The sequence below is a fragment of the Beta vulgaris genome, chromosome 7, assembly GCF_026745355.1.
Source record: "Beta vulgaris subsp. vulgaris cultivar EL10 chromosome 7, EL10.2, whole genome shotgun sequence".
Lineage (NCBI taxonomy): Eukaryota > Viridiplantae > Streptophyta > Magnoliopsida > Caryophyllales > Amaranthaceae > Beta > Beta vulgaris.
Window position 1 is genome coordinate 12,419,807 of NC_079208.1, and position 72,089 is coordinate 12,491,895.

The 72,089-nt window shown below is 37.0% G+C and overlaps 3 protein-coding genes across 5 annotated transcripts; all 3 read right to left on the reverse strand.

The window, feature by feature from the left end:
* Window positions 1-9,957: 9,957 nt before the first annotated feature.
* LOC104908928 (uncharacterized) lies at window positions 9,958-11,329 on the reverse strand. The gene has a single exon (XM_010698099.4). It carries the CDS (start codon window positions 11,174-11,176, stop codon window positions 10,079-10,081), a length of 1,098 nt encoding a protein of 365 aa, XP_010696401.1. The 5' UTR covers window positions 11,177-11,329; the 3' UTR covers window positions 9,958-10,078.
* A 12,798-nt stretch (window positions 11,330-24,127) lies between these two features.
* LOC104908927 (hypothetical protein) lies at window positions 24,128-51,238 on the reverse strand. 3 transcript variants are annotated; one of them, XM_048648496.2, is made up of 5 exons: window positions 50,554-51,238; window positions 47,547-47,995; window positions 44,298-44,538; window positions 40,075-40,161; window positions 24,128-24,662 (listed from the first exon to the last, which is right to left on the reverse strand). In XM_048648496.2, exons 1-5 carry the CDS (start codon window positions 51,047-51,049, stop codon window positions 24,571-24,573), a joined length of 1,365 nt encoding a protein of 454 aa, XP_048504453.1. In that variant the 5' UTR covers window positions 51,050-51,238; the 3' UTR covers window positions 24,128-24,570. The 3 variants fall into 3 exon arrangements, with proteins under 3 accessions (XP_048504453.1, XP_048504452.1, XP_048504454.1); XM_048648495.2 differs by lacking the exon at window positions 24,128-24,662 and adding an exon at window positions 25,754-26,141; XM_048648497.1 differs by lacking the exon at window positions 24,128-24,662 and adding an exon at window positions 37,081-37,287.
* A 1,502-nt stretch (window positions 51,239-52,740) lies between these two features.
* Window positions 52,741-66,816, reverse strand: LOC104908926 (importin subunit alpha-9). The gene is made up of 11 exons (XM_010698097.3): window positions 66,670-66,816; window positions 66,006-66,225; window positions 63,867-64,020; window positions 62,105-62,207; window positions 60,468-60,652; window positions 57,792-57,871; window positions 55,702-55,852; window positions 54,581-54,662; window positions 54,424-54,482; window positions 53,630-53,935; window positions 52,741-53,148 (listed from the first exon to the last, which is right to left on the reverse strand). Exons 1-11 carry the CDS (start codon window positions 66,719-66,721, stop codon window positions 52,981-52,983), a joined length of 1,560 nt encoding a protein of 519 aa, XP_010696399.1. The 5' UTR covers window positions 66,722-66,816; the 3' UTR covers window positions 52,741-52,980.
* Window positions 66,817-72,089: the final 5,273 nt, after the last annotated feature.

Sequence of the window (72,089 nt, forward strand, 5' to 3'; positions counted from 1 at the left end):
CAATACAATAATCCACCACAATTCGCATATTCAGAAAACTAGGATTTAGCCTTAAATTTTAGATTTTGACAAAATTGAAGAACATTATAAATGGGGTTGCAAGAATTACCGGAAAATGTGATTTCCGAGTTCGAAATTGAACTCCCTTTCTTCTGTTAGTCCAGCTTCCACTTAACCAATGTCGCTATGTCATTCGCTTCAGTTGAAGGTGAAAAAATGGAAGAATTCCCGCCGATTTTACTCTGACAGAGATAGAAGAGATAGAGGAGTTTGAGAGTCTGACTATGGTGGTTGAACATTTTGGGAGGGAAATTAAAACCCAAAGGTCAACATTGCAACTGTTGACTTTTTCTCCGGTTTGCAGTCACTTAAGTGCACTAAAAATTAAAAAAAGGTAAAAGGTTATATTATTAAATAATAATCCAAAGGTTGGATTATTTTCAGCGAATGGCCTAAAGGCTGGATTATAAGAATCAATTTTTCCTATTTTCAATTTATTATTTTCTTTTGACATGTATGGTTTATTGCTTCGTATAGGTAAAACCGCAGCAATATAGTCGCAACAATAAGCAATTATTCTACTAGTGACCTTAACATCAATATTACGCAATTCTAACAAAATTGTATTTAATTGATCTAAGTGATCTCTAAGAGGTGTACCTTCATTCATTCGCAGGCTGAACAGACGTTGCTTTAAAAGCAACTTGTTGGTTAGAGATTTTGTCATATACAAACTCTCTAATTTCAACCACAGACCAGATGCGGTTTCCTCCTCAGCGACTTTAGTGATTATGTCATTAGCCAGACATAACATAATCGTTGAATGAGCCTTCTCCTCCAGAGTGGTCATCTCAGCGGTAACTGAATCAGTTGACTTCTTCGTCAATGGTGTCCACAACCCCTGTTGGTTCAGTACAGCCCGCATCTTGATTTGCTACAGACTAAAACTATTCCTCCTAGTGAATTTATCAATCTTCACATTCATCTCAAACATCTTTCTCACACAGATAGAACACAAAGCTCTTGATACCAATTTTAATAACTGATGTGAGAAAAAAAAAAATAATTGAATGCAAAATAATGAAAAACAGACAACAGATTTACGTGGTTCACCTATTTGGCTACGTCCATGGGCAGAGAGAGAGTATATTTTATTATCTGAGTAAAACCAGATTATAGAGAGAATTAGATTAAATTTGTAGTCTAAAACAATTAGGTATATAACCTATTTATACCCCCGCGTCGAATACGCGTTTTCTGTAGAAAATGTGCCTCCGCCCGATCGGGACGTAATTTCCCAAGACCAGAATTGGCGCGTGCCCGATTGGGCGGCCTCGCCCAGTCGTAAGTTTGGTGAGGCGCCCGATCGGGAGAACATGCCCGATGGCATTAGGCGACCTCCATAATCATCCTGTTGAAGTTTAGTCTCGGGCCTGATCCGGCAATTTCGCCCGACCAGATCGGACGGTCCTCAAAACTTCTCCTTTGATGCATTTTGTCGAACACATTCAAGGCACTATTTTTACAGATTGAATACTACAATTGAGTGATTTTGGTGTTTCCATGTTGGAGAAGAAGAGAGAGAACGAGGAGAAATAAGGATGGGTGAATTATGATTTTGGAAGTAAAAGGTGATGCATGAAATTATATTACACCATAACTTATACTTCCTCCATTTTGTTTTAAATAAAACGTTTGCTTTTTCATACAACCCAACGCGCTTCTTTAATTATTAATATCTTTAGTTGTGTACACGTAAAAAAATATAAAAAAGTTATAATTTGGTAGTATGAACCGATACGAATCTAACAAGATCCCACTTGACTATGTATTTCTTTATATTATTTATATAATGACAATAAATTAGAGTCAAAATTGGTTAATGAATAGTGTCGTTTTGCCCAATATTTCATTTTTATTAGAACGGAGGGAGTACATAGTTTTGCTCTATTGAAGACATTTCATAAACTTTAATAGAATATGTAAAAGGTATATTCTAATTTCTAAATACTCGAGTAAGCTGAAAATACCCTTTTTAAAAGAATAAAATAAGAAAAAATGAATAAATTTAGAGGAAAGTCTGTAAATATATAACAAAAATTAACAAAATGCTAGTATCTTTGGAGTATGAATCTCGTATCCATACCAATAATATTGGATACGTCTGCTTTGAAATGAAGGATCCATGCTTGATAAGTAGAACACTCAATCTTAGCTATGAAAGATATTGGCAATCTGGTCTCATTAATGGTTGGTGAGCAAGGAAAGTATGAAGTACCCCATCATTGAACTTTAGACAAAAATTTCTTCTCGTCCAATAATGTTCGATTTCTTAAGTTGAAAATAAAAGCAGAGAAATATGGCAATGTAGCCTTTACACGCAAATATACAGTATTAGACTTCTATTTTTTTAGTACTCCTTCAGACATCATGAATTGCCATAAAAGCTTTAATGCAACAGCCAACAGGACTACTAAGACATTGAGGGTGTGTTGTTCACAAACTATCCAATCAATTGCAGTGGAGGTATTTCTCTTATTTACAATTGTATAATGCTCCGTATCATTTTTAATGAGAATTAAAGAAAATGAAAAGAGTAGTAGAATTTTTCAAAAAATATATTTAAGAAAGTGTTTTTTGGTACTTTTGTTTTAGAATTAGTTATTTATATTAAGTAAATTAAAAAGTAATAAATGTTTCTTGAAATTGTGAAAAACAATAAATAGAGGCACATAATTTGAAAGAAAGATTGGGTGTTTTGAAAAATTTAAGGATAATTTAGTCCAAACATATTGATAGAAAAGACAATAGGCACAATATTTTGGGACACCAAAAACGGAATGCGAGCATTATATTATGAGACGGAGGGAGTAGCAAATATTGTGTGAAAAATTAATATAGGGCTCTATAAAAAAAAAAATTAATATAACAAATCTTGAGTTTGATATAATTTTTTCTTCTTAAATTGGTATTTACATCTCATTCTTGTTTATTGATTATCATCTTAATATTGCTTGTATGTTAATTAGGAACCTTAATAAGTGATTGCTCCCATTTCACAAGATTTCAAATTAATGTAAAGACGTGACTACATGAGGAAAAAGGGAAAAAGAGCACCAACCGTCTTCGTTTATATCTTTAGACCCCATGAGTAGCAACAACCCCAAACCTTTTTCGATTTTTTCTTCTCCCCGTGAGTGTTTGAACTCTATAAAAAAAGGTCAAGTGAAGAAGAAATAGAATTATGCCCTTTAATTGCCAAAGCAGAGATACTATTCAGAAAATCCATTAAATACACTTGTTTTTCTTTTTTTTTTAGATCAACTTCATTCAACTATAGAACCCCTTTTGTTTTTATTCATTATTCAATTAATTTGAGTTTTTCATGTAAAATTTAAAGTACAGTGATTGAATTGATTGTTGGTAATATGATTTACGATTGTTAGTAAAATGACAATTTAGGTTTACAAAATGCAAAATTATTTTTTACTAAATAAGAAAGTAAGATTGTATTAAGCATCAAACAATTTATAACCTAGCACAACTCCAGCAACGCAGTAGCATTGGACCTAAAGCAAAGAGATGGCAACAATCTAGTACAACTAGCCGAACAATAACTAAGCAACAAAAAACAGGCTAAAATAGAGATGACACTCGATAATGGATCCTACCCGGATTCGTGAATTCAGATTCATTTTTTACGGATTTGGACCATATGGATCCGGGTAGGATCTGGATCCTCCTTGGAAAAATGGATCTCGATTTGGACCATACCCGGATCCAGATGCGTTTACCCGTTTTTATAATATTAATATTATAATATTAGTTATTACATGTAATAACGGAGTTTTGCTTGAATTTTGAATTATTGTTCTAATTAATGTGCGAATTTACTGGATTATCGATTCGAAAAATCGGTTGATAATTGTTAATATTTTAGAAGTAGTTGATTTATTTACAGTTTGATAATTAAATAATTTTAAATGGTTGTAATGGTTATTTTTCAGAAATTAAATGTACTCTTTGGTTGATATTAGATGACTTTATTGTTTAAAATCTTTACTTATTGTGAATATTAGGGTATTTTGAAGATAATAGGCAAGGATCTGTTTAGGATCTGGATAAGTAGAACCCATATAGATCTGTATCTGGATCCTCATTCTTATTACCCAATGAATCCGGGTAGGATCAGGATCCTTGCCTAAAAACGGATTTGGATCTGGATCTGGATCCTAGAGGACCCTGTCCAGATCCTACCCGTCGTCATTTCTAGGAGAAAACACCACAAATCACCACCTACAAGTTGCTAAACCAATTACCATCTCTCTTGAGGTAAGACAGCTGGAATTCTCAATTTAACCAACTACTTCATAGTTATAATTGTATGCTGCACGGTAGGGATTAGTTTCTTCCAATAAGCATTCTTCCTACACTTGCAATTGCATGAATCACTGCAGCTACACCAACACACCATAAAACCTTCTTAAACTTAGAATGTCTGCTATTATTGATCCATTTAATAAATATATGTGATTCATAAACATTTGTCTACATCCCTAACAACCTTTTGATTATGGACAAGCATTGGATGCTGAATTGACATTGAAAAATAGATTATTATGATCTTCAACTCATGCTGAACAAATTAAAACAACATTATATTGGAGTTGCAAATTTCATTCTTAGCTAGCCTCTTTGTAGTTTGAAGCCTAGCTTGCAGAGCAAACCAGCAAATGAACCCGTGCTTTGGCATGTTCGATTTGTTCCAAACCAGCTTATCTCAAGTCATTGATGGCATATCACCAATCAATCTTTCATACACATTATTCACATATTGGCAAGCTACTGTTTAGTATACAACACTTTGAGCTTATCTTTAGTTTCACAAATCTTCTTCTGGTACCAGTTAGCACCAACATTTGGTGAGTAATCCCATGAATTCACATCTTTTAGATAAACACCAATTGATCCATTTAATCCAAATATTGTTCTACTTCTTAGCAACAATCCAGACATACATACTCATGCTTGCAACATTCCACTAGCTATATGATGTGATTGCGAAAGTTTTAAAACAAGAACAATATAAAAAACATTTAAAGAGTGAAACTTTGTAACAGAAATGCTTTAAAGGTTCGAACTTGGTAACAAAGTATTATAAAGATTGAATCTTAATAGGGATAGGCTCTATATGTTCCCTCGAGAACTAGAGGATCTCTACTTAACCTCGATTAGGAGATGCACACAAACCATGATTTATGTGTTATTCTTGGTACGACAAACAAAATCAATGCAAAAACATGCACTTGACGTTCTTTTAAGCAAAAGCAAACAACCAAAAAAACCAATTTATTAATATGGTTCACGCAATATAAATACTACACGCCTAGCATAACAACTCCTACCACACACTAAAGTCCTAACACACACTAACACTAATAAGATAAACAATAATTAAGAAGATAGATAAATAATAAGACTCCTAGCTAACCTTAACTTAAGTATATATCACACGCCTAAGATAAGTATGGCTACGCCTAGGATAAGTCTAAACACATCCTATCTAACTTAGACTCCTAACAAGACTCTATGACAAAGGAATTAGAATCCTAAACATAATATGATTCCTTTATCATTCAAACACCTAAAATAAAGAATTATAAAGAAACTAAAATACATAATTTCCTAACATAATTAGGACACTTCATAAAGAACCTTAACAGAACTAGGATTGTGCATTTTAATGCTCCTCACACGCATCACTATATCACATTTATGAATCTTGAACCTCCCTGAGCCTTGCCCCAATGAGGGTTCTACCAAGCCACTTACTTTGGCTTAGTATTATAGCTTTGACCACTCCAAAAACAGGATCTGCACATATATTTTTTCAATCCCCTATAATACAATTTTGGACAAAATATAGACCTGAGCCTACTACATATGAAGACTCATCAATACAGAGTTGACAAATGCATCTCGGCTGTGTAGGAAAGATTCCTTGAACTCCATATTCTAATTATAACCACCATTTTCAATTTCTCTATATCAAATTATCACACTAAGCAAGTGAAATTTTCTTAGAGCGTATGGAAACTCCTAGATATTCAAAAGGCATCGCATTCCCCTAAATCATGAGATACCCTACACTCTTTGTACATCTGTCTTATTCATGCCACAATAATAGAAGGCATATTTTTGAACATTGGCCTTCAAACAGGAAGCATTAAAAGAAAACAAGAGGCTTATAATATGAGATAAATGGAGTTTAAATCACCTTTGCAACACATAATAAGATCATCAACAAACACAAAGATGTGTCAGCTTGATACTACTACACCTATAGGATGGATTTTAAATTGTTCTAACTTCTAAGTCACTAACATTATTCACGACTCTTGATAAGTTCTCCATATACTGCAACACCCCGGCTTTTAGACATTATTGTTAGGTTAATTAATTAATGATTAGCAGCGGAAGACTCTTGATAAGTTCTCCATATACTGCAACACCCCGACTTTCCGACATTATTGTTAGGTTAATTAATTAATGATTACCAGCGAAAGACCTAGCTTCCTTAGTCGGTGTGTCCCTGCCGTACTTTCCATTAGAGAAAGTACAAGGCAAACTTTCTTCATAAACTAAACATGTTATGAAAGTCATAGTGAATCTAGAAATATATATATATAGTTAACTTAAGCATAACTAGAGTGGCGTAATTTACTGTTTATAAACTTGTAATACCTCATATTTTTGAATATTTATTCAAGTAATTAAAATATTTATTTTCTAAAATAAATATTTTAAGCAAAGTGTATTTTAGCAATTTCACTCGTTTTAAATTATTTTGGCGGGAATATGACGCCAAAATTAGATTTGTTAAGCTTTTGGTATTAAATCCTAGTCAAAAAAATTCAGAAAACCCAAAAAAAAAAATTTAGGGCCTTATTTTTTGACGAGGTTTCATAGTAAATGGGGAAGTTTTGTTTTCCTAAAACTTCCAAATTCATTATGGAGGTTACAAATCTTGGTCAATCTCATAATTTATGGTGAATGTTATAAACTATATAATTTTGGAAATTAAGTACTACATATTCTCCTCATATAAATCTCTATTATATAAGTCAATGGGGGGAGCTATTGTGTCCCCCAATGAAATATCTTTTTTGTTCTTAGCTAAATATATACGTAATTGAATATTCATATTTTGTACAATTAGATCCTTTCCTAATTTAAAGATGGGTCAAAATTTCAATAATAAACTAAATAAGCATTAACAAAGTAACTTGACATAATGAGAAAAATGCTTACTCAATAAAAAAATTACAAATTTAATTTGACTATACAACATTACATCTAAATGTTTATCTCAATTTATAAACACTTTATAAATTACAGTAGTTTGTGTAACAATAACTCTAAATCACACTTCTATAATTATATTTTGAAGAAATATATTAATTATAGATCCAAACAATCGACGCATGCATCGCATGCATAGAAGATTAGTACCCCATACCTTAAGCCATCTCTTCCACACAAAAACTTTGAAGAATCCATATATACTCTCTTACTTCAAAGTTTTTCTTTCTTCTCCTATCTATTATAGTTTTATATTTCTTATTCAAGTTCCAATTTTCTTTGATTTAAGAAAAATATTTTTATATTTCTTACTAAAAAATATTATGCTCATGATAGGTCATTCATGTTTAAATTCATGCGATAAATTACTTATTGGTTGGTTATGAGAAAACTCAAGCATAAGAGTAAGTAAAGATAATAGTATACTCTTTGTGCAAGATCAAGGTACGTTATGTAGCTAGATTTTTAATTTGACCGTGATTTTATGTGATAAAGTTGTTATTGATTTATTGGTTGAATTGGTTTAGAAATTTGGTTTAAAATAGTTACAATATTTTATTATTCACTCTTGGAAATGAAAAGAAGGAATGATTTCATCAATCAATTTTATATATAGAAGTTTTGTTATCCTTTTTGAAAAATTGAATTATTTTTACACAGAAAGATTGATTGTTTTTATGAACTTTGAATGTTCAAAAAGTTGTTTACGAGAAACGGATGTTTAATCATGACTTGCAAGTCATATTATTATTATTGCCGCTTGATTAACATCAAGAGCTTGAAAGTCCACTTGTTGGCAATTATAGTTACCCCTTGATATAGCTCAGTGATGGGATGACTAGCTTGGGGGGAGGGGGGAGGGATAGAGGGGAGGTGTGCACACTTAGCAAAATAGAAGGGGAGATAAGAAGAGGAATTATTTTTAAGATTATTTTTAATCCAAGTTGTTTGGAAAGAGTTTGTTTTTAAAAAGTTATTCTTGACTTAAATATAAATAGTTAATATTACTAAAATATTCATTGAAATATATTCAATAACATTTTATGTGATTATTTTTGTTTCTATGTATTAGTACAAAAATACAGTCAAATTGAAATGTGTGAGTAGCAAAAATTAAAGTATTGCACTTAAAAAGAAACACATAAAGTATGCAATTAGAATTATTTAATTGAAAACATTTTTTAAAGAAACACAAGAAGTATTGCAATTACAATTATTTAATTTAAAACAATTTTTTTTTCCCTTTGAAAGGATAAAATATTTATTGATTAGTACTCCCTTTCGTTTGATTTTAGATGTCAAAATTATCTTTTTTGGATGTCCCAAATAGTTGCTACGTTTTAAATAATAAACAATAAAAGAATATAATGTTGCACGAAACACAATTTCTATAGGTCAATCGTAAAATAAACGATAACAAATTAAACAACACAATATATGATATTTTCTTTTTTTTTCATTTCCTAAACATGACAACTAATATGAGTTGGAAGGAGTATTTGCCAAGATAATAATATTCCTTGTCTTCATTTGATATTATGATTTTCAATATACCCATGCATGGTTATTGAATTAAATCAATTAAATTCTTTTCGACATTTGAAATGTACTTGATATCCGTTGCTAAAATTTGACCATTAATACCTATAAGCAAATATTAGATAAAATTATGAAAAATTAACATTTTGTAAAATGCACATCCAAACAAATAACAAAATTTAACATGGCTACAAGACAATCAATGTTTATACATAAATCATCCATAATCAAAACTTTGACTTTTAGAAAGGTACATGTAAAGTTCAAAAGAACTAAAACGAATTATTATCTATAACACCTATCAAATAGAACATAAATAAATAGTTGAATCTGATTAACACTAGTGAGACGAGTTGTGCACTTATATTGGTACCATTTAGTAAGCTGATTAACATTAGTGAGACGTAAATCACAACTAAGCTTTTTTTTTTTTTTGTGCACTTTTCTAGTTTATGAATATTTGTACTCCATTAGTCTTATAATTATATTTTCATCTCTTACTAAAGTCAAATTTGACCATATTTCGTAATTTATTATACTTCTTTCGTTTCTTCTTTTTCTTCTCGATTTTGAAATCTTTACAAATAAAGAGCATCTTTCTCAACATATATTACAAAATATAGTTATACGGAGTCTCATTTGATTTGTGTTCATGAGTTTTATTAATATTTAATTATTATAATTTTTACGTATTAATAAACAATGAAAGATATTTAAAATAAAAAAACTACACTAACAAATGCTCATAGTCAAAATAAAAAACCTTAAAAAAAAACAGAGGAATCATACCATTCTATAGAATAAACTATTTTATCAGATCTCATTAGATACTTTTTCACATGCATTAATGGTAAATGATGAATCCTGAGACAGTAAAAAGACAAATGAGAAAATAAAATTATGGCGTAAGGAGACCAAGACTCTAGAGAGTATTCTCTTGATTTCATAGAGAAGAAGTTGACATCGCCAATAAGTTAAAATTTGAAAACAACCCTTTGTTTAGGGTGCATGTTACCCTTGTTTTGGGTAACAAGTATAATGTATTGCAGAAATACATGCACAAAAACAAAATAAAACTTTGTTGTAACTTGTGATTTTTTTTTTCCAAAAAGTATCCAATGTTATGACAAATAATAAAAATACAAAAAATCCATAGTATATTCCAAAGAGTAATTAATTACTTTGAATCAACTGCATGTGTATGTGGTGTACTAGATTCAGTATTACCCAACCTTCTATGTCTCCAATATGCACTGCTTTGTGGATCAAATTTCTGAGTATCACTTCTAGCTGGCTCTGACTTGCATCTCATTAACATCAATGGCTTCTTATCAACACCACCTTCATCTTCATCGTCATTACAATCAACAATTTCATCCATTGCCTTCGCTTTCGCTTTCTTAATATCAGCACAACTCGTATTCTCAATATTCGCCTCCTTTAATATAGTGCTTGTATTCTTCGAATTTTGACTTTCAACTTTTGCACAAACTTCGAGCTCTTTATTGTTGTTGTTATTATTATTATTATTAAGTTCATCTCCATCACTGCCTTGATCTTTCGTCGATTCCGATGTGGAATCTTTCAGTTCAATTCCCAACACTCTGTCTTCTGCCCCCTCTTCCTCATTTCTCAACGGTGAACCCCAAAACTGACACGCTAATGATGAAGATCTGTAAGGAGCAGATCTACACCTTGTTAACAATAACGCATTCTTCGGCGGAGTCATCGTTGTTGTCGTCGTCGTAGTTGTCGTATCGATAGATGTCGTCTCTATCGATACAGAACACCGGTGTTCCCTCTCCTCCATTGCTGCTCCCACCTCTTCGGTCTCGAACCGATTAGAATCAAACTTCGACGAGTCTGTTCGCACCTTCACACTTCTGCAGTTAAAGAACGAAACCCATTTCCTAAAATGTGGTTTACATATCTTTAGACCACGAAAAATAGTACTACATTTTGGGAAGCAGCAATAACAACATGAGTAGGAATTATTTCCTGCGCATATCTTTTTGGGTTCGTTTTGGTTGTTTTTCTTTGAACGCCGCACACGAACTTGACCTATACATGTAACTTTTGGTGAAGTAGGTTCTTGTGTTTCGATTGCTGATGTTGTTATGTTTTTTTTGCGCCTTAAAAATAATGGGCTTTTTCTTGTTGTTCTTCCTTTGCTTTTGCTTCCTATGTTGCTTCGTAAAAATCTCATTAATGGAGGTGGGAATTTATCTGTCCTACCAGGACTAGATATGGGTTTCGAAGTAAACGATAACCTCATTTCTTTTTTCAAGTTTTCTCTGCTTTTTCTTATTCTTGTATGTTCTTTATTTTTCTGTGTTTTTATCCACTTTGAGTGAGTGAAGTGAGATTGAGAGGAGGGAGAACTGGAAGAGAGATTTTAGTGAAGAATGGATTTTGTGAGGTTTTCAATTTTTGGTATGACCCTTTATTTAAATTTATGAAATTTCTGCTGTTTTTTATTGAGATTTCTGTTTGCTTTGCTGTCACTGTAATATTTGCTGTACTAATTTATTTTATTTTCCATATTTTAAATTGATGAAGTTGCACGGATGGGTGAATCATTTCAGATTTCAGACTGTAGATACTTTTCTATTTTAAAGTTGTAAGGGTCTGTTTGTCTTACTAGTGAAGCTACAACTAGCTTTTATTGAATTACTTTTGATTTTTATTAGTTTCACAAGGTAAAAAATGTCGGGGAAATAGTGTTATTTTGCATAAGTTACAAGATGCCTTCTTTTGTAAGTTTGAGCATTTTAAATTTTAAACTTTGCACAATTTATGTCACAACTTAACACCTTAATTTTAGTTGAATAGCGTAATGTAATCATTAGTAAGTAGAGGATAAGATGTAATAATTTTCGAATTTTTTTCATGAACTTGAAATTAATTCTATGGATACCGTCCATGTAAGACAGCACACCAGAATATTGATTTTTTTTAATAAAACCGTTACTCCAAGTAGCGGTTAATACCAATAATGTGTCACCGAAGTTGACCGCTACTTCAAATAGCGGTTATATTGTGTCCCTAAGACAAGTTATAAGGCATGCATATAAACCGCTACCCAGAGTAATGGTTTAGTACAAAATATATATAACAAACGCAAGAAAGAAAGGGGAAAAAATGCGCCACGTAGGCTGTTTGTCGGGACGATATCCATGAAATTAGTTTCAAGTTCAACGCATAGGAGGAATTAATACTGTTTTTGACATTATTGATCATGGAAAAAATTCAATAATTTTCCTCGCTATTCTCCTTTTTCTTTTTTTTGTGTTTGCAATGGTAGGAAGTTGAGTGACCAATCAAGAAGTAATTGACGAACTCAACCGCGTCAAAGTTGTCATGGCTATTGCAAAAACAGTTACGTCATGTCTGGCATAGAAAATCAAAGTTAGAAGACGGCGGCTCAACAGTCAAAAGGACCTCGTCGTCTTACTGTCGACAATATCTCCAAGATGTCCAACCTAGGTGGTGACACGCTCAATAGGTCCATCGGCGCTGACGTCCCCATATATGACGTTGACCAAGGAGATGACTCTAAATCAACAATGAGCCAGATGATGATGTCATTAGAATGCACAACAAAACCGTGCCATGGATGACCCCATCCATCTGCATATGCAGTAGCTAGAAGATATAATCTCTGGAATACCTTGCGTCCCTCGTCTAATGGAAAAGGCGATGCCGAACAGTTATGTTGATTCACCATTCGCTGACATTAATGTCATGATCGAGGTTCTTTAGCGTTTCTCGATCCCTAACATGAAGTTGTATGACGGTAATACTAATTAAAGTGATCACGTTGTTTTATATAAGCAACGAATGATTACTATCTCCATCCCTCGAAACAAGCGTGAGGCATGTATGTGCAAATAAAGGCTTTGGTTCGACATTGACGGGACCAACATTACAGTGCTTTATCCAGCTTGGCAACTGTTATGGTAAAAATTAGGGGTGTTAATGAGTAAGGGTGGCTCGCAAACTATTCGAGTTCGACTCGGTCAAAGCTCGGTCAAAGCTTGGCTCGAGCGGACTCGATTTGAGTTCGAGATCAGCTCGAGACCTTAATGAGTCGAGCCTGAGCTACCTTAAGTTCGGCTCGAAAGCTCGCAAACAAGCTCGATTAGTTTTTAATTACTAAAAAATATTTCATTAACATTTAATATAAGATAAAAAGTTAATTAATAACTATGGTTATAAACAACCATGTTAATAATCATAATATTTTCAAATATTGAGTTGTTGTTTTCAAATTTAAAAGAAAATAGGTGAGTAGTGTTGCCTTGTTGGGATTAGTTGATCTATACCAAGAATGCTAGCCAAACCGAACACATGAAATGTGGGTTAGTCTTAATAGAAAATAATTTATCATCTAGCTTAATTAGTGTATATATTAAGTGTTAAAAGACTAACATGGTGGAGTAATGTCTAGTGTTTATTTGATCGGAATAACTTGAAGAAAATCAAAATTTTCAACACTTCAAAAAGGTTGAGTTGATCCCTATGTGTAATATTAAAAAATTCTGCAAAAAAGGGAAAAACACACACACACGAGTTGACAATTCTTCATCTTCAATAATCTAATTTTAGTACCAATACGCTTGAGTCTTGAGCCTTCAAACCTTCTGCAAAAATCTCAGCAACATTGCCAGAGACTAGAGTTACGGCCAAAGCGGTTGCGGCAGCAGAAGGAACGTCGGCGACGCGACAGTGCACCGGCGAAGATGAAGGTGGTCATCTCTGTGTGGCAGCTAGTCGGCGCAACCAAGTTGAGGACAGAGAAAGTACAGAGAGTGGTATGAGAGATTGTGAGAGTAGAGGGTGGGGACTGGGGAAGAAACAAATAAGGAAAACTTAGGTGTCCCACATCGCTAGAATAACATGAGGGTGGGAGTTAAAATCTCTTTGAAAAAAATCTTTGACAGCTTAAAACTCCACGGCTGGCTTACTTATTATTTGGCCTTGCAAATTAATAAGTTTGGATATTGGGCCTTTGAACTCTTAAAATTTTGGGCCTCAACTGTCTTCGACTTGTTTAAGTTGCAATTAGATCTCGAGGTTTTCGAGCCTGGCGAGCTCAAGCCGAGCAGTAATTTTGTTACTTGAGCTCGAGTCGAACCTAATTAAAAATGTTTTTGAGCCTAGCCGAGGCGAGCCTAGTTAAGTTCGATCTCGGTTCGACTGGTTAACACCCCTAGTCAAAATCTGCAATACATGATGTTAGACGAACGACATCCAGATAGATTAGTAATGACACATGGAAACTAACATCTGGACGACATTTGATTACGTCTAGACGACAGTTGAGACTGTTTGGAGGACAAATGAATGACGTTTGGACGACAGGTGAATAATGCTTGGACGACAAATGAGTGACATCTGGATGAGAGGTGAGTAACGTATGGACGACAGACGAGTTACGTTCGAACGACCGATGTGTGACGTTTGGACGACCAACGAGTGACGTCTGGACGACCAACGAGTGACGTCTGGACAACCAACGAGTGACGTCTGGACGACCAACGAGTAATGTCATGATGATCGACGAGTGACGTCCGGACGACCAACGAGTGACGTCAGGACGATCGACGAGTGACATTTGGATGACCGACGAGTGACGTCTGGACGACCGAAGAGTGACTTCCGGATGAAAAGATCATTTGCATTGCTATGACAAGAAAGTGACGTAGCGACGAAAGGTGAGTATCGTCGCGATGCTCGAAAGCCAGCAGGTGGTTACCAGCAACATAGCCAACTTAGAAGAAATCCCTCAATACTGGGAGGTGGTTACCAATAACAAAAGAAAGTTAAAAGTTGTTCTTATATTTGTTGGATCCTTGGTTTCGCTCACTTGACTATTCAAAGGACACATGGGATAAAAGATTACTTGCCAACCAAAGCAGAAGAGGATTAAGGAGCCAATCAAGGACATTTATAACTGATTTATACTCTTTGTAACACCACCTGTACTGACCGACACGACAGATGCAGTCAACCGACGAGTAATAGATTAGACGAAGTTGTTGCAACAATCCCTATAATCAAGAAAGCACTTACTACTATCCTAGAATGAGTAAAAATAATGTATACTTGGAGTAGTCCACGAAAAGCAAGAGGACTAAGTCATAGGTAAACCTACTATGTCCTACATTGTAGGAGTCATGTGTGTCTTTAGCCAAACTCTTTCAACCTCCCAAAGAGCTATAAAAGGAAAGCAAGTCAGCATTCTTCAACAGGGATTTAGATCACACAACCTACGAAAGATACATCATAAAAGGTCATGTCACTTAAACACATCCCATTCCACGGTCATCAGAAATAATTATATTTTCAAAAAGATATTCTTATATAACTCTTCTCTCAGTCAAATACTTTATATTATCAATGATTAGCATCATATAAACATCTAATGTACATGTATTCAACGTAGCTTATCTGGTTGCCATGCTTCTTCCATGATAACTTTTCCCCAAGATTTACATACTAATAAGTTTTGGAAATATTCATGCTTGCATCAAGTCTACATCTGAAAGGCCTTGGACTTGTTTGTATATTTTGGATCCTTTTGTATTATAGGATTCTAGCCAAAATATCTATTAATTGTAGTATCCCATCTGATAGACTCCTCTCTTATGAATTTGTCCTTATCTTCAGATAGAGAATCCAACGCTTTATGCTGGTTTGAACATTTATGGGGATAAGGTTTATATGTTGGCGATATTGGATGAAAAATTGATGGTTGGATAAAATTCATCACTAACCTTTTTAAAGATATTGTCTCCTGACATTCACATATGTTGTTTCCTTCTACATATTTATATACGGAGATCTGAATTCTTAACCACTCATTTTCTTAACCTCTTACTTAGAAGACAGTTTTGTTGGAGAAAAATAAGCATCAAATAAACATGGTAATTTTAAATACCGTAAAATATAATTATTTTATTAATAACTAATATTTCGTCTTACATATAAGAAATTGCTTTTAGAAGCAATTTTCCTAAGAATTGACATTTATCTATTCGTAGATAAATATTACATTAATTAAAAATAAATGGCCTCATGGGAATCTTCTGGAGATGATCCCGACAAACAAGGTCTACCATGGCATGGTAGTCTTCATCTTCGATTTCATACCTGACCACATACCTTATGATGGCAAAATAATAGCCATCTCCAGGCACGTAGTTGAATCTTGTCCTGAAGATCATCCTTTGATAAGTATAATCCCAGGTATACCTTCTATTCAAAAGGGCAATATACATCCACGAAAAACAGGCTTCTGAGACCCAGAGCTCCCATAATTGGCAGAGGCACTTGAAGTGTACCACTATACCCTCAGATTCGTCCTGCCATGGCTCCATCCTTATGACCTTGACAGACGTATGGGTGCATATTAAGACTAGACTTTTGACATAGGCCCAAGTAAGAGTTTGGGGTCTTGGAAAGTTGAAGATATTAGATACCTCTTTCCCCCATTTCTTACAAACTAAGAGAAGTTCATCCTGTGAACTCTCTAGTAGTCTTGGTCATATGAAGGTGGCCAACAAATCGATATTGGCGCCCACTTTAGTAGCGCTGGATTCTGCCAGCGTTGGATCTTGTGGCTCTATGACCGGATCATCTCCAAAGATCCTGACCATATGAGAATTCCATTGCTGAATTTTTGCTGTTTTAAAAACTTCTTTGTCCTCTTGAACAATGTCTGTTGTAGCCTAAAAAATCAACGGCTATCGTGCTGCCACGTGGCCCCATCGGAGCCCTACATATGGCATGCATGCAGAGAGGTAAAAGTACAAAGGGTCTGGAAGTGGCAGGCCTAAAAGTACGTTTCTCTGAAGAAAATGTACTAGAGGCCCCTCTTCTGGCCCCAAAAATCGTACTTAGGCCCAGTAAAAATGATCTACACCTTTTTATGAAAGTGAGGTGTGTTGACCAATCAATTACAGCCATGTGTCCCGCTACTTTGAATTAGCCAATCAGATGCTCCCAAATTAGGGTGACATCAAGGCACATCAGTCATTTCAAACAGTATAAATAGTCCTTGATTTCAGGGTGAAAGGTACGTTTTTCAGAGCATAGTACTGTTACTCTGTCATAAATTCTTCTCTCTCTCTCTCTACTTTCTCTCTCAAAAGTTCCTTTACATCCCTGACATCTGACTTAAGCTTCGGAGGGGGAAATACCACCCAAACCTCCAGGGTGGGTCCCTTTTGTGCAGGTTGCTGGTCAGGATTTGCTTCGGGATTTGAATCAATCATTGTTACACAAGTCTCCAATTTTAAGAACTCATCTTTGGGAGTGTGATATAAGTTTGCTAGTTTTACGGAGCATAACATTTGGCGCCGTCTGTGGGGAGACGCAACAATGACGGACTGTCACTCTTCGAATGTGGCAAGGAACAGAAGTTTTAGAGTTCAGGTGGATGATACCGTTGATGACGAGAGACCACCTCGAGGCAGGGATAGGGCCATGCTGCCGTTCACCTTGAGGGTAGGACTGTAACTCCAGTCATCCAAGAAAATCTTGACCGTCCAGTGACTGCTGGTCATTTGGAAAATGTATTGAATGACTTCCAGGCCAGGATGGCCGCTGTTATGGAAGAGCAGATTAAGAACAACATGCTATTTTTTCAGATGAGTCCGAGAGAAGAGGCAGCTGCGCCACTCAAAGGGCGATCCCAGAGGGTCGTCCAGGACCTAGTCGGCCACCTCGGCCAGAATTGACTAGGCCGCCTTCCAAAGGAAAGCAGCCAGCAGTCAGTGATTCTAGGAGGAAAATGGACTGGAAACTGGTGGTCCGTCCAGCAGATAATATCCCTCCTACTGGTCACATGATGGAGACTGATGCCAGGGAGTACTTGGAGGCCAAGAGGGCGGCAGCGCAGCAGCGTTCGGCCTCTGGCTCCACGCCATATATGAAGGATCCGTCCTTAAGGCTCCCGTCCAGAACAGTGGTGCGAAGCCGTGGTCCATCAGCTTTCCAGCCAAGGCAAGAGAAGACAGTTTTGCAGCCTATGGTGTACAGGCGTCAAGCCTTAGCTAACACCTCATCTAATCCGGTTTTGAAAGAGTACCGTCAGGAGCACATACCCATTGAGGGGCAGGTGGCGGCACTCCAGATCAATTGGCCCACTCCTTTCTCGGTCAGGATCATGGAGTCCCCTCCTTTCCCAAAGGTTAAGCTCCCAACCATTGAACCTTTTGACGGAACTACTGATCCGGACGATCACCTATCAGCTTACAAGCATCAGATGTATGTCCAAGGGGTGGACGATGCTACTTGGTGTAAGAATTTTCCAGCTACTTTGAAGAGGAGTAGCGCAAAAATGGTTTAACAACTTCCACTAACTCAGTGAACAATTTTACTGACTTAGCATTCTATTCACCAGTCACTTTGTGGCTAATCGTCAAGAACAAAAACAAGCATGCACCTGGGAAAGGTCATCCAAGGTCCTAAGGAGGCCTTGAGGGTTATGTGAAGAGGTTCAATCTAGAAGCATTGCAGATCCAAGATCTGAATGCAGGTGTGGCGTTTGACGCCTTCATCAGAGGCCTAAGGCCAGGAAGTTTAAAGTTTAACTGGTGAAGAAGAAAATCACTACTTTAACGGAAGCATTGAGGGAGGCTGAAGCATTCATTCATGCCACAGAGGTTTGTGCTGAAGCAAACAGCCAGAAGTGAAGAAAGCTGAAGAAGCTGTTCAGCCAAAAAAGAATCCGCCCAAGAAGGCTGAGACTTGGGAATGACTTCTATGACCACCTCGTCCAAGAGAAGTAGGCGGTCAGAGCGGCGGCCTCAGCTGAACCAATAGAGTTCAACAAAGATCAATATTCCATTTTGATGGAAATAAAAGATCAGCATGAGCTAAAGGCGCCGGCCGAGATGAAGACGCCTTACCGTAACAGAGACAAGAGCAAGTATTGTCACTTTCACAAAGATATTGGGCATGAAACCAATGAATGCAAGCATTTGAAGCGAGCGCTAGAAGAGTTGGCTCGAAAAGGAAAAATGAACAATTACCTCCCTCGTCAGGAAGGAAGTTTCAGAAAAGGGATAACCGTCAGGGAAGAAAAATGGACGGAGATAGCACGGATGATGACCTGGTAATGGTTATCTCAGGAGGATTTGCGGCTGGAGGTCCAACAAATCGTGGCCACAAAAACTATTTGAGGGAACTCAGCCAGGTTATGCTCACAAACCAGGCCGAGTCTGATCCTTTCCCAAAAATAGTGGTCAGCGAGCTGGACCGAGGGAAGATAAGGACGCCGCATGATGATCCACTAGTGTGGAAATGAAGATTGCCAACCTTAGGGTTAGGCGGATTCTGATTGATACAGGAAGCTCCACTGATATAATCAGTGCTGATTGTTTGTCCGCTTAAAGTTTGACAAAAATGTTGATGCCAGTCAATCATCCTATAATCGGTTTTGGCGGAGGAGTCATACACCCTATGGGAACCGTCACATTGCCCGTCAGATTGGAGAAAAAGATGCGGCCAGAACGCTTTTTGTGAAATTTTTGGTAGTACGAGACTTGACAGCTTATAATGTCATTCTCGGACGACCTACCTTAAATCACATCAAGGCCGTCATTGTGACCCATTTAATGCTGATGAAGTTTGAATGTGATGGTGGGAAGATTGGATCCCTTTATGGAGATGAGCAAGCTGCCAGAGAATGCTATCTCACCACACTCAAACCATCATCTTGGAAGGAGAAGGCAGAGTGTCCAAAGACTCAAGAAGATGATTCGGCCAAGAAGGTTAAAGGCCAGATTGTTGAGCTAGGCAGAAGAAACTGAGAAGGTTCAAGAATGCCTCCTCTGAAAGCAATCCGTCCATGCTTTTGCCTAGCAAGAAGAGGAAGTGTTTGCAATTAAAGAAGAAAAGCATTCATCTGAGATAATGGCTATAATGGTCTGGGACTAGAACGTCCAGAACCGGTGGAAAGTCCAGTAGAGATTTGCTTAAATCCAAACGTCCGAAAGGACATTGAAAATTGGTCAGTTTGAGATCAGAGATTCAGGACGCCTTAGTTGCGTTGCTGCGAGAATTTGAAGATGTGTTTGCCTATGCTGTAGAAGAGATGCCTGGGATAGACCTGAAGTGGCCGTCCATAAGCTCAACATTGAGCCGGGGCAAAAGCCTATTCGGCAGAAGAAGAGACATCTGGGGCCGGCCAGAAATAAGGCCGTTGATGAAGAAGTCCAAAAGCTGCTCAAGTCAAAATTCATCCGGGAAACATATTACCCAGATTAGGTAGCAAATGTTGTGATGGTTCCAAAGCCGAATGGCACACTTGGAGAATGTGCGTTGATTATACGGATCTGAACAAGGCTTGTCCTAAGGACAGCTTCCCTTGCCTAAAATTGATCGTCTGGTGGATTCACGGCCGGCATGCCCTGCTGAGCTTTATGGACGCCTATTCTGGCTTCCACCAGATTCCTATGTGGCCGGATGATCAAGATAAGACTTCCTTCATTACTGAGAAAGGATTGTATGGATGGCTCAGGATGCCCTTCGGCCTAAGAAATGCGCCAGCCACATTTCAGAGGCTCATTAATACGGTATTTCAGCCGCAGCTTGGGCGAAATATGGAAGCCTATATCGACGACATGATCGTCAAGAGTAAAGAAGAGAAAGATCATCTGGACGATCTGAGGGAAACCTTCCTCACCTTGAGAAAATTCAAGTTGAAGCTTAATCCGCAAAAATGTGTGTTCGGCGTAGTTGCTGGGAAATTTCTGGGATTTTTGGTTGATCAGAGAGGGATTGAGGCAAATCCCGACAAAATTCAGGCTATTATGAATATGTCTTCGCCGTCCAAGTCAAAGAAGTTCAGAGGTTGACGGGCTGTTTGGCTGCTCTTGGACGGTTTCTCTCAAAATCAGGAGACAAATGTCACCATTTCTTTGCTACTATCAAGAAGAATGCCAAGTTTGAGTGGTCGGAAGAAGCTGAGGTGGCGCTTCAGCAAGTCAAAGACCATCTTCGGCAGCTGCCTAGGTTGATCAGTCCGGCCGAAGGTGAAAAGTTGTATGTATACCTGGCTGTATCACCCTTCGCGGTAAGTGCAGTCCTCTTGGCTGAAAGAGACGCGGTGCAGATACCCGTCTATTTGTGAGTCATGTGCTGAAAGATGCTGAGAGCAGATATTCGTCCATTGAGAAATTCGGCTTGGCTTTGTTGATGGCTAGCCGGAAGTTAAGGCCTTACTTCTTAGCCCACAGCATTCTTGTCTATACAGATCAGCCGCTTAGGCAAGTGCTGCATAAGATGGATGCGTCTGGCCGGATGTTAAAATGGGTTGTTGAGCTTAATATGTTTGATTTAACATTTGAGCCTAGAAAGGCAATTAAGGGTCAAGCTTTGGCTGTTTTATTGTAGAGCTTACTCGGCCTACGTAGAAAGCGTCCAAGATCCGGCGGCAGGAAGGCGTCATTGGACCCTTATGGTGGACGGATCCTCAACTGCTAACGGATGTGGGGCAGGAATCATTTTTCAATCTCCAGAAGGGGATAAGTTTGAATATGCTATGAAGTTCAAATTCCAGGCGTCCAATAATGAAGCAGAGTATGAAGCTCTCTTAGCCGGCATAAAAATGTGCAAAGCGGCTGGGGCCTTGGAAATTGAAGCTAAAACTGACTCTCTGCTGGTTGTCAGTCAAGTCAATGGTGAGTTTGAATGCAAGGAAGCGTCCATGAGCAAGTATATGAATTTGGTCAAGGAAGAGATCAAGTCTTTAAAGAGGTTCGTCCTAGATCAGGTGCCCAGATCAGAAACCATCAAGCTGATGCCCTCTCTAAACTGGCCAGCTCGGCGAAGGAGATGTTCCTAGAACAGTCTTCTGGGAAGTAAAGGCGGCCAAGAGCATTGAGGCCGGAGAAGTGTCTGTTTCTCAGCCGAGATGATGATGGATGAGTCCAATCATTGAATTCAAGAAAACGGCCGTCTGCCTCTTGATCCAATTGAAGCCAAGTATGTGAAAGCAAGGGACAAGTGGTTTGAATTGTGGAATGAGACCTTATACAAGAAATCCTATAATCGGCCTCTTCTCAAGTGCATCAGCCGAAAGGAAGGTCTGGACGTTTTGAAGGAGTTGCATGAGGGAGCTTGTGCTTCTCACATTGGAGGAAGAGCTTTGGCAGAAAGGGCTCTCAGGACGGGCTACTTTTGGCCGTCCTTAAAAGAAGATGCACTGCTCTATGCCAAGAAGTGTGATAGTTGCCAAAAACATGGTAATATCCATCAAAAGCCGTCCAATTACTTGACGCCTATTCTCTTTCCTCTTCCTTTTGCTAAATGGGGGATGGACATCTTTGGGCCTTTCCTATTGCTGCCGGCCAGAAGAAATTTGTAATAGTAGCTGTAGACTACTTTACAAAATGGGTTGAAGCTGAAGCATTAAGGGGCATCACCACCAATGACGTCAAAGGGTTCATCTGGAAGAACTTGATTACAAGGTTTGGCATGCCCCAGTCGATCGTCTTTGATAATGGGCCCAATTTGAAACACCCAAGCTTCGTCAATGGTTGGCTGACCAAGGAATCAAAGCTCACTTTGCAGCAGTAGCTCATCCACAGGCTAATGGGCAAGTGGAGGCTTTTAACAAGATTCTTTCGGCCGGGATAAAAAAGAAGTTGGACAATGCTAAGGGGCTTTGGGTAGAAGAATTGCAGCTGGTCTTATGGTCAATAAGGACAACGGCCAAGAATTCCACCGGAGAGACTCCTTTTATGATGGTTTATGGCTCTGAGGCCGTCCTCCCTATTGAGGTTGAAGAACCCACTTTAAGGGTAATGATGTATTCAGAAAACGCTAACTGGGCAGCCCTTAGGACGGCTCTGGATTTAGTTCCTGAAGTCAGGGGCAACGCTTTGCTGAGGATGCAACTATACAAGTTGAGAATGGCAAGAGACTTCAACAAAAGAGTTGCAAGACGTCCGTTAAAGCTGGGAGACCTCGTCCTAGAAAAATGGAAGCGGTCGGCCGAGCCAAAGAGTTAGGCAAGCTTACTCCTAACTGGGAAGGACCCTATAAGATAATCGAAGTAGTTCAGAATGGCACCTTTCGTCTAGAAGGATTGGACGGACGTTCTATTCCTAGGACGTGGAATTCTGACACTTTGAAGAAATACTTTGTTTAGGGCATCCACTAAATTGTAATCTTTGTTAATGCATTACAAAGAAAAAGTAGAATGTATACATGTATCTTGACTATTCGTCAAGCAAACTTCATATAATACAGCTCTACTTCTCTTAACTTAGTTGATTTATTTGCTTAAAGTTATTACAATCGTCCAAAGTCATTAAATTTAACAAAGCAAACAAGACAATAGCACCTTTCATTGGGAGGTCGGCCGAACTGTTATCGTCCTTAAATGGATAAATATGCAAGATTTGGCCGGTGGTTTACTTAAAGAGTTGAACACCTCCAAACAAGGTCGGCTAGGATTAGGACGCCTTAGTAAAGGTGTCCTACTTTCCGTCAAACAAGCCACAAACTTCGAAATAACAACCTTAGTAAAGGAACAAGTTATTTCATAATTTAACAAAATGGACGAGTTACAAAACTCTTAGAAAAACGTCCAAGTTATTTAAAAATTATTTTCTCAACTCCTTCTTGAACAGGGAAAAGTTATAAAAACTCTTCGTCCAAGAAGGGGGGCATATAGGGGCATAATTTATAAAGTGACTAAGTCTTTGTCCAATGACGAACATACCCAGGTTCTGGCCGAGCAAACTTTTATACTTGGTAGTTTTTTGAAAACCCAAAAATTAAAAACAAGTCTTTGCTTAAAGCATCTGGTGATGAACGTCCAGAAAAGAGCTACTGGGTCAAATAACAAATGATTGACGAGTTACTTTCTTTTATATTTGGGCTTTAATGTAAGTTGTAAATGAGATCGGCCAATCTAGTTGCTTAGCTCGGCCAAATATTATGACGAGTTGCTTTTGTACTTTGTATAATCATGGAGTTGTAAGATAATAAGTCAAAAACAGTAAAGCATAGAACAAGGGAGATTGAAAAAGATAGCTTTTCATAAATGTAAAAAAGATGATTACAACCTAAATTCATCTAAGTACAAAAAGAGAAAAAGTTACAATGGCTCACGGCCAAGATACAACAAAAGAACTAGGCGGCAGGAGGATCATTGTCCTCTTCGTCCTGGGCCTCTGCATCGTCCTCTCCCTCTTCATCCTCAGAAGATTCTTCAAAGACGGGAGGGTCGGCTCCAGATATGGTCGCCTTATGCAAAGCTCTTGGAACTCCAGCCGACGAGTATATCTGGGGATATCCTCCTCTTCGGCCATCATGCCAAAAGCCTGCACCGCCCATTCCTTTGAGGTGTCTATGACGGTGTTCATAGCCTCTTTGGCGCCAGCAACGGTCTCTGCAACCTCAGTACGAAGGGCTTGGTTCTTGACCTTATGGACGAGGTTCTCCTTGAAGAAATCAGCAGCCATTGTCATGACTGAATTCCTCTCGTCCGTCAGGACACGTTCCAATGAAGCCCGTTCGTCCAGCATCTCCGTCAACCGAAGAAGGTAGACTTTGATCTGAGACTCCAGCTCGGCTGACCGCTTTTCCAGCGCAATCTTGGTCTGCTGATGCAACACCTCTTGCTGGGCCATAGCAAACTGGGCATGATCAGCGGCCGCCGTCACATCGTGGACGAGCTTTTTGTTTTCTTTTCTGAGCTCCTTTGCCCAGTCTTCTGTTATCATGCTGCGAGCAAAAAGCTGAAAACATGAAAGGATAAGGCATGTCAGGACGGATGAAAAAGAAGTAAATAAATGCCAAGTATAAAACATAAGCGTCTAAATAGAAAAGGATGTACCTCGGCAGCAAGCTGAGACATGTAACCTACATGTCCAGACGATGCTCCCCTTAACCCCTTAATATAGGGTTCAGGAAAGCACTTGAAAAGCTCCGTCTTGAGCTTTCACGAGTCGGACGACGACATCTTCCCGAAAGCCGGAGAAGATTCATCGTCAGAAAGGCTAGGGGAGCCGTCAACAGCTGGGCCCTTCCCTTTATCTGAAAGATTAGACTCGTTAGTACATCTGATGGGAATTACAACGGCTTGTTTGTTGGACGGACTCATCGGACGCCCGCCAACCCGTAGCGTTCTAACTACGTTTGAGTAATAAGACTCACCAGAAGAACGGGAAGCCGTCCTATAAGCAGTGGGCATCTGCTCTACCAGCTTGGCCACTGGCCCAGAAAAGGCAGACCCATCAGCAGCCGCGTCCGGCTGAGAAGACTGACCCGCGTCATCTAAAATAACAACCTCGTCAGGTTGTGGCGCTGCAAGCTGCTCGGCAGGCCCAGCATATGTTACCAGAGCCATGGGGCCAACCTCGGCCGGTTCTTCCTTAGCCTCCTCTTTGGCCGGGAGATCTATCACGACCTTAGGAACCAGCCGTGTTGGTTTCTTCTTTTTGGCTGTAAACCCCTTTGGCTTCTTGGAGGGGGGTGCCTCGCTGGTCCAGCCGGCCGCTTTATTGCTGCCGCTTTCTCGGCCAATGCCTTTGATGTTGGGGCATTTTTCTATAAATTATTAGAAGCATGAAAAGAGAATTAGTGGCTCTTCAAAGAGGCAGATCGTCCAAGAAAAATCGGACGAGTTTATCCACGAAGAGGAAACTCGTCTAGAAATAATCCGGACGAGTTGCTCTCCCAAGAAGCAGTCCGTCCATCAATAATCTGGACGAGTTGCTCTCCCAGGAAGCAGTCCGTCCATCAATAATCTGGACGAGTTGCTTTCCCAAGAAGCAGTCCGTCCATCAATGATTTGGACGAATTGCTTTCCAAAGAAGCACCTCGTCCTGTCTTTGTCCAGACGAATTGTTCTCCCAAGAAGCAGTCCGTCCATCAATGATCTGGACGAATTGCATTCCAAAGAAGCACCTCGTCCTGTCCTTGTCCAGACGAGTTGCTGTTCGAAGACGCAGTCCGTCCAGACATAACTTGGACGAGTTGCCTTTCAAAGAGGCAGCTCGTCCAGTCGATGTCTGGACGTGTTGCTCCTTGATAGGGCAGCACGTCCGAAAGTCAGCTTGGACGAGTTGCCTCTCTGAGATTATCAGCAAATCTTACCAGTGTGTCAGCCCTCTTCTCAGCACCTGACTTGCTGTATTCTTTCCAGAGAGTATCAGCAAATCTGGATGAACTCATATCTCCAGTCCAAGATTTTCTGAGTTTACTTCTGGCTGAATCTGCAAAAAAGAAAAAACAAAACCGCAGGTGTTAGACGAATGACACGCAGGACGGGAATTTTACTTAGAGAATCATTAGTAATTATACCTCTGTCCTCGTCCTGCCGTAAGCCGGCAGCGACAAGGAAATTATCATGATAAAACATCTCTTTAAAAGGGATCCAATTGGACGGACCCTTGAAAGAGACGTCTTCCATAGAATACTCTGAAACCCGGAAATACTCCACCATCTCCTCGATAGAGCTATCCTCTAGTTCCAGATACGAAGCCATTCGTCTAGTATTGGTGGTAGATCGGCTAAAATACTGAAGCCGGCTAGCCACCACTTTGCTGGGCGCCTGGACGAAGAGGAATTCACCCTTCCAAGAGTGCATCTTGGATGTTTTATCCCAAGACGTCAAGAAGCCTTGACGGTTGCATACACTCAGCCAGCTCCCTTCGACAGTTCTAGGAACCTTGGCAACATAATGGATGTGGGTGAAGGCAGCCAGAGAAGGGTTCTTCCCTTTCAAATTGCACACGGCCAGAAAGGTCAGGATGTTTTGCCAAGAGTTTGGGGCAAGCTGATTATGTCCTATACCGTAATAATGGAGCAGTTGGCTGATGAAAGGGTGGAGAGGAAAGCGAAGGCCGGCATCTAATGCCAGCCGATAAACTGAAAAGTGGCCAGAAGGGGCGCTAAAGATGGTATCCTCCCGGCCAGGGAGAACGAATTTGTAGCCCGGCATGGGCATGGCCGTTGAAAAGGAGCTAAGGTCTGAACCTAATCGTCCCAGCCAAGTGTTATCGGCCAGGATGAACCTAGGGTCAGAGAGGGGACCTAGTCGTCGTCTTATTTCAGACGAAGTTGTTGACGGCTCTCCTGAATCACTGGCAGGGTTGGAAGAGCTGGCCGTCCTTGGCTCATCCGAGACCGTCTCGCGTGTGGACGGGTTGGGTTCTGGAGAGCCTCTGCTAACATGTTCATCCTGAACATATTCAGGAGACGGATTTGGAACTGCTGGACGAGCACTTTGGACTTCTCGCTCCCCGTCAGCAGGATTTCGCCCTGTAGATGCCTCCATTTCCGAGCTGGAGGCCGGCAGGTTAACTCCTCTTCTGATACGAGCTGTTTGCTTAACACGAGCCAGATTACCCTGCACAGGTAAAGACTGGGTCGTCTGACTTAGCCGGCCATGAGAAAAGAAAAAGAATGCATGTCCGGCCAAGATGGATCCAACTCTAGAAGATGCCGGAGAAGATAGGCCCTCTGTTCTAGGGCTAGTACCAACCCTTGAGCGGCCGGGTTTGTTCGATGAAGAAGACGAGCTCATTTTCTTAAAATATGTGTGAAAGCAAGAAAGAGTTGAGAATATACCTGTAGAGGAAAGTTCGGACGAGCGTCAAAGGTGACTTGAGGCCTTGGACGAGCAAAGTAAGAGCTTGGACGGGAGATGTTCTTCTCTCTAAAAGTTCAGTAAAAATTTTGCAGAGTCTCTCTCTCTAGAAAATTTCTCAGCGATGTTAAAATGACTCCAGGAGCGACTAAGGCACATATTTATAGAGGGGTGAAAATGACCTCCTCATCCGGTGAAAAGTAACCGTTGTGCCTAGGGTTGACCTATGGAGACCGGCAAAATCGCGCCTCTTTTTTGAATGAAGGGGAAGGGCAGTTCCAAGTCGGTTAAAAGAGGAAGATTAACCGTCTTGGCGCCCAAAAGATAATAACTCCCTCTTTTAAGGGGCAAATGTTGTAGCCTAAAAAATCAACGGCTATCGTGCTGCACGTGGCCCCATCGGAGCCCTACATGTGGCATGCATGCAGAAGGTAAAAGTACAAAGGGTCTGGAAGTGGCAGGCCTAAAAGTACGTTTCTCTGAAGAAATGTACTAGAGGCCCTCTTCTGGCCCCAAAAATCGTACTTAGGCCCAGTAAAAATGATCTACACCTTTTATGAAAGTGAGGTGTGCTGACCAATCAATTACTGCCACGTGTCCCGCTACTTTGAATTAGCCAATCAGATGCTCCCAAATTAGGGTGACATCAAGGCACAGCAGTCATTTCAAACAGTATAAATAGTCCTTGATTTCAGGGTGAAAGGTACGTTTTTCAGAGCATAGTACTGTTACTCTGTCATAAATTCTTCTCTCTCTCTCTCTACTTTCTCTCTCAAAAAGTTCCTTTACATCCCTGACATCTGACTTAAGCTTCGGAGGGGGAAATACCACCCAAACCTCCAGGGTGGGTCCCTTTTGTGCAGGTTGCTGGTCAGGAGTTTGCTTCGGGATTTGAATCAATCATTGTTACACAAGTCTCCAATTTTAAGAGCTCATCTTTGGGAGTGTGATATAAGTTTGCTAGTTTTACAGAGCATAACAATGTCTATAGCCTGATGATGATTGAAACAATCCTCATCAAAGTCGCCTACTTCATCTTCATGATGGTCGAAGTCCATCTTTTTAAATTTTTATGAGATGGGCAGAAGATGATCGAGAAAGTTTTGTTTTCTTTTTCTAATTTTGTAAAGTAAAGATGAAATAATGAGTGACATCTCTAAACACAAACTTCTTTAAATAGCCGTTTTTCGTATAAAGATCATCTTAATAATAACTTTTAGCTAGGATTAAACTTTAAGTGTTTGGATCACTTTTCAAGAAATTTAGAAGAGAACTTGACTAATTTGATAGTAGTCCTCGTGTTGACTTCATAATTTATAAACCTAAGGGCTTAAATTTTCAATTTTTCAATTCATTATACTCTTTTAAACGTTTGAGTTTAATGCTTGAGTATTATGAATATAAGTACGTAAGTTGATACGTATAAAGAAAAACTGATCTTAATATGGTTAAGGTTTAATCATAAATAAAATGTATTTTAATGATCATTACCAACTATTACATAGTATCTAAAAGAAACTACGAACATATAGCTTGTTGATAACATAAACCTAGTAGCATAAATGAACTAATGTTCAATACTCTATTAAAATCTAATTTACCCTAAGATGAGCAAAACTGATGACAATTTGTGGTTTTTCGTCTTCTCCCACATATGGGTCATCATCATCTGCATACTATCATTCAATGGCATGGGAAAACCAGTATCCCTTATGTGCTCATACCTAGTCGATTGGCCCAAATCTTTAAACAGACAGTTAGACCCATGTTTCAATTGAAGGGGCGTAATTTTTGAAATTATCAGGTTTTCAGGAGATGACACTTTTCTTATAAAAAGGGAATGATGTAATGATACAAATCACAGCTCATCTCCTGATCCCTTCATCTCCTAAATTTTTCTTTCTCCCTCTCTCTCTTTCAAAAAATTCTCAAATGGCTTCCCACTCATCATCCTCATCATCCACAATTTCTGAATTTTCCTCCTCAGAGGAGGAAAGCTTTCTTGAAATTAATCAGTCCTGGCCACAAGAGTCACCCCTCTCCCTCCTCAAATAATCCACATTGAGGAGTCGGAGGATGAGGAAGAAGAGGAGGACTCTTCCTCTGAAGATGAAAGGGGTAACCCTTTCTCATCAGAGGAGGACGTCCCTGGTGATGCCTCCGAAGACTCTTCACCTTTTTCACCAGAAAATTCTGGTGGTGATGAAGGTGATGATGAGGAAGAGGAGGAAGCACTAGTAGAATTATTGTTGATTGCTGCGGTGATATTGCTGCGGTTTTACCCATACGCAGCAATATATCACGAAAAAAGAAAAGGGTAAATATAAAATAACCATATTGCTGCGGTTTCGGCCGAAAACCGCAGCAATATGGTTTCAACAGTTTTTTTAAAAAAAATTTGAACATTTGACCAAAAACCGCAGCAATATATTTAAATAATATTAAAAAATATTATTTGAACATATTGATGCGGTTCCTATTAAAAACCGCAGCAATAAGCTTTTAATATTAATATTAAAATTAAAGAAACCATCTAGGTTTCACTCTTCCCCTCATAAGTTCTCTCAAGCCTCTCACGCTTATTTCCGCCTCTCTGCCTACTCTCTCTCTCTTCCTCTTCTCCTCTCACGCTGCCTATTCTCTCTCCTCCTCTTCTCCTCTCACGCCTACTACTGCCTCCTCTCTCTCCTCTCATCAGTTTTATCTTCTCTCTTCATCTCCTCCACTCATCTACTCTCTTCCACCCCGGCGACCGGCATTCATCGACAATAAAAAGGTCGATTTTAAAGAGAACCGCGACCGGCTTTCATCGACAAAAACGACCGGCTTTCATCGACAAAAACGATCGGCCTTCATCGACAAAAACGACCGGCGTTCATTGACATCAAAAATGCGTCATTTTGTTCGGACGATCCAGCGTTGGGTCCGCCGACGACGCAAATCTAGACGAGGCGCGATTATGTTCGGATACACTGTCGGTTCCACCGACGACGCGCGGCGAGTCTCCGGCCATCTCACTCTTACTCTCCGGCGCGAATCTCCCATCTTTTTTGGCGAATTGCAGGCTGACAGTTATTTTATTTTATTTTTTGTGTTTTTTTGAATTTTTTTTATTTGGTTTTTGTTAAGAATTATTATAATGTTAAGGTTTCATTCACTTTGTTAAGGCCGACTTTTTGGTATTGTGATTTTTTTTGTTGGTGTATTTGGCTTTACTAGTAGAAGGTTTTTTTTTTACAAGTGTGAAAAGTAAGTAATAGATTGTGTCTCTTTTAATTTTTTAGTTTGTTTTTCTTAGATTTATAATTAACAGTGGATTGTTGTAACTGTGTTTATATTATAATTATATTATAACTATCAAAAAATCTATGTCGACAGAAATGAAAAAAAAAAAAAAAATTACCTGGCTTGTGTCTATTGCTGCGGTTTTGGGAAGAAACCGCAGCAATAGACCTGTATTTTTAATGTTAAAAGAATACATATTACAAGTAGAATAAATGCTTATTGTTGCGGTCAAAAAGTGGCATATTGATGCGGTTTTGGGCGCGCAGCAATTAAGGGGGCAGCAATAGGTATTTAATATATTGCTGCGGTTTTAAACCGCAGCAATAGGTCAAGATATTGCTGCGGTTCCTAGCCAAAACCGCAGCAATATGTTTATTTTTTATTTAAAAAGTCCAAAATATTGTTGCGGTTTTTACTAGGAATCGCAGCAATATCTTGACCTATTGCTGCGGTTCCTAGTCAAAACCACAGCAATAGGTACTAATACAGGTAAAAAAAAACATTTTTTTTTGGTATTTTGCCATCAAATTTGAAAAAAAAATGCTGAAAAAAAATTAAACACAACAAATTAAGTAATGATAAAGAACTTTTAAGATATTCAACTCATATAAAAGAAAGATATATAAAAAAAAAATACAAAAAGAGACCTAAAATAAAAATAAAAAACCTAACAAAATTATAACATCAGATCTGGAAAATAAAATTACAACATCAGGTCTGGAAAATAACCATCACTAGATCTGAAAAATACAACGAAGTCAAACGCCGACGACGACAAGAGATCTAAAGCCGACGACGAGCGAAGTCGTTGTTTCTAGAAAGCATCTTCAACAACGCAGGCAAATTCTGGCGAGCAACGCCGGAAAATTCTGGCGAGCAATGGCGAGCAATACCGTTGTTTCTGGAAGCATCTTTAGCAACAACGACGCGACGAACGAATTCAAGCGCTGCGACAAACGAATTCAAGTGCTGCGACGAACGAATCTGACGTTGAGACGAACGAATCTGACGTTGCGACAAACGAAGGTCGAATGTGGCGAGCAACCGTCGACCGGCAAAGAAGCTACGCGAAAGGATGAGAGGGTTAGAGGAAGAGAGAAGGAGAGAGAGTGAAAGGGGTGCGTGAAATTGATGAGAGGAGAGAGAGAGGAAGAGAGCGTGAAACTGGAATAGAGGAGGAGAGAGAGAGGAAGAGAGCGTGAAACTGGATTAGAGGAGGAGAGAGAGAGGAAGAGAAGAAGTGAGCGTGAAACTGGAGGAGAGGAGGAGAGAGAGAGAGGAAGAGAAGAAGTGAGCGTGAAACTGGAAGAGATGAGGAGATAGAGAGAGGAAGAGAAGAAGTGAGCGTGAATCTGGAAAGAGAGGAAGAGTGAAACTGATTAAAGGGGTGCATGAAACCCTAAATGAGGAGCCGTCTTTTGCCAGCTAATATTGTTGTGGTTTCCACGTAGGACCGCGGCAATATATTAAAAAAATATTTTTTTTAATATATTGTTGCGGTCCTACGTGGAAACCGCAGCAATATTAGTTGTTCTGGGCCCCACATTGTTTTCAAAATGTATCCGTTGAACAATATTGCTGCGGTTTTGGGAGGGAATCGCAGCAATATTGTTATTTTCTATTTTTTCTTTTTGCGTGTTATATTGCTGCATATAGGTAAAACCACAGCAATATCACCGCATCAATAAGCATTTATTCTACTAGTGTATTGCTGCAGTTAAAAACCGCAGCAATATATTAATTACTTATTGCTGCCCCTTTAATTGCTGCGTGGTCAAAACCGCCACAATAGGCTACTTAATGACCGCAACAATAAGCATTTATTCTACTAGTGAAGAAGAAGAAGAGGAAGAGGAAGCTCCCCCTCCTGCCCACCAATGGGAGGAGGATGAAGATGACGATGAACCTCCTGTCAAAAGAAGGAGAGTTCGGGTAGCGGTAGTAACCCCAAGCGAGACTACGGTAACAACGATTCCGACGCTGACTCCGACGCCTACAGACCGGTGACACCAAAAAATTAAATGTAAACCTAGACTTAGGACCCTAGTTCTAAGTTAATAGTTGAAGATTCTTAAAATCTTCAATTTTAGGTTGTATTTTAATTTTTGTTAATTTTATAAAATATAAAATATTTTGTCTATCTCTTGCATTTTTTATTAATTTCAGTATTTTATTTCTTCTTTTACATTATTCAAATTGTTCAATTTTTTATGCAATTTATTGTTTGGTTAAACAAACAATTAAATTCTAAAAAATGAATAAGATGAATGGGTTATAAAACAGTCATATGAAATAATGTATGACAGAAATTTAAATCCTCATTAAAAAGAGTTATACAATGACTATTGGAAAAATAAAACTGAAATTGATTTGAAGTTGTATGACAGAAATTTAAATCCTCATTAAAAAGAGTTATACAATGACTATTGGAAAACTAAGGTGTTGTTTGGTTGGAAGCTATTTCCCTTGGAAATACAAATTCCTAGGAAATACATTATGGGTGTTGTGTTTGGTTGGAGGGAAATGGGAGAAGCATAGGAAATACAAATTCCAAGGAAAATAGAATTTCCCATGAAACATGGGAAATAACTCACCAAGCCCCCTTGGTGAGTAATTTCCTAGGAAATGCAATTTCCTATGGTGTCAACCAAACAATTTTGTCTAATTCCTAGGAAATTAACAAGGGAAATAATTTCCCATGAAATGTAAATTCCCATGGAAAATTACTTCCCATGTGAACCAAACGAGGCCTAAAACTGAAATTGATTTGAAGTTGGAACATGATTACACCTAAAGAGTAATGATGAGAGTTTCACTTGTACACGCAAATTAATTTCACTTGTACACGCAATTAATATCATTAATTCTTAAACGCACAAATGCAAATTTATTAAGAATTAAGGGATACGTAGTGGGATAACCATGTTTATCCACTTTACCCACGAAGGGCAAAGATAAAATTGAATGAAATTAAGATGATTTAATTTCTTAAGTGATTATATGTAAAACGTGACATTTAGTTATCCCTTATAAATAGGAATAACTGTTTTATTCACGTAGTATAAATTGATCTCTAGTGGTTAAGATTAATTCATTACTTAAATCCTTCTCTCCATACAAAAAACCTTCATTCTAAAAACAATGGCTAATCCTCAAGTTAATACTATCCCTAATTTTCCCGGAGAATGTTGGAGGCATAGATTTAATATGGATATTGTTAAAGAAGATTGGGAAGAGTTCAAGGATGTTGAAACTAAGAAATGGCAAGTGAAGATTCTCAAGTATTTTGGGGAGGATCCAAATATCCAGCAAAAAGATGTAGAGGAAAAAGAATCTAGCGCCACAAAAATAGGAAGTGACCTAGATTTTATAGCGACTAATCTTTGGCCCTTATTAAAAGAAGGACTTACTCAATTTCATGATGGTATGCAAGGCTTGGGGAGTAAATATTATGAAATAAATTTTTTTCCTTTAGATCTAGCCCATAAGTAGCATAGATCACTTATCTCTGTGAGAGTGTTCTAGGTGTTTTCATAAGGAAATACCGAATGGTTCAGTTGGAAAACAATACCAGCTTTAGGAAATTGATCCAGTACAAATGTACTTGTCGTTTATGGCATGAGCACATAAGGGATATTGGTTTTCCCATGCCATTGAATGATGACTACTCAGATGATGATGATGACCCATATGTGGGAGAAGACGAAAAACCACAAATTGTCATCAGTTTTGCTCATCTTAGGGTAAATTAGAGTATAATAGAGTATTGAACATTAGTTCATTTATGCTACTAGGTTTATGTTATCAACAAGCTATATGTTCGTAGTTTCTTTTAGATACTATGTAATAGTTGGTAATGATCAATAAAATACGTTTTATTTATGATTAAACCTTAACCATATTAAGATCAGTTTTTCTTTACACGTACCAAATTACGTACTTATATTCATAATACTAATGCATTAAACTCAAACGTTTAAAAGAGTATAATGAATTAAAATTTTGAAAATTCAAGCCCTAAGGTTTATAATTATGAAGTCAACATGAGGACTACTATCAAATTAGTCAAGTTCTCTTCTAAATTTCTTGAAAAGTGATCTAGACACTTAAAGTTTAATCCTAGAAGTTATTAGTAAGATGACCGTTATACGAAAAACGGCTATTTAAAGAAGTTTGTGTTTAGAGATGTCACTCATTATTTCATCTCTTTTTCTATCTCTACTTAAAAAAATGAGAAAAAGAAAACAAAACTTTCTCGATCATCTTCTGTCCATCTCATAAAAATTTAAAAAGATGGACTTCGACCATCATGAAGATGAAGTAGGCGACTTTGATGAGGATTGTTTCAATCATCATCAGGCTATAGACATTGTCCAAGAGGACAAAGAAGTTTTTAAAACAGCAAAAATTCAGCAGTGGGATGCTCATATGGTCAAGATCTTTAGAGATGATCCGGTCATAGAGCAGAAGATCCAACGCTGGCAGAATCCAGCACTACCAAAGTGGGCACCAATATCGATTTGTTGGCTACCTTCATATGGCCAAGACTGCTAGAGAGTTCACAGGATGAACTTCTCTTAGTCTGTAAGAAATGGGGGAAAGAGGTATCTAATATCTTCAACTTTCCAAGACCCCAAACTGTTACTTGGGCCTATGCCAAAAGTCTAGTCTTAATATGCACCTAGACGTCTATCAAGATCATAAGGATGGAGCCATGGCAGGACGAATCTGAGGGTATAGTGGTATACTTCAAGTGCCTCTGCCAATTATGGGAGCTATGGGTCTCAGAAGCCTTTTTTTCCTGGATGTATATTGCCCTTTTTAATAGAAGGTATACCTGAGATTATACTTATCAAAGGATGATCTTCAGGACAAGATTCAACAACGTGCCTGGAGATGGCTATTATTTTGCCATCATAAGGTATGTGGCTGGGTATGAAATCGAAGATGAAGACTACCATGCCATGGTAGACCTTGTTTGTCGGGATCATCTCCAGAAGATTCCCATTAGGCCCTTTATTTTTAATTAATATAATATTTATCTACGAATAGATAAATGTCAATTCTTAGGAACATTGCTTCTAAAAGCAATTTCTTAAATGTAAGGCAAAATATTAGTTATTAATAAAATAATTATGTTTTACGTTATTTAAAATTACCATGTTTATTTGATGCTTATTTTTCTCCAACATAATTGTCTTCTAAGTAAGCGATTCAGAAAATGAGTGGTTAAGAATTCAGATATCCGTATATAAATATGTAGAAAGAAACAACATATGTGAATGTCAGGAGACAATATCTTTAAAAAGGTTAGTGATGAATTTTACCCAACCACCAATTTCTCATCCAATATCGCCAACATATAAACCTTATCCCTATAAGTGTTTAAATCACCATAAAGCGTTGGATTCCCTATCTGAAGATAAGGACAGATTCATAAGAGATGAGTCTATTAGATGGGATACTACAATTAATAGATATTTTGGCAAGAATCCTATAATACAAAAGGATCCAAAATATACAAACAAGTCCAAGGCCTTTCAAATAGGGTCAGATGTAGACTTGATGCAAGCATGAATATTTCCAAAACTTGACCTCCAAGATCAGGTTACTTCCTTATTAGTATGTAAATCTTGGGAAAAAGTTATCATGGAAGAAGCATGGCAACCAGATATGCCTTGGAGATATCTAAAAACACTCTTTGTTAAAGGCAATACAAAGAGCATAAAAATCTCACAAATAGCACAAGGATCATCTTCAAGAGATAGAGTACAATATACATGTACATGTCAAGTATGGCATAATTTTATGATCCAAGGTTTAGAACCCTCTTGGATGCTGCAAAATCATCCTTTAGGACCACGTCTAAAACAAACTTTTCTAATGGATTTTACAATGGCTAGAAGATGAGAAAGAGGGAATGCATGATAGATTATTCTTCTCTACTAAATTTAGCCATCTTAAGGAAAAATTTGTTAATCATCTTAAAATTGATGAAGAAGCAACTTTTAGAACGGTTTTAAAACAAATTGGTTATGGCTATTAAGCATATCTCTCTGCTAATAATTTGTGGGTTATGAGTACATCACCTCACAAATCAGGGGGACAATTTGTTACTACCATTTTTACATCATAGTTAGCATTTATTATGATTTATTGAATCAGGCCCCAAAGGGTGCAATAATCATGTAAAATGAAGGTCCAGTTATGTCAATAAGTCCATGATGAATAGTCAATGAAAGTCAACAGTCAGCAATTCATAAAAGAAAGCCCGACTCTTAAGAATAATCAAGAGATAACGGTTAAAAGTCAAGCAACGCCAAAGATGAAGACGTGGATGGAAGTTAATCTGATTACAAAGGCATGCAAGAACGTGGGTAAAAAGATGTGACTATCATGGCGCCAGAAAATGGCAGTTGTGATTTGAATCATTTATGATTCAAATCACTTCCCTCCAAAGAGCAAGGAAGTTATATGTGCCTCCACTGTATAAATACAAGAAGGAACATCAGAAAACAACAACAAACGTGTAATTCACTTTTTTACTAGCGTAACTTTACCTAGATTAGCCAACCCCCTTCTCGGGTTATAGTTAGTCAATAGTCTAGAACTAGAGCATGTACTGAGTTACAAAGTTTGTTCAATCTCCAATTCAAGTCGAAATCCATGGAGGTATTCATCTTCATGTTTGTCCTTTAATTGTCCAGCCTGGTTTATCCTTATGTGTGTTATAGAATCTTTCTGGAAGTTTGTGATGTAAGTGGGAATATTCAGCTTTAATTAATAGATTAATCATTGCATTAATTATCTTACTTAATACTCGTCGCCTGAATTTATTAGGCGTTATAGTTTAATTATATTAAGCTATAACAAAGTACGTTAGCAAGGTTTTATCAAATTAAAATCGGTAACCCCCAGGGACTAAGACTCCCGTGACATTCAGTATCTAACTATTGGTTGTGCATTGACTTGTTTGCAAAGTTATCCAACTGAATTTGCACCAACACTAAGATTTTTGGAATGCTCGATGTTGCGAAGCAAAATATCAAGTTGAAACTAAATAAAATTGTTCTTATGGTCCAAAAGGGCTCTAAAAGGAAGGAAAACAGATTTCCAAGGACAAGTACAAGGCAAGCAAGTTACCAAACTTAAGCTTGGAGCCACCCCTGACCAAAAATGCTTTTGTTGTGAAGGAGTTGGGCACTTGAAGAAAGATTGCTTAATTCTCAGCTTTATTACAATAGAAGCATTTTTAGGATAGCTCGAAATTTGGGTTTTACAACTTGCTTTTCTTTGTCCTTGTTTTTTTAACATATTCATATTATAGGGTCAACATCTTTCCAAAAAAAAAATATTATAGGGTCAACAAAAAATGATCGAACCCTTTGTTTAGTGGGTGAAGAATGATGTCTATTGCCAACTCATCACAAAAAGGAGCATCCAACCTCTCCAAATTCTCAAAATATCCTATCATTTTGAGAACACGAGGACCTACTAGTACACCTTTTTAAGATGAGTCTTAAAGATAATCTTAAAAGTGTGGACCTAATGATAGCACATGTGATTTATGAAAAAAAATATATAATTTATGTAAAGGATTACTATATGAGGGGAAAAAGGTTACTATGTTATAAGGGATAATTTTATTATGACTAATTGATGTAAGATAGGGTGACAATAACCAAAATACGTGTCATCATGTTAGAAAAAGAAAACAGTATATAAGAGTAACTATAAGGATTATATGAAGAAAAAATGAGTCCCTAGCTAACTCATTGATTGATTGATACTCTTTTTTCGGAGACACTAATTGATATCTTCCTTGATTGGTAATTACCAATTAGATTAATTGATATTATCCATAATTAGGGGGTATCAATTCCATCAGTTGGTCTTGTAAGAAACCGTCTACTGTTAATTTAAAAGTAGGCGCGACCCAAGTTCAATATTAAGAAGAGAACGAACCATTGTTCTTAATATAGTGACTACTTTAATTTATTTAGTGACCGTTTTAATTTATTTAGTGACCAGTTTAATCTATTCAGTAATAAGATTCTTTAATTCATTTAGTGAGTGATTTAATCCATTTAGTGACTAGTTTAATCCATTTTGTAAAACTGTCAAATTATTTTTAAAAATTGTTTGTTGTAATTCGAGATTCAAATGGAAACAAAAGAAGGAGAAGAGAATGAACGACTAGGATGGTGCAAGATACCTAAAAATAGTGTTGGGCTAGAGAGAAATGGAATGGGCTTGTTAAGAGAATGTAAACTAGGGTTGTCTAATTTTATATTAAAATTAGACCGTCTATTATAATAATTTGTACAATTCCATTTACTTGAAGAGAATATATATCTTTTAGTTGATTGTTAGTCGTGCATGCAAATTCTTAGATGTAAGAGTTTTCTTATGTTTCCTCTTGGAGTGTGAAGCTTTTGAGAATCCATGGAAGTTTAATGTTGTTTTTGTTAGCCAAAATTCTTGCAATTGATTTACACTTTTGTTTCGTCCAAAACTTGCTGTAAAGCATAATATCACTGAATCAAACTACATAACCATTTAAATTGGTGAGAGTTGCTTCAAAAAGTCATAACTTCTCTCAATCAAAGTGAGAGAAGTAAACAAAAGGACCGATGATGACAAGGAAAAATATGAGGAGAGAGTAAAAAGAATCTGATGTGACAATGTAATGGAGGTTGGGTACTTGGGGTGAATTAAAAAGAAGTAAAGAAGAGGTTATAGCAGAAAAGACCAAAGCAAAAGAAAGAGGAGGAAAATCAAGGGACAAGAGAGATGAAAATGTGATTAGTTTAGCTTATGACCCCATCATATGAATCTTTGGATGGAATCTATTAAGTGTTACTAATTTATTAGGTTTTGGTATTTAAAACATACTTCTTCTGTTTTGACATAAGTGAAACTCCTCTCTTTCATGTGAGATTTTTTTAAGAAAAGTGTTTCACTTATTTCAAAATTGAGAAAGTAGTTATTTTTAAAAAAAATTTATAAAAATACTATCGGCAATTTCTCCTTTAATCAATATTGAAACAAGAACCCAAGATTATTTAAAATAAATGAACAAAAATTTGTTTACCTTACACTATTATCCTACAAAATATAATGTATGAAGTTGGAGAATTACTACTAACAGTTCATACAGGATCTCAGCTACATCATATACAAAAATCTGAGATCAAGTTCAGAAACAAATTAACAAAATTAAAAGTGCCAAAATGGTCATGAATTACGGTTGGATAAACCAAGAGTGGTACCTCTTTTCATTCCGACCATCACATTGTCAGCAACCATGGTGTTCTTATGATCGAGTATCTCGCCCTGCCCCTCTTCTGTTTCCTCATCTGATAGATAACCAAGAATTTAAGGCACATAATTTAGTAGCAATCAATACTGTAACTGCACTAATGTTACACTTAGTATTTATGTATATAGATTGTAACGTTCAAATTCAAAAACACAATGTGTAGTTAAGTGCATAATCTATGTATTTATACTTGCACTCCTTATATTAAAGGCCATTGTCAAGTTAGTCTATGACGATCAGATCATTAAATTTAACAATACCAAGTTTATGAATATCAATCAAAACACAGCAGTTTTCCCTCCAACAACTAAGGTCACCCGGGCTCCAAAACTAATTGTGGACTTGTGGTTATGTATTTGGGCCAGAAATAGATAATATTAATGTGTACATTCACTTGAAAAATCTGAAATTTACATTATTTACCTTTATTAGAGCTACATAAAATATGTAGAAGAACAAAGAGATTTATACCACAGATACATGGATATCAAGAATATGAACAGTTTGTAAGATTTACCATGATGAGTACGACGAGACAATAACTGAGAACCCAACTACAATTCTAAAGATCCAGATTAGACAGATGCTACATGATCCTATTGATGATGGATCTTACGCAGGGTCAATGATTGTTCAGAAAATTTAAGATTGTAGAATCACAGGAGTTGGATTGGGATTTTAAGGACACTCAAAGTGACAGGGACCTGGTTTTTTCCAGTGGATACCAAAATCACTGGTGCCAAACTTATGATGGGAGAGTCCTAAAGAGGGAGCACTGGTGGGGCGTAATGCAGTGCACCTATGGCTAAGATTCTTTTAAGAGTTAATAACTTCTTTAGTACTCCCCTCATCTCATTATAACAAAATTATACCGAGATACAATGTTAAAGTAATACTTCTGGAATTGCCTTACGCAATTATTTCACAAGATTCTCCTTTCAAAGTTTATAAACACAGGCTACTATTATAGGACAGATTTTCATACTATTATGTCAGGATAGATTTTCATACTTTTCCTAATAATACTCCTCAAAGGACGCATAGGTTAAAAAGAAACTTTCGTTTGGGATTTTTTGAAGTTGATGAATTTGTTGGGTATATGGTAGTATATGGAGCTCATGGAGGTGTATGAGTGTGGAGATGAGGTTGCGTAAAGGGAAAACGTCATTTGGGACATAAGGCTAACTTTGAATGGACATATCTTTCAATATGTAAATGATTTTGAGGTGATTCAAAGTGGAGGTGATAGCTTGTTCCGAGAGCTTTCCAACGATAGGTCATATGTCCGATTCCGGTGAGAAACGAGAAAGTTATGACTGTTTTACGAAGAACTGGCAAAACTGCGAGAGCTGACAGCGACTCGCGGCCAGCACCGCGACTCGCGGTTTTGCGGGGAAAAGTTCGACGCGTTATTTTTCCGGTTTTGCTTAATGAGGGTATAAATAGGTGCCCTAATTACGATTAATGTATTCTTCATCTCTAAACACATATTTGAGAGAGAAAAAGCTGTAGAGAGAGTTCTTGAGTGCTTTTGTAATCTTTCTTGAATATTCACCGATTCCTAGTGCAGATTCGTGGTTTTTCTCCCAGTTCTTGGGTTCCACGTAAAATTTCTGGTGTGTTCTTTCCTGCTTTCTTATTTGATATTCTATTATTGTTTGCTATTATTTCTAGATTGATAGTCAATAGAACTTACAGAATTCAGATCATCATTAGTGTTATATGAACAAACAAGACTCTTTTTGCTCTTTTGAACATTGTCAACCACCTCATACTCTTCGCTAAACTCCAATCCATAAACTGCATATATCCATGACTGCCGAGTGCTGATGAGTGTCGGACTGTCGACCAGCTCAAATGCTCTTTTCAACTTTGAAACAATGTTTCGGTCCATCCCATAAAGTTGTTTACATTTACATAAGAAAAAAAATACAAGATGAGTTCTCTTCACCTTAAAAAAAATAAGTTTTATACTTAATCAGTGTTGATATACTCTTTAACCTTCTAATTTTTTCTACTATTTCTATGCCTCAAATTAATTGCCCAGTTTGACATTTTGAGGTCTAAATTTCATCAACCTTGACAAACTACTAACCCAGAAAGTTGTGGTCGGCTGCATGAACCAAGAAATTATTTCCTATGGTCGTCCACAAATAATCTTTTCCTCCATTTTTTTTTCTAGTGCTATATTAAATCTCCTGCAAGCCTATTTTTTTCAAACCTTATTTAATCCATTTGTCGCCTCCCTCCACTTATTATAGAGTCCTCCGTAATCTCAACTCTCTACTTACCTTACACAGTTACATGTGCATCTCCTGATCTCCTAGTCTGCGTTGCACATGTCCAAACCAACATAGTCGTTTCTCCCTGATCTTATATATGCTCTACCTTCCTCCCAATTTTATCTCTAGACCTAGCTTCTACAAATTAATTTGTACACCATACTTCTTCATATGATCCAACATACACATGGTTGCTACATACACCATGATTTGTCCTTAATGTATAAGAAGAAGAAAAAAAAACTTTGTTTGATCTTGTCGGGTTGTTTCTATGCATGTCTTCAATTTCAAATACCAACTTTCTAATATTTATTGATAATTAATATTGTTAATTGTTTAATGTGTGTCTTAGAGAGTATGAAATGTTATCTTATTTTAAAATGGATGAAGCATCTAATGCAGTAACTATAAATTTTTGTTTGGTAAAAATAAGTTCTACTATTAAAAAAATAGTTCACATAAGCAAACATAGTCCAATCAAACAACAATAATCAAGTACAAAAATAGTACTTAATACTAAGGTGACTTTATAACCACAATATATTTCGAGAAAACCTCCGCAAAATGAACCAAAATGAATCAATCGAGAATTATTTCAGTAAAGATAAATTAAGTTTAAAGGTGATATCTGTCCAATCAAAAGAAATAGTTAGTAAGCAAAACTAAGTTGAAAAGATAAATAATACCCACTGCGTTTTAAAATAGATGCTCCATTTTGACTTTTGTACTATTCGCAAACTCTACTTTGACTACATTTTTTGACATATGTATAAATCCCAATATTAGCATACAAGATGTTGCTGAATTTGTCTCGACATATATTTTCCTTATATTTATTTTTATTAAACAACTTAAATAATGAGTTAGATATATTAATAGTCTAAGTTGTGCATCAGCAAGTACGCAAGTTAGAATGAAACATCTCTTGAAAAACAAAGGGAGTAATAATACAAAGAGAAGTTTCACTCATAAACCAATGGGTGATTGGAGAAAGCTACTTCATTACGCTTAAAAGTAGTCATATTATCTACTTCTCTTCCTTCCTCCAATGTTGAGCATGTTAAAGGTGAGCCCCTCCCCCCCCCCCCTCCCTATATGTGAGTTCCCACTAACCTTAAACATTATAAGAAGCCATCTAAGTTGTCTCACAACAAGAATTAGCAAGTGTAAGGTCTTCATTTGTCCGACTGGGGTAACTCATATGTGCACAAGCTTAAGATTTCAAAATCAACCCATGGCCCTACAGGCACTTAAACCTAGGTGGATCATAAGAATGAAGAGATGCATGCCGCGCAAGGAACAATGACGGCTCATATAGATAAAGAATGGTTTTTGACACCATGTTTTAAGAGTCATAAGGTGATATACACAGCAGTTACAATATTTCAACAAAAAGACATCACAATATTATGGCTAAAGGCTTCTAATGCTAAGTGGAATATAACAAAATCACCATAGAGTGTTACTAAGTGTACAATATCATTGTGATGCTAAGTACACAAAAAGTCGTCACAATATTATGACTAAAGACTTCTAATGCTAATGGAAGAAAATAAAATCACTATATGCTGTCATTAAGTACACCAATAGTCAAAAATCCTAAGGCTACCAACTTTTCAAGCATACTACATACGGGAGAAGGAGCTGAGAACACAGTTGTGCTTCACGGTTTCACCCCGTTGCCCTAAGTTTGAATCCTCATCCCAACAATATGTTGGTGAGAGGTTTGCAAGGTAAGGGCCAAGGGGATGGGCTTGACAAGCAGGCCAACGGGCCCATACTTATACCCAGAATAAAATAAACAAATATCATACAAATAACACTATTACTGGAGCTTTTTGCGATTAGAGAATACAGTAAAAACATCTAAAGTGGGTTTTTGGAGGCCTACCTGATACAGTTGAGAGGGAAACCTGAGTCAAACGCCTGACACAATCTTTCAGTGCCCGGAGCTCATCATCTTTCTGTTGGAGTTTGGATTGCGCCAAATTCAATTCAGACTCCAGCTCAGATATATGGCTTTCCTGCTGTTGTATGAGCAAGTTAGACAACTTGTTTGTGAGTTCAACTGGGGATACTCCATCAGATTGGTAAGATGTCGAACTTTGGTTTTCTGATTGATGTCTTCCAATCTGACAGCAATGATATTGACAAGGGTGGACATAAGAACCATGAAGTAACAAACCGTGTCATCAGTTTAGCTGTTTAGTTCCATTATGGACTACTATCCACGAAAAAATTTACACTCATTGTATTGAAGTACAGCAGTATGATAAACCAACACAAGCAAAGCTTCAACAGCTTGATGATGCCACATCAGCAGCAAACACCTCAGCATAAGTTAGTTATAACATAATAACAAATTCTGTTATTTGATGTATTAGCTAAGCTTTGCTCCTATTGGTTGTACGTCTGTAATCTGGTTTCCTATTGGTTACAGATTGTAATTCTCTTGTACTATATAAGTACTACTGCTGTAATAAATCATTTTCAATGATTACATCAATAAAAATCTATCTCTTCTTCTTTCCTCTTATCTTTCCTATTCTCTCTATTTTCACAATGAAGTTTGATTGAAGTTTACAAACTTCTTTACATTGTAAATGGAATCAAAAATGAAACAAAGATGAGCTAACATGTAGGAGGAAATCAACTAACAAGCTAGTCCCCTCGTATAATTTCATCTTAATATAGAAGTTTTCAGCTTGAATGTCAAATTTTCACATATTTATATATACAATACATACAACCCACTCGATGGTTCTTTGTAGAAAGTTCATCTAGAGACTAGAGTCATTTTTTAAACTAACTTGGAATGCATGTAAAAAAGCATTGACTTATATTCAACTTCATTTTTACACTTGCAAGCAGCAAATATGCCTTTGTTGTCTTCTATTAGTTAACCCTTTGGCAGTGTAAATAGTAGGAGAAAGCTCAACGTGACTAATTTGGCAACTAAAAGTACAGGACGCTGATATTAAAAGGTAATGAGCATTTTGACAGACTCGTAAAGCTTTGTTTGAAGGTAATTAAGTAGAAATTCTTCATCTCAGAATCCAGCTTACTGAAATTGCAGTTACACGTGATACAACTAAGAGCGGGAAAAAAAGTTTATGGAATATACATAATACATGAATGGTTTATCTGGTGAAAGGCACCTTATTCAAATGTATATTTATGTTGGGAACAATAGATATATACAAACAAATAATTAATCATTCAAAAGTGCATAAATTTGTTCAAAGGCTTGTTAAAATGCAAGCACATACATAAAATCATCACACTGTTCACAACGAAACAAGAGATATGTTGATGTCAGCGGAAGTTGTCAATGTTTAAAAATATATTTGTCATTGAATGTGTGTAGAAGTTTCAAGATGCATCTTGAACTTGAACATCATGAAACCTGTGATTCTTTGAAAGTCTACTTTTAAAATAGGTTGGATATGATCTAAGTCTTTGTATAAGAGTGAGATAAAGTATATTCCTCATGTACATGTCAAATTTGTGTTACATAACAATAGTTGGCATAGGTGATTGTGAAATTTTCTGATGGTAAGGAATATTCCAAATTCTTTTGTTTTCCTATGAAATTAAATCCCACATACAAACGAGAAGCCACATAAACCTAAAGGACAGCAGGGAGGTATTGCCTAACTTGAGAAGGAAAAACACCTTGCTCCTGCAACTATCCTTCTTGTCAGGCTAATATGGGCTTTCCACACTAACCCCCAAATATGTTAAAAGAAGAAACTTGGAAACTCCAATAATAGGATGCAGAGACAAGCTGCCACTTTACAAAGTATAAGCAGATCATGTGCAGATGACAATAAGCAACATTGCACATCTTGGGTGCTGGAAAAACTGGATTCAGTTCCAAAGCCTATAGGAGTTGTTATCACGCACTTGTTAGCACCTGTAGGTGCAGGCTATGAACTCGTAGAGCCATAATGAGTAAAAGGCCTTGTCTCTCAGTTTACTAATGTACACTTAAGGGTTAAATGTTCTTGGTCTGGTGGTGGGCATCTGCCATAGCGTGGCAGTCATGAAGCATTGACCCATTATGGCTGTCAGCCTGTCAGTATGGGGATAAGAGTGTCTCCATGCCCTTTGAAAGTAAGCTCCCTTACAGACAGCTAATATTATCTCAACAAGCTTCTTAGCTCTAAAGAAACTTCCTCCCAGGACTAGAAATCTCTTACTTAGGTGCATCGGTATTTAGAAATGCTTCCGCTGACAGGAGCTGTGTACCTCAATTCCTCAAAGCATTTTAGTCTTGAGTCTTTGCATAGTGGAGCAGTGCAATTTTAACTCAGTATAAGCAAAATCTCTCAAGCTGGATAATAAAGCACCTGACTTCTACCCAGTACCCAGTTCAATGTTTGATCTTAGGTATTTGGTTTTATTTCTCTTTTTCATTTGTCGATTTCCTTGGTTGGAAACCCTTGATTGAGGTATTTCCTCCAGGACTTCGTACCTTTTGGTTTCTGTTTTCTAGCCAGCTATGTCAACACATGTTATTCACAATGCATTTCCTTGTGGTAGTTTAGATAACAAAAATAAAGATCAGTAGCTGACAAGTTAAAAATAAGTAGCAATAAAATATAATCAGAGTTTCATGGCAAAGCCAGACTATTGATGCAGTTCCTTTTCAGGGTGGAGACACGTCAAAAATTCTCATTTTGCTAAAACGTTGTGACATCTTGTCATAACAGCAGCAGAACAGATAATAAAAACTTACATAGAAATAAAAGTGAATGGGATGAACTGATGAAGTGGGATTAAAGCATGGAGAAAGTCACGGATATATTCGTTTCTTAATACTTATAACATATGGAAATGGCATGAACCACGGAGAAGGAGAGTGAAACAAGGCCCATGTGATTAAAAATAAAGTAAGCCTTTCTTTGCATGAAAATTTACCCAAAAGAAGAATGTTGCAAGCATTGTGAAAAATCCTAAAAAGGAACATGTTACAAGTATTAAGAAACGGAGAGGAAGTATGAGTTTTCTCTAATTGGACATCTAGAAAAACCAGTGTTCTTTCTATTAAATGTCATCAAAAATGAATTACATGCCTGCAGATAATATCAAGTGCATATGATGCAGAAACCTATATGAACTATTGCAAACTCCGCACCTGAGCCATAGTCAAATTTTCAACATGTTCAGAAGTTTCAGTAGTACACCAAGAGAGCTTCTGCAGTTCAGATTCTAGCTCTGCCTCCAACTGGTCCATTTCTACACCTTCATGTTGTTCTTCAGTGAGGACACTGCTAGGATAGTCACTGTCAGCTAAATGACTGATAACTTTCGTGTTAAAACTAAGTTTGCTCATTGGGCATGACCCAATATTTGTTTGCTCAGAGGCTGGTTTCTGCACGGTATCCATCGTGATTGTATCATCAGAGTTCAACAACTGATAGTGATGGCAGGGTGCTGATTTCCGTTTGTTGAGCTGGGATTTCATCTCGTCAACTACTTTTGCAGTCTCATCAATAGTGCTGCTAAGCTTACTAATTTCTGTTTTTCCAGCTGACATCATGCAAATTATCCCCAGACCAAGTCCCCAACCAAAAGTTGAGCAATCTAAAAAGTCAAATATAAAGATAATATTAATCGGAGCACTAGGAAAATCTGGTCACCAACGGTGATGGTGATCAACTGCTAGACCTTCCATATTAAAATTCCAGAAAGTGGAAAGCATGGGAAACAGCAAATATCACTAATTGGCCAAATTTTGAGAACATTGATTTTAAAATAAAATAGTGGGCAGCATCAAGCAGCTAATCATGTCCAGAAATTAGAATTTAGCCATCCAACCCTGTGGTAGCTATTACCACGCGAATAATCCAGAGAGAAAAGGCTCACATGTAAGTTGGATATAGCTTATCGATGTCGACTCTTTGTTTCACGGCCTCCAGTACTTCTGTAAGTCATTAAAGACATCGACATGAAATTGAATTCTTGGCACTTCATTCCAGGCAAAATCTCAATTATCGTAGAATGGCCAGGTCTAATTTCTGAATACGTGAAGGGTTAAACAGTTAAAGGGTCAAAATTCAAGGCTTCAAGCAGGGGTTACGGTTGTAATTAGCTTTACATGATCGGATGAGAACTGAGCCTTGGGGCTTGAGAGTATATTTCTCACTTTCACCATTCCCTTTTCCTGTCCTTCTCCCTTGGTGGAAACATCTTTTTCTACTCTATAAATCCTTAATTATATATTTATATGTACTATATTTTGTCGGTTTGTGCCTGTCAAAAGAAAACAAAAAATATGTAATACATAATTGAGCTTAGTTCTTAGATTATGATTGCTTTGAGCTACTTTGTCAATCTAACTCCACCATAAATTTTACACTCATCTTGGTGATTTGGAGGATTAGAATCATATTCCCTTTAATATATTCACAAAAACCCTAAGCTTCATCATTACTGTGAAGAATTGTGGATCAAAAACCAAGAGATCTACTAAGAGCCTTCACGGGCATAATAGAGAGAAAGTTGTTTCTTCGGGCCTATCGAGTTGTTAGTTTCACCACAAGCTAATTTCAAGCTGAAAATCTATTATAGACGCAAGGCCATTTTAAGGAACTAACATTGGTAGGTAGATTAGAGACGAAGATTAAGAAATATAATGGACTTCAATTGATGATCTTGTGGAAAACAGTAAAATAAAGTGATAGCTACAAGCTTTCGAGAGGCTTGTTCTCTCCCAAATACCAAACTAAACCCTCTAATATTTTCAGAATAACTTGTCTGTGCCTAATCTGCTGTATTTATAGCATTTCTTTCCTTACTAACTCTCTAACTTATTTCCCAAGCTAATTTCTAACTGAGTTTCAGTGAACTACCCATATTAACCCTCTAACTTAGGCCATTTCATCACAGCCATCACAAAAAAAACCTCAGAAAGGTTAACATAAGGAATGTAAGCCTAGGTGTGGATAAACTCCAGTGTAGAATCAATTTAGAAAGCAATCCTCTACAGTTTGGGGCCAAATTCCCGTACAACAAAAACAAGATTTTGATAGTGCTTCTATGATCATGGGATACTATCCTAGGACAAAATAAACCATTAAAATCTGAATCATCTAATCAGGAATCTCACTTCTCAAGACGGCTTTTCGCTAGTCATCCTCCGGAAAAACATTTGAGAAAGAACAGAAGTTCTGCTCAAGTGACCCTACCGCCTCATACAAGTGATACACAACCAAAAAATGAAATATCCGAATTCCCTACGCGTGTAGCATTAACCTATAAAAGAAACATATGCTATAAACTTCGCTGCAGGTAAAGTAAGCATACTCCATTGCTGGCAGCCTGACATGGAATGCCAGGTTTCACAAAACATATGAGGCAAATTGCAAGGTGTGGAATTAAAACCCACATTGATCTTATAGGGTGGGTTTGATATTGGTTCATATAAGCCTCTTACAGCCTCAATAGAATCAATCCCTCCATCACGGCACCTTACGACCCCAAATAACCCATCCTACTCACATATAAAAAAAAACAACAGTTGAATCAAAAGCCACAAACCAATGAGAAATACCTCACCATCAACCATCAAACTTTGAAAAAGTAAATAATGCAGTCAAGAATTACTTAAGAAAAGAATTTCAGTTAGTAAGCATCTTTACTGCACACGAACATGTAACTACAAATTGAATCCCCAAGTCCTTATAGGAGTTAAATCTCATGGCTAAAGATCCCTATTCAACTTTACATAACCTATAATTCAGCCAGGCATGTCGAAAATATACATGCAATCGAAAATTTCTTATTAGAATCTTCCGGTCCATGTCCTGGAGTCAGTTCACGGCCATGCAACTGAAGGTATTTCTATATTTTGAATTGAATTTAAGCCCAAGCAACAACAAAAACTACTACTACTATCTGCTACTACAACAACACAAGCAACAACAACAACAACAACAACAACTACTATACTACAACAACATCAACAGCAACAACACAAACAACAACAACAACAACAACAACAACAACAACAACAACAACAACAACAACAACAACTACTACTACTACTACTACTACTACATCAACAACAGCAACAACAACAACAACAACAACAACAAAAATAACAACACAAACAACAACATAAATGATGGAAAACAGTTAACCTTTAGAAAGAGATGAATGTCGCTTCCCAGTTGAATTCCTAGTAGTTTTTCTCCTTTTCAAACAAACTCCCACTTTTTTCCCTGAATTCCCACAAGTATTCCTCTGACAAACACTTCCATCATCAAAAGAACCCAACTTTTTGTTATTACCACGAATTTTATTCCCCAAATTCCGCGATTTCTTAGAATCAGAACGAGACCCGGAACATGAAAACCGAAAAACCCCATCTTGATCTTCTCTATGAATGGCGTTTCTACTTGCATTGTCAGACTCATTTTGATTCAAAGCGCTATTTTCTGCAGGAGTTTCTATGGGTAAAAATAGAGTTTGAATGGAATTACTTGAAATTTGGTGTGGTTGTAATTGTTCTTGTTCAAGTTGTTGCTTAGGCTCTGTTTGGGTGGTGTTAAGAGTATGGGAATTTGGAGAGAAAAAGTGTTTGGCAATGAACCCAGATCCTCCTGCAACTGCAGCTGCGACTGCAACCTGCCACATTGTGAATTCAAAGAGAATCAGAGAGAGAAAATATGAGAAACAAACATAAACTAGCCTTATTATTAATTGATCATGGAGTAATTAAGGAAGGTAGGAGAAGTTTGGTAGTGTTGCTTTGTTTTCTTCTTCTTCTTCACGTGCTTCCCGCTCTGCTTACCTATTTTCCAAATGTTTACTTTCAAATCTTTGTTTTTCACTTGCCATCTATTTGCCTTGTTGGAAAATAGTTTTCATAAAAAAACAAATAAATATTAGTTTTTCTTTATTTGGTATGATAGAAAAATATTATAGTAAGGTCTCGTTTGGTTTACATGTTAAGTAATTTTCTCATGTAAATTTACATTTCATGAGAAATTCGAAATTGGAGTATTCAGCAAGGGGATTGGTGAGTGATTTTCTATGCTTCATGGGAAATTGTATTTTCCTTGGAATTGTATTTTCTATGCTTCTCTCATTTTTCTCCAACCAAACACAACACCCATAACAACACTCATATTGTATTTTCAAGTGAAATAGCTTCCAACCAAACAATACCAAAGTAGAGGAAAATAGAGATGTTGGGGATGAGAGTATGGAGGAAAATGTAGTATTTTCAAATTTTGGAGGAAAATGTTTACAAAGAGATGGAAACTCTTTTCTATCTATGTTTTCCTTTTTAAATTCCTTATCCAGCCAAACAACGTAAAATGAAAAATATTATTTTCCTAGAAATGTTTTCCTACAAAACAAAGGAGCCTTAATGCTAAAAACAAGATAAATTTGCGAATTACAATTTTTTAGACAACTTAATTTGTAAATTGAGGGGAAAATGCTTCTTCAGTGATGGTCCATTTTCTCCATTAATCTTCAAAATTCCACCTCCAACTATACTCATTTTAGGACATTTCCCAATGGAGAAACTTGCCATTGGGTTATGACAAAAGGAACGAAACGATGGTCAATTTTAAACTAGAGAATTGAAACTTCTCTAATAGAAAATAAAATGACGAAAAGAAATAAATAGAGAGAAAGTGAGAGACAATGCGAGGTTAGAGAGAAATTTTATTTTTTGTCATTTACCTAAATTCTTAATCATGCTAAATTTTAAAATGGGGTGTAAATTATAAATGATTTAAGGGGATCATTTAAAGGAAAAAGTCACCGAAAAAGGAAAAAAAGTTCCAATAGTAAATATTGGTTCGTTTGGGTTGCAATTAACAATTTTTATATTTGAAAGGCAATAATTTACAAGTTTAGGTGTTTAAAAGATTTTAAGTCTCTCTAAAAACAAAACAAAAAATGCACTTTGCAACATTTTCCAAATTAATTTCAAGTAAAACCTTCATTGAAATTAGATCCATGCCCGAAAAAAGAAAAACATTTAAGACCAAAACCATTATTTAAGTGCTACTAATTTTTTCGGCATGCAGATTAGGAATATGCTAAACAAGGTAAGTTGACTAATATTTTTAAAAATATATCATAATAACCCTATACCATGTTTAACTTTTTTTTAACAAAATCATTTAATACTTCTTTTGTTTCAAAATCTTTTTCCTACTTCGACCAATTTTTTTTCACAAAAAGATGAGGTGATAGAATTTTTGAAATAAAGGTGTACTACTTATCATTCCTTATTCAAAACTTATTATCCTTAATTGGAACTTATTGCCCCTTATTCAAACAAATAGGAATACAGAAAGCCTCAGTAATTAATCCATGATTTTGATGTTTCCAATTTCCACTCATGTAAGAAGAAAGCGCAAGAAAGATCCCAACATCCCTACGAGAGAGTGATCAAAGATGACATGTAGCAATATTTACCCTTTCATATTTCTACCACCAAGTGTGAACAAGATTCCCTTCTTAAAACTGAGAATCTCAAAATACAAAACTAAGTGTTAATCAACAGAAACAGATGATGCAATTTCCTGTTCATGCTCTTTTATCCTTCAAGCCTCATCAAGCCCGTAGTCCTCGCCAAAATATGTGTCAACCAATCCATTTGCCATATTTCTGAGATCTTCATTTTCATGGAACTGAAATCTTTCCATAGCTTCAATTCCATCCTCCTTTTCTACAAGCTTTGGTCCCTCGCCGTTAGGCATTCCTCTCAAAACCTATGAACACACAAATTCAAACAGTCAGAACAGAAATCAATTAATAAACCAGGGCTACAAAAACTTGTGGCAGTACCAATAGATCCCCGTCTTGACATCAAAACACTGAGCAGAAAAACAAGAGCTCAGAATGTTCTCAAGCATTTTCGAAATTCATGCAACTATAGAATCTTTTTTTTTTTTAACAATTACCTGAACTTCATATATAAAAGTAACCTACGATAAGATGCAACCCAGGCAAAATTCATGAACTCAGTTACTTGATGCCATTAGTTAGCGCCCATTTTATTTGAACATAGTTAGCATAGTAAGATGTCAAGCAAGAGGGAAGAGTGTGATATTCCCGGGCTACATGCTGCAATGTGATGATGCAATTATATAATGATAAAAATATAGTGCGTCATAGACAACATCCAGAGAAATTTAAAAAAAAAAAGTGACGCATAACATATTTCCGAGCTAACTTAGAAGAAGAGCTCACCAGCTCCATAAATTGCAGACCCAATCTTGCAGCCTCAACATCGGCAGATCGGACAAGCTCAATGAAACCAGGAAGACATCCTCTGCTAATCAAAGAAACCAGATGCTCCACGATCAGACTTGACTTCCCAGAACCTTCTGTTGGGGCCACACATATATTACCAAGGACATAGGCTACTTCTTTCCTTACATCAAATGGTGCAGTTGAAAGGAGACGTGATAGCAATGGAACTGCTTCACTTGAATATAGTAATCTCTTGTGCTCAATGGAACCTGCAGCTATATTAGACAGCACCCATGCAGCCTCCTAGAATAATAGATAACTTTGTTAGGAAGATATATATATATATATATATATATATATATCAGTTTTTCTTATTATGTTAGGAACCACATATCCATCTGGATATTCTACTCTATACTTCCCTTTTCCAATCTGCTTGCATAATATGACAGAACACATATATTAACGATCTAACCAGCATAAATGCAAGAACTACTATCCTTAACCAATGGATTTGGGAATACTCTGTTTCACAATGATTATCCGTCTTCCCATTTTGATACCTGATGCTAGCTATTTTATTATCTCTGTGCAGTGTGCACTGTTCACTGGCTTTTTATAGATGTGCCTTTTTGCTTTCGACTATGATAATCTATCAAGAACGTCACAAAAATAGGTAATTCATCTACCGATATAAATTCATAGAGCAAGCACACTTTGAGAGATCCAAAGAAAGTAAACAAGCAAACAAAACTACATAGAGGGACTAGCAATTAAATTAGAATGCAAACCTTTTTCAACACACGATGCTCACCCCCGAGGCATTTAACAAGGGCAGCTATAACATTATCTGTAAATTATAATTCCAGATAATAGTTAGTAAACCACGACAGGGGTGTGGTAGGGGACGGGAGGGAACTTATCCATGGACATCAACATGATAATAACCTGTAACTTCATTTCCAGCGACAAATATTGTAGAAGCTATGTTTGCATCACCAGCAACGAGATTACCCAAACTTCTCAACACCTAATCCATAATACGAATTAGAATACAAAAGGACAATTAACAAGACAGATACAAGTTATGATGTTTTCAACAACCTATAGAAGCAGCGAAACAAAGGAACATAATCCCCTAATGATGTACTTTCTCAGTAAAAAGCAACAGAATCTTCAGTTTCAAACCCTTGAATGTGACTTCTGCAGCAATACTTCCGTTAAAAATACCCAGCTAAAATGTCAAGACATACTCCAAACTGTTTATTTTGGCTTCTTAACCCTCCCAACATAGCTCCTAGGGGAATAGAGAGACATTTTAAGAAAATAGCACTTTGTAATTTTACAAAACACGATCACTTGGAACAGTGTATTCCACATTACAGTACTGGATACTCACAGAAATCAGCTACGTGGGTTATACTGATACAGAACTTCCAAAGCTGATAAATTACTAGCAAAACAAAGTCAATATATAAAGCAAGATAAGTGCAATTAAGCAATTTTTTCTACAAATTACAGAAGACGAGCAACATGCACACCAAGCTGTTACTGATTTCAGCACCCTAAATTGAAACTGAGAATCCCTCTGAAACTTATTCTAGAAGTAAATTTAAGGTGTAAACTAAAATACCATTCTAAACTGTGCAATGGCCCGAATCACCTCCTCACGCAAGCATGTTTATCATCAGATGTGTTTAAAACAGAGCAAAATATTATATACAATGTATTTCTTACTTTTTGCACATGCATCAGGAGCGTACACATGTCCATGTGTTTGTATGCCAAAAGGCAATAAACTTAAAACCAGAAGTTTCCATGCATCCAAATCTAGTACTAAATGGATAATTGGCGCTGCAAAAAGGAACAAACATTTGACCTCACAATCACCAAGAACACTGTTGGTGCTCCATGAAATCAACGCATAATGGAAGTTTGTAATCTATCATGTTAGTTGATTAATGCAATCTTGCGACTGCCAAATTTTGCTTTATGCAAACTAAATTCAGAGTGGGACATGGAAAAGAACTAGATATATTCAGTTATTTCACAAATAATGATGCACATACCGGTATAAGCAATTGTAAACTGTTAGATGTTGCCAATCTTCTCACAAGAAGATGAACAAGATTGCTCTTAACCATCATACTTGAAGCAATGTTTGAAAGGGCTGTAAGATACACAACAACCCAAGCGACTTCAGTTGCCAGTTCCTCATCTCTGGATACAACAGACAGTTTAGATTTTAGGACCAATTCTATATACAATCTACTTCTGGCGCATCACATTTACAATCTGATGTTTACTTAACAGAGTAATAATATATCGACTAAGGACAAATTCACAAGAAGCATTTTAAAAATGCTAAAGACGAGTATTAAAAAGGTGAACTCAATATCAACTTTACAGATAAGCAGCCAGGAAGATCAACCTGTGACAGATGTATTTCTGTCTAGCTTTTACACCCTCCATCCAATTGAAAGGCGTGCATGCTATGTAGACCAAAAGAAAATTGAGCCAACTAGAAAGAATAACTAAATCCAACAAAATTCTGGGATTTGAATAGAGGTTTACAACACAATTCCAATACCACAAACATTTGAGAAAACCAAAACTTCAAAGATTGAACCAAGGCAGGCAACTTTTCGATCAAATGATGCGACATCCAACATATGATGGAACCGTAGAGAAGAAAGGCCAGTAATAATTGCCAATAATAAAAAGTAAATCAATTCAGGAAACTGTTCTGTACAGTGTATAAAGTAGGAAACAGTTAATTAATCTGCAACTGTGGAATCATTGCAGTCTTTGAAAAACTATTACCATATGTTTCCACCAATCCAACTATTTCCCAAACAAAGCCATTTAGCCAACGCAAACATCCCAGGAGAAAGCATATAGCGCACTTGTACATATTCATGTATTATATAGATCCGCTGCTCATAGCTAAATAGAAGGCAAAGGTTGTCCCAGGTTCCCGCAGAAGCAGAGTGAGAGTATGAGTGTTAGGTATGCAAGCCGAATAGTCCAACACGATAGTAGGGCCCGTAGACATGTGGTAGGTTCCATGAGTGGATAATGGAAGTTTGTAGTCTGTAGATGGAAAAAATTAATCAAGCAGAAGACTCTGTGCGCCCGGACAGATTAAACATGTGTCCCGCACAAAGGTCAATGGAGCTTGGGTGGCAGAAGCATTTGCGCGCCTGCACAAGGTTTTCTGCACACAAATTTCAGCGAATCGTCTATTGCTTCCTTGTTACTCGCTTCCTAGTTCTATTTAAGTTAGGCTTCTTAGAAATTATTTTTATGTCCTAGTAAGATGATAATTGTATTAGAAAAATAGGTTTCCTAATTTTATAGGTTAGATCTTGTTAGATGCTAGTTCTATAAGGGCTAGGATTCCAACCTCTATATACAGAAATATTGAGATCATCATTTTGGATGCTCATCAAACACAAGGAGAGGTTGCAAAGACTCTTAGGTTTCTGATTAGAATTCTTGAGAGAGACTGTAATTAACAGGTTCTGTGAGTTGTGGGGTTTGCTAACATTGGTTGTAGGATTAGTAAAACCTTGGTGGTTTTCCCCCTACTTGTTAGTGATGGGTGCTTACATTATATCTATGTTTGTCATTGCTCTTATTTTTCGCTTTTTGATTAGTTCATATTGTTGTCTTGCTATCATAAATGGAGATTGCTAAGGCCCGACACCAACTGAGCAGAACATCTTAAGAACATTAATTGATCCATCTGAACTCTGCCAGCTTTAACTTGGCTTACATCATACTCCCTCTGTTCCAAAGAAACTGTCCTCCTTTCTGTTATGGCTTGTACCATTTTGTTGTCCTCTTCGGTTAATTAATGCCTTTTACCCAATCAAAGACATACTATTGGCTAATACCCACTCGTTTACAGGTAAAAAGTCAACATGTAAAAGTATTTGGATGGAGGGAGTGTCTTTCTATCAGCTTGCAAGGGGGGAAGAAGCCTAGTGGCTCAATTAAGAAGGCCAAACAGCAGTATGAAAAGCCATACATTGTTTTGTTGAGATATCTAAATGATTTATAAACTATATCAGCCACAAGAATAACGGTAGGATATTATTATCAGTATAATTCAAGTGATGCTGAAGCAAATAATAAAAAGAAAAGATCAACTTACGATTTTTCCAAGTGCCGAATAATTGCATCAAGTACACCATCTATCTTGATAAGGTCAGTTGCAGCTCTGGGATTTGGACCCTACATTTCATCAAACTGTAAATAACTTGAGATTAATATTAATAACAAAACAAAATGTAAGAAATAAACAGACAAAACTGAAGAAATAAACTACCATATACCATAATGCAGAAAATGATACAGATTTGAGATTAATTTCAGAAATATAACAGCAGGACACAAAGGCAAGTGCCAAATTTGTCTAGGGTGCTTTCACAGACGACCACTATAACAGTTTTCTTCAACAATAAGTGGGTATGATTCAGTTTCAAAGACATGCATTGATCAGTGACCTGCCCCGGCTGAAAGTTAAGCCACTGCTAAATTCATTCTATCACCAACAAATAGAGATAAAAGTTCTACAACTCTTCTTCTTTCCGAAATTGGTATGATTTAGTTTCTTATATATATCTCAGATGGTCAGTTCCTCAGTTCCATTATACTTGATTACATAGGCTAAGGTTAAACAACTAATGAAATTGACATTTGGTGTCTAGATTTTAAGGAACTTCAGACAAATTACCAAGAGGGAATTCAAATGTTGGAACTCAAGGTTTTCCTCAAGTAAAAAATGCCAGGATAATCCAATATCTAAGAGAAGAGACGTTGAACTGCAGTTTTCAGAATAAAGCCAGGTGAATTATTAACGCGAACTCTCAACATATCTGTGAAGGATGTTCAGGATTGGGGTCTGGGATCTATTCTTAAGGAAGAGGAAGGAACGATTATGCGATCTTCAGTCTTCAGATTAACTCCAAATATTGGAACCAATGAGCAGAGATAAGATGGAGAGTACGATTAGGGCATGTAATTTGAAATTCATATATTGAATAATTTGTCTAATCACTCTATTCTGTGCCCACTAAAAGAAAAACCCAAAGAAATGTAGTTAATTAACGGCATGATGAACCCTAAAGCGAAAGTACATTTATGGATAGGTTCATTTTTTACTTATTTGGAAATGTCATCAATATGGAATCTAGTTATTGTTTTTTCGATAAAGGAGTCAAGTTACTGCTATTGTGTGCCCATGGGCACACATTAGAAATCCCAATATTACAAAAGGATAAAAAAAATATATTGATATCTGACGATCACAAAACAGCTGCAGTCTCCTGGCAGGGAAAGCAGAATGCAAGTTGAGAGTACTAACAAGGAAAGGATTGATCATCAATTCATGCCCTGCAGTCTAAGGAAGTGGTTTGGAGGTGTAAGAATCTCAGAGACTCATAATAGTTCGAAAATGCGGCTTTGGTCACGATTGCGGTAACGGTCACGGTGATGCAGGAACGGGGATGATTTGAGACAGTAAAAGCCACATTGTACTAGAGATTTGGGACAGAGGAAAATAGGTATAAATACTCTCAATAAATGGGTTTTTTGTCAGAAAATACCTTATAAATTACATTTTTTGCAAAAAACTACCTTATAAAAATATGGGTTCTATCTGTCTCTCTATTCTTCATCGCATAGTCTCTCTTTTTTTATCTCTCTCCTCATCACATGGGATCCTTAAATATTGTGCCTCCCAACTCCCCCTCTCCTATGTTGTAAGGAGGTAGTACTAGTACACTACCGAATGCAACTTTAAAGGGAAAAGCTAGGTAGAATGGCAGATATCTATACAGTTACAGGCATTCTTAACCTGCTCCAGATCACTCGCAGAAGAATACTATGGAACAAACTTTAAAATCAGCTAACATAGTATTACTCAAAGTGCTGAAGAATTAAACCTGAAACAACTGCAGTACTCTTTGTGAAGCCAGATTAGATAATAAGATCGAGATATTCAGGCATTGGAGTATCTATGACTTTCTTCATTTCTGAACACTTTCTCTTCTTCCATCACATGAACAGCTGGATGCAAATAACCAGTAAATTTTTTCTAAATCTTACATCAGGATCATGGCAAGTTATAGGTTCCCTATGGGTTCTCTACACAAATAGAGAATCAGAAACACTCTAATGGCTACTATGTCAACCAAAATCTTAAGTTTTCCCAAAAATCTTCAAAGAAGAGCTCGACAAATAACTGCTTTCCTTAAAGAGTATAAGTTATACATAGACCTTGAGGAGACAATGAAGCATTACCAAGTAATTCAAGAAAAGATAAAACTCATTAGCAGAACTTGCAGCTAACAACTATATTATTGAGGCAAAAACATAAATCAGCTTTGAGAAGGACCATGGAGCAATCAGTCTGGCCAAGGAAGCAATATCTTCCAAGGTTCTCACTTCTCAAGAACTTCTAAGAGTAAACCTCATTCAAGACATGTTCCAAAGGCTATAAAAATTGGATCAAGTTATCATAGAGTTATAATAAGGTGATGAACATTAGATCTTAGAAGTTCAGTCCTTCCAAAAAAAAGTGATGATAAGTATCGCGCCATTTAAACACTCGATTCTTGAAGCAACGATTCAGCTAGAGCAATAACACATAAAGTCGTATGAAGTCATAGCATAAAACTGATTTGCATTAAGATTAATATACAAGTAATTTTCAACGTCAGCTATACAAATACAAAGCAGGATGTAATAACAACCAGATTCTGAAGCAATTTCTTACCCAATTCATCATACTTAGACATGCTATGAGACTTCAGAATGAAAATAATACCTTGATAATATTTGACAGTGCCCAAGCGGCCGTCCTCACAGTTGATCCCTTGTCTGGAAGAACCATTCTGGCAAGAGATAACAACGCCCCTTGTGACAGCAAAACGTTTCTAAGTTCCTCTCCTTCACCTGCAACATTACCTACTGCCCATGCACACTGCTCAGCCACCGGCAAAGAACTCTTCTCTGCACGTAAAGGAAATTGTTACAAACTTCTACTAACTTTACATATGCTGTCAAGCGGCATGAGCAATCTAGCCCGATATTGGCTCCACACAAGAATCTACGGTAAATCCCCCCCCCCCAAAAAAAAAAAAAAGTGCAATAGAAGCAGGAAAAATGATTAAATGAACAAAAACCTGTTTCCCTTAATGCTGGTTTGGCATCACTGCTAGTTTTCAGTTTTAAGATTATAAAAGTTGTAATGACATAAACTATGTAACATATTTTATATTACTCAGACTTTTACAAGCCATATTAATTTTGGAATAGAAGAATTAAAAGCTAGAAACTGTTCTTATAGTTTTCAAAATTTTAAATTTGGGTTTCCAAAGAAACTCAAAAGTCGTAGTGACAACAAACTAGCCCTTAGCACTGAATTTGACAATTTGTAATAAAGGTAAAGTGAAGGTCAAAAAAGGCCTAAAAGGCTAAACTTCATTATTTCTCTCAGATTCTACTTAATGTTTATTCCAAGGAATGACTTCTTTTAGGAGGCCTAAGCAATTAGATTTATGCACCCCAGGAAAAAAAAAAGGCAATTACAAGAGAAAGACAGGAGACAGGTAGCAGAAAATATCAAGTGTGTAAAACCTTACAAGATGATGCTGCCCAGGTAGACAAGACAAGCTCAAACAAAGTTCAAACAGACGATGCAGCTATTAGACACACTTGTGCAACTTGATAACTTGAGCCCAGCCATCATTCACAGAGCTTAAGCATGTGCCTTCCGTACAACAAATGCAGTTATTTTTATGAAAAGCTGAAGATTAACTTGTACAGAGTACTACCAAGAACCAACTAATGCATTTGGCAAGACAATCCCCCTTCTTTCCCTTTTATCAATCATCTTCATAAGACGTAAGGACATGAGATGCACACTCACTATGTTGGCTCTTAATAGTTAATACTTGTCACTGCATAGTATAAGTGCCCAACCTTCGGAGCTTCATTCTTACCACCTTAAAACTACCTATTTTATGCTTGTCATACACTGTTCATCAGGTACGGTGCATCAGATTGTTGGTCATGCAAAAATGTGCTAATGCTTTTGACAACAGAAAAGGTAAATGGTCTCTACGAACAACGGCTACAAATTGCAAATAAACAATTATCATTTTCCATGACCAACGCCATATTTGCATTTTTTTCTTGAGTTTTGGAACAACTAGGTCTACACAAATTACTTCAGTTATTAGGCTCTAATTGAAACACAATATGCCTGTGAGGCTGTGGCAGAATAATCCATTTAGCCAGATGGATGAAATAAGAGAAATGGAGCTACAGACTACAGCAGATAGCAAATTGCCAAGAGAGAGACCGAGAGAGGGGGCGGGGGTGAGAACCCTAACTCATAAACACAAAGAAAATAAACGACAATATATTATAATCTAGTCGGCATAGACTTCATTTACCAACCTCCAAGATGTGCTATAAGCAATGGTAAGGCAGGGAGCAAAGACTTTGTTTCCTCTGGCTGTCCTGCGGCGATGTTTGTAAGACACCAAGCTGCCTCAAGTAACTGTAACATGAAAAGGATGAAAATTCTCAACATCATGACTTAATTGAAGAGTGAATTACAGGGAGAAGATAAAGATTATGAAATAAAAAATTGGTCCATCCTTAAGGAATACCATCATAGATCCTTTTATTTGAAATGGAATCTTATCCTTGCAGAAGAACAAGAAAAAAGAAAAGCATTACCTAAATCACCAAAAACACCCCCTCCCCCGGCATTTAATCCTAGAATGTGCAAACTGGTTAAATGTACTCCAAAGTGTAACACTTGCATTACCATGGGCTCTGTTACTTAGGCCCAGTTATAAGTGAAGATCTAAGTGTCACACACGTCAATAATCAACTTTCAGACATACGAATGGCAATTATGCGGGCATATGCCTGATTTTAGAAATGCTTTTTGTTTTAATTTTTCACAATTAGACATGCATGTATAATTACATATACAATTCATGCTAACTTGTGCATAAGTTCTTGCAAGAATTCTAAAAACAAACCCATCCATGAGCATATATCTCATACTTTTCTCCTCCCTCTTTCTTTTTACATTTATTCCACTAGGATTAAGTTGGTCAAGAAGTCAAGATTGGAGGTTTTAGGTGAACATTGAAGTGTCATGCAAGGAATCCATATCCTTATTGGAGTGTCAAGTGTCCGACTAGAGTTACATAAGACAAAATAAAAAGTCAAAGTAACATAGACCGCAAGATACCGCATAACAAGGTAACTAGTAAACTAAGTTCCTGTACCTCTTCCAAGTACCAGTATATACCATTTTCCAAGTAACACCAATTTCGTAGGACCAGGGTAAATGGTAGATGCAATTATCATCATGAAACAACTAATTTGCAAGAGACATTCCCAGAAGGCCAAAACTACCTATATTTCAAAGCTCAAGCTTATAGATGAGTGTTAAAACCCAAGATGTAGCAGCATTTATAAGAGAACACTATTAAAGCAAGCTCTTCTTTACTTAGATGTTTTGCAGTTTCCTAACACGCACTTGCAGTATAGCCTAAGAAGATGTCAAGGATTTGGGAGGTGCTTTTTCTATCAAGTAAGACCTAGCAAACGTAAACAAGTCCTAATATCCTATTAGTTACAATAATGATCCACAACTTTGGGAGTTGGGACCATCAGATTGCTTATGTCACCACAATCTTGCCTAAAGTAAGTAAGTCACTAATCTCCTCTAATGTACCATAGCTGCTTGAACTTATATTATGTTTGTCTCTAACATAATCTACCAAGATGGTACAACCTAGAACCACAAATAAAAAGGATGTGGAGGGGTTGCCTTAGCTGGAATATGTTATCACTCATAGATTCACATTTTGATAAAGCATATCACACTGAGATAGATGTTCCGTACAAAAACTCACATTTGAATACAGAAAACAGATAAGATGTTCCGTACACAAACAGACACGCATACATAGAGACATGCTACCCTCTTGTGTAATATTGTGATTGGTGTGTACAGTAAGGGATGTGATATTATAAGGTGGTGCCTTTCAATGTGAATTAAGATAACTTGACCATCCTATTCGACTTATTGTATACACCCATTCTACATTAGAATTTGTGCGTGTCTGTGTATGTAATAAATGGGAGCGGAAAGAAAAAAAAAAATGACAGAAACCAAAGGGTAAATCGATCAGACCTGCTCATCCGGAGAACCAAATGAAAGGCACTGCACAAGGACAGGTATAGCCCCAGCTTTAAGCGCCACATCAACAGGGGGTAACTCGGATCTAGACAATAAACGTCTTAACTCACGTAGAGCACTAACCCTCTTCATCAGCGCACCTTTGCCCCTATTATTCAATACAATATGAGTACAACTATTTACTATTTAGTACAGAAAATTGCACAAAACTATAAATAAATAAAAAACTAGCAACACAAGGGAAGGAAACCATGGTTATGGACTCGGCTACAAGTATGATTATATTACGGACTTGGTAAATGGTGATTTGTGCAGATTTTAGCTACAGATTATTGTATCCATGTACATGAGATGCATTAACGTATGAGTATTGAATACATGTTATGCATGGTGTTGAATCTCAGCCGCATTGACGCATCGCAATTACACTATGTAGGTTTGAGCGTGCTAGCATTGCCCGTAAAAGTCGTTCTGCAACGATTATCACGATCGCAACCAAATTTGAGAACTAAAACCAGGATGTTACACCTCCTAAAATTGTCTTGGATACCTAGTCAATGAGGGAGAGATCTAAAGACACCACAGGGGTATAACTTAACATGCACACATTCACACACACACATATATATAGGGGAAAGATCGAATAGAAGTTTCTTGAAATGAGAAGGATATATGTGCAATATTTGAAATTATATGTGCATAAATTTAGAGTTCAATGTGCATCTTATTTCTTTTTAACTCCAAATACAATATCTTGGAATTAATATGTAGCTTGATGGAAGAAATTCACATATTATTGAAAAATAATACACATGATAAACTATGGACATTTAATTTATATATGCGTACATCCAGTTTTAAAAAATGTGCAAAATTTGTTCTTCGCATTTTAACATTTGACCCTAGATCTATATGACGATAAACATGTTTGACTTCCACTACTTTCTTATGAAATAGTTTGAATCAAAGTTAACTTTCTGTTTTTCTTTTAAACTTATATACATAGCTACTGGATGCCAATCATTTAATTTCTCATGTTTTAAACATTTGACTCTTGTAGTCAAACTTTTTCAAGTTAAATTATGATCGTCTATCTCTATATGCTGGTAAAAGTTTTTATAAAGATAAATATATAGAAGTATGCAACTTTTACTGTTCAAGAATTTTTGTAGTAAGACTAGGTTGACATTATAAATTACAAGAATAATCTGGATAAAAGCTGCTGATAGTTTTCTTTGACCATCAAATCAAATGTGGTCTTTTTATTAAATGGAGGGAATGTAATTGGAGGGCCTTTATATGTTTTCTGGTTAAGAAAATTAAAATTTAAGAAAAATTTCATGAAGTTCCTCGAGCTTTTTACTGCTTATATGAACTGGTTAAGGGGTATGTGGACAACATACAAAAAGAGAGAAAGAAGCATTTGTGTCATGTTTACCATTTGAGCAAATATGTGTAGACTTGCTGCTTAACTTTCCTGTTTTCCCAATCTTAACTACTCCAGCTCAAAACTTTTTAGGTATATTTGCACCTTTATAAAAGATTTAGGGATCTTTCAAAGATGTATTTTCAGCAAAAGGCAACATAATGCTAATATAGCTTACTGGTAATCCTCTAATCCTATTATTATAAGTTTCCTCAACCTCTAACCGATAACAATCCCAAGATCTAAGCAAAATTAACATAATTTATCACATCGAGCTTCATCATAAGTTGATATGTACAACTACCACTAGAATTCTTCCTCATATGTTGTATTTTACATCAAGGAGTTGTTTGGTTGACAAGAAAAAGACCAGGACACCAAAGTCTTGAGTTGTCATGTTGATAAAATAAAGGTATCACAGTTTTCCATGAAATCTCATAATCCCAGAAACTTCCCACCTAAGCTCCCCTATACTCAACCAAACCATTTTTGGCATTTTTCAATTCCTAAATATAACATCCTCCAAAGTGTAGCATCCTACCTTCAATGGCAGATAAAGCTACTATTTGATGATTTATTATCCTGGCTTATGCACTCTCCTAGACTCAATACCATGACTATTTGGTGATTTATTAACCTGACTTCATATTAACCCAACAAACATACATATAAGCACAATCAATGGAATACATAAAAACGCAGCATACTGATAGACAACGGCAGCTTTCAATTCTTCGACAGCTGACGAAGTCTGAGCTTCCAGTATTGATGGCTCCTCATCAAGCATCATATCAGCATCAGTCTCACCAACATCATCACCACCAATCCCCGTTCTACAAAGCCGCTTTGTTCTAATAAGCGTCTCCCTCCTTTCTTTAGCAACAACAACTGCATTCTGCCGTCTTCGTTGCGTAGCCAAATTCCCAACTAAAATCAAGAATAGAGATTCAGCACTCTAGCATAATACTAAATGAGGTTTTACGCAACAAATTCCCAACTAAAAGCAAGAATAGAGATTCAGCACTCTAGCATAATACTAAATGGGGTTTTACGCAACAAATTCCCAACTAAAAGCAAGAATTGAGATTCAGCACTCTAGCATAATACTAAATGGGGTTTCGAAATGTAAGTTCCCCACTTAAACTTGAACTGAAGTCAAATTAACATAAGATGAAACACAATTTGCAAATAGTAACCAAAAACATTACAATTTTAATTGGGTGTTGCTCTAATTTGTATTTTGCGGATAAAGAAATTTTGCGAACATCACTATCATATTGTAAGTGAATTCAAATGTATGGAAACTATAAATAAAGAAGCAAGACAAAGCTGAGGAAATATTTAACAGAGTTGAAGAAGATATATATTTGCCTGAAGATTTAATAGGATCTCTTTTATGAGAAGCTAAGCTGCCATCCGCCATTTTTGGGTTCAGATATTCTTGCACGAAAAAAACAGGCTTCTGAATTCGCTATATTTGACAAACGGGAGCAGTGAGAAAAAAAGAGCAAATGGCGAATTATATGAGCAAAAATTATTAAAAGAGACGGTCTAATTTTAATATAAAAGTAGACCTAGTCACTAAATGAATTAAACTAGTCATCGAAAGAAATTAACCTAGTCACTATTGAATTAATTCTTTTTTTATTATTGGGCTTAATATTGCCTAATTTTAATTGAAAAGTAGGCGGTCTCTTACAAGGCAAATTCTTATATGAGAAGGGAAAACAATGTGAAGATATGCTCTACTAAATTCTCGATGGTACTATTTAGGGCATGTTCTCCCCAGCTTATTTTCAGTTCAGTTCAATTCGGTTCAATTCAGTTCAATTCAGTTCAATTCAGTTTAGTTCAGTTCAGTTCAGATCAGTTCAGCTCTTGACAATACTTTTACTCTCACATATCACTATTCATTTCAGTTCAGTTCAATTCAATTCAGTTCAGATCAGTTCAGTTCAGTTCAGTTTAGTTCAGATCAGTTCAGTTCAGTTCAGTCCAGCTGTTTTATGGCGAAGAGAACAGGCCCTTAGTTGCAATTTCTAATTAGTAACTGGTTTTTAGGTCCGGATTATATCCCGAATACTTATATTTTTTTATCTATTAATAATTTAGTTTTAGGGAAATTTCCACTAATAACCCTATATTATGAAATAATTGCAATAGTAAACTGTTTTTCTTTTTGAGTTTCAAAAATAACCATATACTTAGTAATATTATATAATTGTGACATTAATGATGGTTTAATCGTTACTTCAACCATTCGTGTTATTGGTTTACCTAACCCAAGTTAACCCCAACTCCCAACTACCACCCATCCCACTGACATCCCATCCAACCATCACAGTTCCACCCCTCCACGATTGTCCTACTGCTTTACATGAACCTCACTCCACCACCAATGTCCCACTTCTCCACTACTGTCCCACCTCTCCATCAATGAGAATAAGAAAAGTCACGGGGAGGGAGAGAGTTACGAGGAAAGAGAAAAAGTCATTGGGAAGGAGAGAGTGACAGGGTATGGTGTTCTAGGTGGAAGGATGGCGGTGGGATAGGAATTCAGTGGGTTAGGTAGTGATTTGGGGTTAACTTGGGTTAGGATAGTAAATAGGTTTAACGGTTGAAGTAATAATTTAGCCATCACTAATGTCATGATTGTATAATATTACTAAGTATAGGATTTTTTTGAAACTCAAAAGAAAAGCGGTTTACCATTGCAATTGTTCCATAGTACAGGATTACCGGTGGAAATTTCCCTTAATTTTAAAATAATTACACATATTGTAATATCCCGTATTTAAGTAATACTAATTATCGGATTAATTATAAATTAAATATTTCCAAACTAACAAAAACAAGAATTATAGATATTAAAATGTATAATAAGCTATTTTAAGTTTCCTTTATTTAGTCTAACTTGTGGACAATAAAACAAGTACTTATACTTAAGTAAAAATAGAAATTACAAAAATGTCCCTATAAGTCTAACACTCTAGCCTATCTTCTTCCTCACTCCAATTTCCTTCTTTCTCGACATATCTTCATGTTCACACATGAAATCAAATATTCACCATTACATTTCAACACCCATGTCAGAAATCTTCTTCATTAGTCAATAAAATTTTCTACAATATCTCACAAAATCTGGAAGAAGCCTCAAAGTTTGAATTCTCAATCTTCCTCCATTAATGTAACTTGACCAAAGTTCATAAGCTTTGAATTATAAACTGAACAGCAAGGCAATGGCAACCTCCAACAAGTTCTATAAATACCAATTGATTCCCAAGTTTTGCCAACACAAAACAAAACCGAAAATCAGAAATTTTGGAGTTAATATTAAGCCAAAACTAATACAAAAAAAAAAATTAACCCACTGCTTGCTTCCTCCTCTGTTTTTGGGCGACCACCACCGCACCACCACTTCGCCACCCACGTCTGCCGCCACTACCCAGCCAACCACCGAACACCCACGGACCTCCACCTACCCAGCAACCGTTCAACCTCGCACTTCGTTTCTCTCGCAGCACCCTTCTCCCTCTTCGACCACCTGCGCCGCACCGTCACGGCGGCACCACCAACCATTACCTGTGCCGCACCACCACAACACCACCATCACCACTTGTGACTTCGTATACCATAGCAGCCACGCACCAGCCCGCCTCCCAGCCACCGACCACTTCCGCGACTACCAACGACCCACACGCACTCCCTTCTCTCTCTCTTCGACCCACCTGCACGCCTGCACGAACCTCCATCGGAACGACTCACCTTCGTCACTCCGACGAACCACCCCCAAGTTCACCATTGCAGCTTCCTTCTTAGCGACACAATCATCGTCGCCCTTCCTCTGTTCCTTGCCGCAAGGTAATGAACGTTACCTTTTATTTACTTTCTCCTTCTTATTTTCCTTTTTGGGCCTTAAATGTTTTAATTGTTAGTACTTACTAATTATGATATTTGGGCTCAAGTAATAAACAACTTCTAACTTGATTGTTGTTGGAAGTATTTACGTATATTTGCAACTAGTTACTAGCTTACTACAATATTAAAGGTAAGTATGATATAATCTAAGTATATATTAGCCTAATTAATGGGCAAGTTGGGTGAAACAAGTTTGCAAATATAATACTAAGTAGTCTTATCCTTTAATTTGTTAAGTCCTATTATTAACCTTAATTTATTAATATTAATAAATGAAATTTTTATAAAAGCTAATGCAATAATAATAATAATAGTTATAATTATTTAAGTAATAAGACATACTTATAAAGTTTAGTAAAAAATGATAACATAGTTCCGCAATTATTATGGTTAACGAGTCAACCTTATAACTATAATAATAACATATGAGAAGTTACGTATTAATCGTCTCGTTATCAATTATTGGTTAGATTAAGGAAAAAGGGATATTACAAGCCTCCCCCGATATCAAAGTTACTAAGCAGGATTTGAGGTAACGTCTACTGCTAAACCCGCATTCCCTTTCTAAATATATTTTTATGTTGATATTTATAATTTATGTTAAATGTATGCTTTTATGGATTGCGGGATATGAAATATTTTTATAACATGATATTTCATGACGTTACGAATTTATGATGATTGCGAAAGATTAAAGAATATGATTTCATGATGATTGTGAAGTATAATGTATAATAAAAAGAAATGGAACATGATAAACAAAAGTGAAAGATGGTTCTTGGCAGTACGATGTTATGTTGGTCGTGCACGTACCGTTCTATTCTATGGCGGAAACGCCACCTTCTGGTTAGGGGCAATTGTCCCTGGTGGCACCGCACTATGCATGGCTTTATGCCACCTTCTGGTTAGGGACATTGTCCCTGGTGGCTATTGCCCTATGATTATGATGATATGATGATGATGATGATGGGAGACGTCCCTGTATGTTATACTCGCCAAGTACCAATAAGATAATTATGATGATATTATGATATGAAGATAATAATGAATTTATGTTTACATAAAATGTTTATGAAATTTTTTACTCTATTCTCTCTCCTCCCTGTTTGCAACTAAAATGAATTGAAATGAATTTACGATGTTAGATAGTATGTTACTGGGCCTCGGCTCATGACTTTGTTTTTTTTTTTAGGTAATGACGGGGATGACAAATGGCGTAGCAGTGAGGAATAATTACTACTTAAATTATGCAGCTCTTATTAATATGTATTCTAAGCTTGAGAACATTAGTTTATGAACCTTAATTATGTTTCACCTAGTTATTTACGCATTTCAAGTTAGTTATGAAGTTTAATATTTATAAAGTTACGTTCTTTAACGAACTTATGTTGCCTTGTATTTTCCAAAAGGAAAGTACGGCAGTAACGCACCGACTAAGTTAAAGTCTTCCGCTGCTAAGTAAGAGCTAATTAATGAATTAACGATGCTTAGGAGTCGGGGCGTTACAGAATGGTATCAGAGCCAACGGTTCCGAAACCTTAAGTAAAACCTCATAGGTTTTACGTATTTCATATAGGAACTAAAATGGTTTAGGATAATTACTTTAGCTAACATAAGATAATAAATAAATAAATAAATAAAAATAAAATGGTTGTAGATAAATAAGGAAATCAATAATATGAGTGTGAGTGATAGGACGGGAATGGGAAACTTTTACAATACTTTAACGCTTATTAACGAGTATGAGTATGTTATAAACGTAAAATTTTTATGTGTTAGACAATGGCCTAAGTGAAAGTGACCCTATTAATGGAGGAAATGCAAACCACGAGTCTGAGGTCACGCTCGAAGAAATGAGGGCAAGGATTGACGCATTGCGTAGCGACCCTGTTTTTGGAGATGCCACGGGAGATGCTAGTGATAACCGAATGGATTTAATGAGGTGATGATGATGGAGCTTTTACAAGGAAATCGACAAAGGCCTAACTGAACAAGAAGAGTGCTCAAACATGTTCAAGAGGTTTTCGGCTCATAACCCCCAACTTATGATGGAAAGCCAGACCCCACTGAGTTTGAAGAATGGCTCAACGACATGGAAAAATTGTTCGATGCACCCAGTGCCCCGATAAGTGGAAAGTTAACTTTGCAGTCTTTTATCTGAAAGGACAAGCCGATCTTTGGTGGAAAACTGCCAAGGAAATGCAACAGCATCCTGGATTCGGATGGGAACATCTAAAGGAGGCTATGCGCAACCAGTTTTATCCTCAGTCATTGCAACTCCAAATGGAGTCGGAGTTTATTCATCTAAAACAAAGGAATATGACAGTCTTGGAGTACGCAGTGAAATTCAATGAACTTGCTCGATTCGCTCCAGACTTGGTTTCCACTGATCGCAACGAATGAATCGTTTCGAAGGAGGTCTAAACGTTGACCTTCAGGAGAAACTAGCAGCACATATGAGCAAATCCATATCAGGAATTGTATGATAGGGCCATCAATGTCGAACGCAAGACGAAACTTAGAAAGGAGGTGTTTGAGAATGGTAAGAGGAAAGGAAAACCTCAAGAAGGCCAATCAAGCAACAGTTTCAACAAGAAGAATTAACTGGTCACATGGAGGAGAATCGTAATCAAAGACAATTCCTCGGTGCAACAAGTGTAACAAGCAAGGCCATTGGGCAAGGGACTGTCGTAAAGGCACTGACCAATTTATCGATGTGGTAAACAAGGCCATATAGTGAAAGATTGTCCTGTTCAAGAACAACGAGGCCACAACGTAACAACCATGGCTCACAAGGAATCAAGGGAATGGACAAACTCCACTTATAGCGGCAATGCGAACAACAATCGTAATCCTCCGAGAGGACCTCCACA

Excerpts from the sequence above, each read along its gene's own strand:
- LOC104908928 (XM_010698099.4), bottom strand. The coding sequence starts at position 11,176 with ATGAGGTTATCGTTTACTTCGAAACCCATATCTAGTCCTGGTAGGACA.
- LOC104908927 (XM_048648495.2), bottom strand. The coding sequence starts at position 51,049 with ATGTGGCAGGTTGCAGTCGCAGCTGCAGTTGCAGGAGGATCTGGGTTC. Across the intron at positions 47,996-50,553 it reads ACATTCATCTCTTTCTAAAG|ATTGCTCAACTTTTGGTTGG; the intron begins GTTAACTGTTTT and ends TTGACTTTTTAG. Across the intron at positions 26,142-40,074 it reads GATGGTCGGAATGAAAAGAG|ATTCAGCCAGAAGTAAACTC; the intron begins GTACCACTCTTG and ends TCTTTTTTGCAG.
- LOC104908926 (XM_010698097.3), bottom strand. The coding sequence starts at position 66,721 with ATGGCGGATGGCAGCTTAGCTTCTCATAAAAGAGATCCTATTAAATCT. Across the intron at positions 60,653-62,104 it reads GCTTATAGCACATCTTGGAG|AGAAGAGTTCTTTGCCGGTG; the intron begins GTTGGTAAATGA and ends CTTTACGTGCAG. Across the intron at positions 54,483-54,580 it reads CGCTGGAAATGAAGTTACAG|ATAATGTTATAGCTGCCCTT; the intron begins GTTATTATCATG and ends TATAATTTACAG.